Genomic DNA, 72,089 nt, shown 5'->3' with positions numbered 1-72,089 from the left:
AGTTGAATGTATTTCCACAATTTACCACTTCAGACTTCAAACCACAGGCTATCTTGGGGGGGGGGGGGGGTCTTGTGTGAGGGAAACTTCAGACTTCAAAACACAGACTGCGCAAACACCGAGGTCACCTGGTCACACTTTTCACTGCTAGGGTGAGATGTTTTCGGCAGTGTGCAGCAAAACTACTTTGCTGGATACTGCCAGTTGTATTTCTATTTAAATTATGGTGCTAATTTCCAAATTTGCACCCATGCTTTTAAGTTAGCGTATGGAAATCTGTGTCCTCTTTTGTCCTTTGCGATGCATTTCTTATTTTCTGGTGAAGTATAAGTGGCCACCTTAAGTAACCCTGCCTAGGGTTGATTCATCCTTCATTAGTAGTTTCTCTTGTACTGCTTTGAAGTTAGAGCCTACAAAAACACCCTATTCTAGTACAATCATCCTTATCCCAGTTGCACCAATTCTGCATTAACAATTGCAGCTGAATTATTTCAGCTGGGCCTAGGTATCTTTCAAGGGAAAGTGTGCTTTGTATGGGAGCATTTGTGCTTGGATTCCAGCAGCCCCATGCTTTGCCGATACCCCTGTTCTTTGGTTCAATGTACTTTAGAAAATAAGCTGCTTTGGAAGCTGTGCTGCCAGACCTAGACCATTTGTTTAAGTCTGGTCCCACAAAAGTAATGTAGCAGGTTGATTAAACAGAGCTATATACAAGCAGAGATCTTTGCCAGTCTACTGCTGTACTGGAATTGTCTTTAGATGTTTTAATCATTGTTTGCCACTCTGGGCTTCTTTTGGTGGAAGGGCGGGATATAAATTTGGAGGAGGAGGAGGAGGAGGAGGATACGAATACTGCTACTACTAAGCCTCTAGTTGTAGGTTAGGGAACCTGTGACCCTCCAGATATTGTTGGATTCCAGCTCCCCTCATGCTCAGCCTGCATGAACAATGATCAGAGATGATGGGAGTTGTAGTTCAGCAACATCTGGAGGGCCACAAACTGCCCATTCCTTAAAGGGACTGTACACCATGAGCCTAAGAGCTTGAGCCAAAGGCCAGAAAAGTTTATGAGAATCTTTCCATGGTCTTCTATATGATTTAAAAAGGTAAAGGGAGCCCTGACCATTAGGTCCGGTTGTGGCCGACTCTGGGGTTGCAGCGCTCATCTCGCTTTATTGGCCGAGGGAGCCGGCGTACAGCCTCCGGGTCATGTGGCCAGCATGACTAAGAGCAGCGCACGGAAACGCCGTTTACCTTCCTGCCAGAGCGGTACCTATTCATCTACTTGCACTTTGACGTGCTTTTGAACTGCTAGGTTGGCAGGAGCAGGGACCGAGCAATGGGAGCTCACCCCATCACGGGGATTCGAACCGCCAACCTTCTGATTGGCAAACCCTAGGCTCTGTGGTTTAACCCACAGCGCCACTCGCATCCCCTCTATAGAATTTGGGACAAGTCTATTCAGTCTCTAAACTCTAATTTAAAATCAAGGTTTTCTTCTTCCCATATATGCACAAATTTGACCTAAATCAGCCTTAATCAGACAAATCAGGGACGCGACAGAGCCAATTTTTTATCTCTCTCATTGTCTCTCTCTCACACACACATACACAATACACACACTCCCCATTGGTCCCCCCCCCACAGGACCCACCTCCTGCCTCATCTTTTTCTCTCACACACATGTTTTATGCAAAGAAGCCCAATGAAACTGACTTCTGAGTAAAATGATAATGATAATGATGATGATGATACAATCAGCTTGAGAAGGAAACAGCACATCCCTCTACCTGAAACATCCTGTCTTTCTAGAATACCAGATAGTAGACAATCATTGGTGAATCTATTCACCCACAAGGGCCCTGAAGCCCAGTTGCGCCAAACAAGGAGCCAACACATAAACTGCCAGCAGAAGCAACGTATCGATTAAACAGCTTAGCTGCAGATGCAAATAGAATAACACAATCCAGATGTGAGAGATGCCTTAAGCCCAAATGGGCTGTGATACATCCCAATTCAGGGGTGCACAGAAACACCAGATGGTTACATTGCCAACCCCTGTGTGGTCTGAACTGGTAATCACAGTTTAACAGGCCATTCCTTGGAGTCTGAAACCCATCCATAGAGTCCGATTTAAGATGGAGCTGAATGGAAAAGTTAAACTTGTGGCTTTCCCATGGCTCCTAGGTGAGCAGCTGCTGACAGGAGGCATTTCATTAATCTGCATGGACATAAAAGTGGATCGGAAACCCAACGTGAAGTACAAACCAAGAATAATACAGGGCCTTGGGTTGCTTTCCCTGTTGTCATGTAAATTCAAATTACATCCCCAGTGCTCAGACATCTGCTAAACCATCTCATAATGAAAAACCTCTGGAAGACACTTAGCTGTAAAGTTTCATAAAATATTACACCCTCTTCTGCTTTGTAAGTCTCTCTCGCCCTCCCTCTTTCTTTTTTATCCTACTCCCACAAAAGCTCATTCGTGGCAGAAATATTCTTTTATTTCCTGGCAACTGGAAGCAATTAGTGACTTCAGAGCCAGAGGATCTGGAAAGCCAGATGTTCTTGCCCTGCTCATAAAAACCAACAAAATTTGCAACACCTGTGCAAAAGCATGTGCCCAGTTCTATTAGCAGTCACCCAGGGGTCCAGGGGGACCAGCGCTCACACAACAGAGTCACAGACATAGATATTTATCAGAGAGTCAGACCATTGCATTTCTGCTTATTTCATTCCCATTTGGCTTCAACGATGACAGAAATCATTCTGTCTAGTTCTGGTTCAGGCCAGGCCAGGTCTAGAAAAGTGGCCTGACTGACACACCGGAACTGAAACATGTAAATGTTACTCACCTCACAAGATGAATTGCTTATTAGCAAATGGCATGGAGCGAATTACCGTACTTTTCCGTGTATAAGATGAGAGTTTAAAATAGTGTTCAAAACTGGGGCTCGTCTTATACACAGATAATGCAGAGGGGGACGGGCGATTGGTTGCAGCTGCAAGCAGGTGGTTGTCAGCAGCGATTGGGTGGGTGATTGGTGGCTGCGGCCAGGGCTGCTGTGGACTGGTGGTGGCAATTGTGCGTGCGCTTGGCGGCTGCTGGTGGCGATCAGGCCGACGCTTTGTGGGTTTATTGATGCATGTGATTGGCAGTGTTTGTCAGTCAGGTGAGTGATTTTTGGCAATTCCCCCCCCCAAAAAAAAAGCTCAATTCTGGGCAACCCTCCCCCAGAAAGCTCAACAACTCTGGGTCATCTCCCCCCACTTTCTTAAATAGGAGTCCCCAAACACAGGGGGCATCTTATACATGGGGGACGGGAAAATACAGTAGCTATCTCGTTTAAGGATGCCAACTGGCCGCCCCTTGGCCAGGGGTGACCCATGATAAATGTAATCAACAAAATTAAGGGTGCCAATTCCACTGATCAAAGCAGTTGAGTGGACACATGCAGGGCAAGGGAATCTCGTGGATACATTTAGAGAACCCAGCAGCATCTAGAAATGCAGAAGATGACTATTTCTAGGCTTTGGGACGTAATCTACCTTGAAACCTGGGCAGTGGCTGCATTCACACAGCAGCTTATTCCATTTCCCCCAAGTTCCCTGCTAATTTCCACATACGTTTCCCAGTACGTTTCTAAGCACAATTCAAAGTGTTGGTGCTGACCTTTAAAGCCCTAAACGGGCCTCAGTCCAGTATACCTGAAGGAGCGTCTCCACCTCCACCATTCTGCCCGGACACTGAGGTCCAGCTCCAAGGGCCTTCTGGGGTTCCCTCACTGAGAGAAGCCAAGTTACAGGGAACCAGGCAGAGGGCCTTCTCAGTAGTGGCACCCGCCCTGTGGAACGCCCTCCCACCAGATGTCAAAGAGAAAAATAATTACTAAACTTTTAGAAGACATCTAAAGGCAGCCCTGTTTAGGGAAGCTTTTAATGTTTATTAGGTTATTGTATTTTAGTGTTTTGTTGGAAGCCACCCACAGTGGCTGGGGAAACCCAGCCAGATGGGCGGGGTATTAATAATAATAATAATAATAATAATAATAATAATAATAATAATATTTAAGCTTTTGCATGAGGTAAAAGCCAATTCTGAAAATCTAGCAGAATATAGCAAAAGTTCAACATTCATTGATATGTTAATTGTTTCTAAACAAAAAAATATGTTTGCAACTCCATTAACCCCAAAGATCCCAGGCGTAAAGTGATGAAATTTGGGGGCTCACACAGTTCAGAAGCATGCATCTGCATAGAGTAGTGAGGTTGAGCAGTAATGTTTGTTGTTCTGCCAAACCGCACCCACTGGTGTGAATTAAATTTAGAACAACATGCTGGTATATTGATGAAAAGGCCTCCATTCCATAATGCAGCAGGAAAGGAACATCAGGAAAGAGGGCAGGGACTATTATAGTGCTAGCACTATAATAAGGAAAGCTAGGGAAATATTCCATTTGTTTAAATGCACTCAGTGCATGGTGGCTCCATTGAGTATATGGCCCCACGGACCAACCCGTAACAAAGCAGTTTGTGTCAGAAACCACTGTTGGTAAGACTGCTACGTATATGCTAAAAAGGTGGCTTTCTGCAACAACTTGAATAATTACAGGAATTTCCTAGCATGGAAGAAGGGCTGTCCTTTCCTGTTTGCTATAACGGTGTAAAGCAAGCAGGCATCCATCTTGCCTGCTGTTTCCCATCTCAGCTCCTGAAGAAGACAAAGAGTGCAAAGGTCTGAGGAAATCCAAAATGTGTAAATCTCTCCACACATATTAGATTTGTGTGCTCATAATTCATTTAAGTGGGTGCCGGTGGGACTGTCCAAGTATTTCACACTATTCAAAAACACTTTAAAAGCTCCTCATCCGCCCTTTGTCACATCCCATTTTAGCCTCACGTATCACAAGATTGCTAGGAGCTCCTTCTTAGATTCAGACTCAGTCGGGTGGAATTGATTGAAATTTTACTCAAAGTAGGCCCACTGAAATTAATGGAGAGGATTCAAGTAGGGCCATTAATTTAAATGGGTCTACTCTGAGTAAAACTTAGTTGACTACCTCCACTTTCAGTCCAACCCTATTTTGGAAGTGGTAACCTGATTCTTGTTGCTGTTGTTTTTCATTTGGGGTCAACATAGACTTCAGTGGTTCATGTTCTCTTCTGGCTTTGGGGGGGGGCATGGTATCTGTCTGCTTGCGCTTTCTTTGCTTTATTTCTGGTTCAGTTCAGCTCCCTGGTTTGTCTACGGCATGTTAATTTTGCAAAGTGCCGCATGACTTTCCCCATCATTCATCCTCACAGAATCTTGTGAGGCAAAGCCACAAGTATTCCTGTGTCACAGATCCACTCTTGGCTTCCGTTCTCCCATTTGGAAATGAGAACATGGCCGGCTGTTCTGTTTTTGTAGAGCTCCATCTGCACTACACATTTAAAGCAGTATCATAGCAATTTAAACAGTCATGGCTTCCTCAAAAGAATTCTGGGAGCTGTAGTTTGTTCGGGGTGCTTGCTAGGAGCCCTAGCTCAGTTGATTAGGACGTGGTGCTGATAACGCCAAGGTTGCAGGTTTGATCCCCATATGGGGCAGCTGCCTTTTACGGGGTTGGACTAGATGGCCCTCAGGGTCCCTTCCAACTCTACAACTTCTATTATTCTATTCTGTGAATCAGCAGAGATCCATGGGAAGAAGAACGGACCCATCTTGGGACTTCTTGCTCTGTGGAGGAAACAGGTGAGTAACAGAGCCACTAAGTACTTGTATAAAAGACAGTGTCACGGCTGACATCTCAGTTTCCACTCAGGTCACTTTGCTATGAAGCCAGCGTCTGACCTCTGAAGTGAAGCTGTCGTCTATCTCCCTAGCCTCTCCCCCGTGCCCCCCCCATGGGCTTCTCTTGCCAATTTTGTCTAGCAAAGAAATAAAATAAAATCAGGAGACACAGGTTTATAAAGGAATATGAAAAAGTACTTTTTTCATTTGAAATGTAGAGGTTTTTCTTTCAAATGCTTGTGTCTGCTTAACTGGTTCTTTAATAGTATTGGTTCTGAGTGCAAACACATGTTCCCTTTACTACTGTAGAAAGGAAAAGAAAGGGGAAGGCATCTGGGAGTTCCATCTTCCCATCTCTGCCTTTGTAGTTTTAGCCGCTGCTTGTCATAGGAGGCCATTTCGAACAAGCTAAAAGCCTGAAAAGGGTCATCTCCCACTTGGGTTTATTTATTTTTAATGAAAGTTTTTAACTAGGTTAGTCAAAATAAATATTGAAAGAAGTGGCTCTTGTAATGACGTAGCACATTTTGTTGAGTTCAATGAGACCAAAATTCAACTGCTTTCAGCTGCTTGCCGCAATATCTACCCTTTGCCTGAAACTATGTCCTTGTGAACTCAGGGTCCATGATCTAAAAAAAATGTAGTATAAACACCGACAACTGGTAAACACTGGCCTGCAAGCAGTCCAATTGGAGAACAGCCTTTACCAAAGGTGTCATGGGCTTTGAAGACACTCAAACTCAGGACGCAAGGGAGAAACACGCTAAGAGGAAGGGACGCTAGGCAAATCCACATCGTCATCAACTCCCTCCTGGAAACCTGTGACTCTCTCCCCCCCCCCCCCCCCCGGTAGAAGCATCTGTGGATCCAGAATTGGCCTCCACAGTCACTTACGGACTCACTGTTAAAACCGTGTTCATGGAAGACAGTCTTACTTGGCTACGAGTGACTGCAAAAGAAGAAGCATGGCGAATATTGTTTTACTTTCCCCAGTGCTTCGGACCTGTTCATAGCTATCAACTTTTCCCTTTTCTTGTGAGAAATCCTATTAGGAATAAGGGAATTTCCCTTTTAAAAAGGGAAACGCTGACAGCTATGGACCTGCTGTGTTATAGAATTGTGGCTTTTTGACAGATAAACTGGGATGTTGCCCTCAGTTTGGTTCATGCCAACGGGTGTGGTGTAACACAACAGCAAACACCATCAAACATTGTTGCTACTTCCCTGTGCTTCCTGCATACATGTATTTCTGCCCCTACATGAGGCACCCATGAAAACAGCAGTAAAGAACTATGCTGGTATACTGCCCCAAATCCCATCACTTTATTCCCAGGATTTTCTGGGTTAATGGGGTTGCAAAAAAAAATTGTGGGGAAGCAATTAACAAGGAAATCAGTGCTAAACCTCCACTGGGTTTCACTAAATTTCCAGAAGTGGCTTTGGCATTATGTGAAAACTCAACTATAAATTGGGGAAACGAAATAACCCGCTGTGTGAATGCAGTCACTGTGGCACTTACTTCTGCACAGATATACTCAGTCTGGATCAATCCTTTGCCTGTTAAACTCATTTATACTCAGGAAGATGATAGCCTCTAGCTGATCTACATGTTGTGAATACTGGAAAATGAACTAATTGATGCGCAAGTTACAGCAACAGCCAAGGCGACATTTTTCCACCTTCGCCGCATCAAGCAGTTGGTCCCTTACCTTTCCCGCCCCGACCTGGCCACAGTGATCCATGCGACGGTCATCTCCAGGCTTGACTACTGTAATTCGCTCTACGCGGGGCTGCCCTTGAAGCTGTCCCAGAAACTCCAGTGGGTGCAGAATGCTGCAGCGAGGCTCCTCACGGGGTCTCTGCCATGGGAGCATATTCACCCAGTGCTTTTCAAGCTGCACTGGCTCCCGGTGGAGTACAGGGTCAGATTTAAGGTGCTGCTTTTGACCTTTAAAGCCCTTCACGGCCTAGGACCCTCGTACCTACGGGACCGCCTCTCCTGGTATGCCCCACGGAGAGCCTCAAGGTCCATAAATAGCAACACCCTAGTGGTCCCAGGCCCTAAGGGAGTTAGATTGGCTTCAACCAGAGCCAGGGCCTTTTCAACTCTGGCTCCGGCCTGGTGGAACGCTCTGCCTCATGAGACCAGGGCCCTGCAGGATCTGATTTCTTTCCACAGGGCCTGTAAGACAGAGTTGTTCCACCTGGCCTTTGGCTTGGAGCCAATTTGATTCCCTCTCTCTCTCTCTCTTTTCTTCTCCTCTTTCTTTCTTTTCCTTCTCCTGCGATGAGGCTACATTTTAATATTTTAATGCTCCATTATTTTAATGTTGTATTTTATTTTTGTTTTAAAGTTGTAATCATTCATCTTGTTTTTATTATTGCTTGTAAGCCGCTCTGAGCCCGGCCTTGGCTGGGGAGGGCGGGGTATAAATAAAAAATTATTATTATTATTATTATTATTAATTATGCAAGGCAAGTATGCAAAAGCAATTATTTAACTTGGCTACTTTATTCCAAGTATGGGATTTGCATTTCTTTGCTCAGAATTGCTCACCATGCCACCGCCACCTCTCTGACCACTGCTATGGAGGTAATAATGGTACAAAGTCCATGCACTTCTGTCCTTATTGCTGTGTCTGATTGCATCCCATGCCACTTCTATGTTTCAACTGGCCATGACCAATATTGCCCACTGCTAATAAGGCATATTGGAAATATTGCATACTACACCATTAGTTAGCTGCAATAGTTTTCAAGAATTTCTATATCTATTGTGTACAGATTAGCTTTGTTATTATGTCAAGAATCATCTCTATGTTTGTTCTAGTAACAGCTGCAACCATTGGAGAGCAGCCAAACTCTAGCATTCGATTTGAACCAGAGTCCAGTTTCAGCCCTTGAACCTGTGAGTGATGTGTACTAAGGTACCCAGGAGGGTCCTTACCCCTCTCTGTGCCCCATGGGGCCCACAAAGAAGACCAGCTTAGCTGGACATCTAAATGCCCTCACCATAGTAGGGTAGCCAGCTGCGTAGAATATTAGGACGGAATCATAGGTGGTCTGAAAGGCCCAAGGCAAGGATTTAGGGTGAGATGCAGTGAGTTGTTCAGAACTCTCTTGCATCAGACTACAGCAGCTGCACTTCAGCCAATCAGTTTGATTTATTAACAAAATAGACATAACATGGTGTTGCAGCCAGAAAATTCAGAACTGTCTTCTGAACTTTCCCTAACTGCTAACTTAAGTAGGCAGGTAGTGTCTCTCGTGTGTTGCAGCGATAGCTGAGCCAAGAATCTGTAGCCTCTCTTTTCACCCTTCTGGCAGATGAACAGTAGGGAGTTTATGGAGCTTCACCAGCTAACTGCTGGTTGAAGACCCCCAGCACAGCTCTTGCTGAAATGTTCCTAGGCCCTGGCCTCTCCAGCTGTCCGCATCAAGATGTTGGCAGGGGGAAAGCAACAGCCATCCCTGATTGCACGTTTTAAAAACGAAGTCTAGAAAATGGAAAATAGAAGAGCAAGTTTCTACCATAGAGAAGCCCCCCCCCCTTTCCATTGCCGTTTGCCTCATTTCAGAGGGGAGGGGGCACCCAGTGGATGGAGGAGGGGCTCTACAGATGATCTCTCTGGTCTGCTAGGCATGTGTTGAAGAAAGTGGTCTTCCAGGTAGCCAGAGTCCAAGCCAACTTTGACTTCAATGGCCTAGCAATGGCCTTGCTTAATTGCTGGCCTGGAAAGGTTATGTCCCCATTGCCATCTTGTGCCTGTACTGCACTTGTTGTTGTTTAGTCGTTTAGTCGTGTCCGACTCTTTGTGACCCCCTGGACCAGAGCACGCCAGGCACTCCTGTCCTCCACTGCCTCCCGCATTTTGGTCAAACTCATGCTGGTAGCTTCGAGAACACTATCCAACCATCTCATCCTCTGTAGCCCCCTTCTCCTTGTGCCCTCCATCTTTCCCAACATCAGGGTCTTCTCCAGGGAGTCTTCTCTTCTCATGAGGTGGCCAAAGTACTGGAGCCTCAGCTTCACGATCTGTCCTTCCAGTGAGCACTCAGGGCTGATTTCCTTAAGAATGGATGCGTTTGATCTTCTTGCAGTCCATGGGACTCTCAAGAGTCTCCTCCAGCACCAGAATTCAAAAGCATCAATTCTTCGGCGATCAGCCTTCTTTATGGTCCAGCTCTCACTTCCATACATCACTACTGGGAAAACCATAGCTTTAACTATACGAACCTTTGTTGGCAAGGTGATGTCTCTACTTCTCAAGATGTTGTCTAGGCCTGTCATTGCCCTTCTCCCAAGAAGCTGTACTGCACTATTTTCCTACTATTTTGTGATTTTATAGTGTAAAGTGATCTTCAGATGAAGGGCACTATAGAAATTTAACAAAAAAATTGAAAATAATCAAATTTCAGATTTACTGTATATGGTTTTGTTGCAAACACCAGGTAACTGGGGTAAATCAGCCTAACCACCTCTTAGCTCTGTTGCGAGAATTGGTTGGAACTGCCTTGATATTACAACATAAAATGTTGGTTCAGCTTCCTTCCCAATAGCATACAGGTCTGCCGGATTGAGCTAGGAGGTGTCATTTATAGCCATTCTCCCTCCAAATTATTCCATACCATTTACATTTCACCCTCCCACTGTCCCCACACTTTTTACCCTGACTTTTAGCACTTCCATACTCATTTCCAACATTTCTCTGATGAAAATAGGGACGTCCTAAGGGAAAGCGGGACATTCTGGGATCAAATCAGAAACTGGGACAGCTTCTGTAAATCCAGGACTGTCCTTGGAAAATAGGGGCAGAAGGGTCTGCATCTGAGATATATATTTTAGGGCCCAACCAATGATGATTTGTTTTAACTGTTTCTAATATTGTGTTTTTGATGGTTGTAACCTTGCCTCAGGGGACGTGGGTGGCGCTGTGGTCCAAACCACTGAGCCTTGGATTTCCCGATCAAAAGATTGGCAGTTTGAATCCCTGCAACGGGGTGAGCTCCTGTTGCTCGGTCCCTGTTCCTGCCAACCTAGCAGTTCAAAAGCACACCAAAAAGTGTAAGTAGATTAATAGATCTACTCTGGCAGAAAGGTAAATGCCATTTCCATGCGCTGCTCTGGTGTCGGTGTTCTGTTATGCCAGAAGTGGCTTAGTCATGCTGGCCACATGACCCGGAAAAACTGTCTGCGGAGCGGACAAACGTTGGCTCCCTCAGCCAGTAAAGCGAGATGAGCACCACAACCCCAGAGTCATTCGCAAATGGACTTAACTGTCAGGGGTCCCTTTACCTTTACCTTTACCTTAACCTGCCTCAGACATTATGGTAAAGGGTGGCTAAGAAATCAAAACAATAGTAAAAAGAACAACAGCAACAATAATTATATTGAAAGCTTAAACTCCTGTTTTTTCCAGGCTTCAAAAATCCATCAAGTTGTTTCTTCAGAGTCTTAACTTTTGATCCTGCTGTGAATCCAGATGTTTCTGATCTCTCCCTTTCCCCTTTGCTTCTATCTCCTGGTCCACATCCAACAGTTTCAGTTCTGGCTAAGCTGTTGTTTCCTGAAGTTTGTGAAGCTTTGGCATACTCTATACAGCACAAAATTTAAAGCCAGAATTTATTCAAAATAAACTTTGACTTTTAAACATATTGCATAGCTCCATCTTTGCAGCCCCATTTTGACACAAAGCTGCAGACTTCAAAATGGGCGACGAAATCGACACTCGACTGTGATAACCCAGTCAGTAGAGCAAGAGACTCTTAATCTCAGGATTGTGGGTTCGATCCCCACTTTGGGCAGAATATCCCTGCTTTTCAGGGGTTGGTCTAGATGACCCTCATGGTCCCTTCCAACTCTACAATTATATGATTCTAAGCTCTCCCCATCTCTGTGAGGGCAGCGGGGCAGCAGTGGTGAAAATAATAATTAATTTATTTATTATTTATTTATTTATACCCTGCCCATCTGGCTGGGTTGGCAGCTTCCAACAGAACACTAAAATACAATAACCTATTAAACATTAAAAGCTTCCCTGACCAGGGCTGCCTTCAGATGTCTTCTAAAAGTCTGGTAGTTGGTTTTCTCTTTGACATCTGGTGGGAGGGCGTTCCACCAGGGCGGGTGACACTACCGAGAAGGCCCTCTGCCTGGTTCCCTGTAACTTGGCTTCTCGTGGCAAGGGAACTGCTAGAAGACCCTCAGCACTGGACCTCAGTGTCCGGGCAGAACAATTGCCAAAACAGCACCAGAAGAAGCGAAAGAAGTTTGGCGGCTTCTAGGCCCCATGATGCACCATCCTAATAACACCCTTGGGAGCATCTTTTCAAGCTGTGGAGGCTCCAGCATATGTGCAGAGAGCACTGAGGGTTTGTTTTCTATCAACCCACCAGCCGTGGCTCATGGTGCAAAATGGGAGTGACAGGTGTGATCCTACCCCAATGGGAACGGATCCTGGGGTGTGTGGGTGTTAGGGAAGGAGTAGTACCTCTGGTGGGGAACATGTCGTGCTCCTTCTGGGGTAGTTTGTCCACCTTTTGCCCCTCAGGGGCACTCAGCTCTCACCTGTGGCTCCTGGAAGCTGTCAGCAGGCGACAGCAGCCACACCCCAGGAAATGCCTTTGACTGGCCGGCTAAACCAGGTGAGGGCGACTGATGCATCTCAAACCCTCAGTGAGTTAGGGACTTCCGCTACATGCAAAGAGAGGCTCTGGCGCATTGAGCAGACGAGACCAATAGTGGACCCAGTGGTCAGGAAGGTGGTTTCTGCATGTGCTGTAGAGGGAAGTGAGGGGCAGATGTGGCTCATCAACCTGGGAAAGTAGCCCTCTAGGGGAAGGAAAGCTCTGATTTCAAACCTCTGCTGACTTGTGGGAGAAGAAAAGGCTAAGGAGCAAATCCGACACAAATCTGGAATGGAGTTCCTAAGACGGCTGGATGGCGCCTTGTACTCCTTCTTCCAGTGTGGCCAAGCTGGTGCTCTGCTGTCCAGTGAGCCCGAGAGCGGGGTCTTGTTATCCAGCCGGCCAGGACTGCCACACACACACGGCCCAGACTTGCGCCCCAGAGAGGTTGCTTTGGTGCTGCTTACACAGGGGTTTGGCTTCACCCCCAGAAGCACACTCCATTGTCTCTTGAGACAGACGGATGCCCACAACAACTCATTGCAAGGTGGCTGTCACCTACACACACATCCCCTGCCCTCTGGACACCTTTGTAAGGTAAAGGGACCCCTGACCATTAGGTCCGGTCGTGGCCGACTCTGGGGTTGCGGCGCTCATCTTGCTTTATTGGCCGAGGGAGCCGGCGTACAGCTTCCGGGTCATGTGGCCAGCACGACTAAGCTGCTTCTGGCGAACCAGAGCAGCATACGGAAACGCCGTTTACCTTCCCGCTGGAGTGGTACCTAACTATCTACCTGCACTTTGACGTGCTTTTGAACTGCTTGGTTGGCAGGAGCAGGGACCGAGCAACGGGAGCTCACCCCGTCACGGGGATTCGAACCGCCGACCTTCTGATCGATAAGTCCTAGGCTCTCTGGTTTAACCCACAGTGCCACCCGCAACCCTGCTTTTCCTTAGGACGTCCCTATTTTCATCAGAGAAATGTTGGAGGGTATGGAGTCATGTGGCTCTCCCCCCCCCCCCCCGCAAGCCAAGGAGATAAGTAACTTTATTATACAACCTTTAGAAGATATCTGAACACAGCCCAGTATATGGAAGTTAGGTAGCAGCTAAAACCTGGGTTGTTTAGGTGCAAATTTAAGTTATTTATAAATTGTGGTTTGATTGATTACCTCAGGTGTTTTTCAGCTATCTGTTCACTACTGGTGTTGCTGTTCTTCTTCTTTTAAAAAATATTTGTGTTCTCTCTTTGCAGTTTTTAAACAATACAAATTTAAGGGCAAGGGCAGTCAGTCCACTGTGGAGCCAGCAAGCTGGATAGAAATACTTTTGCAAATAAATAAATAAATAAACAAATAAACAAATAAATTGCCAAACATAGCGCTTTAAAAATTAGGAGCTCTTTAAATAATCTTACAGTGTGTTATCTATCACTTGCTAAACGGAACATTATGGAAGAAGTGTGCAAATCCTTTGGTCTTTGGTTCTCGAGCAACATTTAAGAAACAACAATGTGATTTCAAAAGAGATGAAATGAAAATCAAACCTCAGTGATGCACCCCCACTTTGAAGGGGGGATGTTTTAAGAGCTTAAAGGCCACATTGTGGGAACTCTGAGATGGGATGTGTTCAGAGGGCTCTGCTTGTGACTTTTGTGTAATTCGTGGGTCACATTGCTAATAATAGCACATTTTAGAAGTATGATTCTTGGTTAACAAGGCACCCACGGCAATCTTCTTGGAATGACCCTAGAAATAAATAAAACTGTGACAAATTATATTGGTATAGCTGCACACAAGGTGGATGGAACAGACAGCAATAAACAATGTACTGCTGTTTGTACCTTCAGAGACTCATTTTTCATGTGTCTTTCCTACTGGGCTTGAGGTTTCTGTATTCACCTTAGCTCATTTAATACCTGACCCTCCATATTAGTACAAAGTCCGGGGGGGGGGGGGAGTGCTTCTCAACCATTTTAAATTGGAATCCTGCCAGTAAGACTTGTTATCTTTGTTCAGGAATTACCTGCAGTTCTCCCACAAAACTCAGCACCTTCAGTTCCTTGACTGAGCTGTTTCCAAATCTGCACTGCAGTCTTGTGACACACTTTCAACTGGCACAGCGACAAGACAGTCAGAAAGTTAGGGTGCCAAGAAGGAATTTTCTACCTTCTTGCCAGAATAACATCTGATTTCCTGATTGACTTAATTTGCAAAGCTGTATTCATGTCTGCCGCTGTGGATCCTAGGTGATGATTCGCACGTTCTGTGGGTCATTTTCGTTTCTTTTTTTAAATATTTTTTTATTGTTTTCTTTAAGTATGCTTTTTCCAACAATCCGTACCATCACAATATTCTCCCTTTGACTCTGCCGAGTCTCAACTTCCCTCCCTCCCTTCAGTTGGTATATTTATCACATTCTTATCGTGTATATTATTCTTATATCTCTACTATTTTACATTGAAGCTATTATTCCAGTCCTGCTAGTTTCTTTAAGTTTTTACAGTTCTCCTTTAAGTATTCAATGAATTTGCTCCAATTGTTCTTGTATCTCTGGTCCTCTTGGTCCCGGATCCTCCCTGTCAATTTGGCAAGTTCCACAAAATCTGTCATCTTCACCTGCCACTCCTAGATGGTTGGTATATCTTGTGTTTTCCATTTTTGGGCCAGTAGGGTTCTTATGGCGGCTGTGGCATACATAAACAAATTCTGATCTTTTGTTTTAATCTCCCTTCCTATTAGACCTAGCAAAAAAGCTTCCAGTCTTTTGGGAAAGGTGTATTTAAATATCTTTTTAAGCTCATTGTAGATTGATTCCCAACAATTTTTAACCTTGTCACAGGTCCACCACATATGAAAATAATCACCTACTTCTTTACATTTCCAGCATCTTCTATCTCTCTTTCTATACATTTGAGCCAATTTTGTTGGCGTTAAATGCCATCTATACATCATTTTTAACACATTATCTTTTAAAGCCATACATCCCGTTAATCTCAAACCCTCATTCCATAATTTTATCCACGCTTCCAACTCAATATTATGCCCAAAGTCTATTGCCCTCTATGGGTCATTTTCAAGCAGGGCAACCCTGCCCCACTAAACTATTGATTAAAAAAAATCTCTCATGCCTAATGCGTAGTGAAACTCTTTCTGCCCCATTCATTCCACCATCTGCTGCAGATGCAACTCACCACCAGCACTATGAGGCAGACCCACCCACAGACTAGCTAGAACAGGCACCCTGAGCACTGTATAGGGGGGGGCGAGGAGTGGTACTATGGGCTGCCCTTTCCTTCCTCCCCCCCCTTTTTTGCAGGGGACTGTATTTTGATTGCAGCATCTATTAAATAAATTTCTCAGGAGAGAAAAACTATTTTTAAAAAAGTCAAGTTCCTCTTGAGCTGTTGGAGTCCTCCCTGAATAATATTCAGCAAAATGGCAAAGAAATAATAATCAGTGAAATCATATTTGATTTTCCTGCCCACAGATTGCACTGAGAAGTCAGGAAGCCCCAGTTTGCTCTGATGCTGTGCTTTCTTTTTTTCAGCACCACTTTTCAATTTGTTTATTCTGGAGAGGCCTCTGTGGGACTTGCCTACTTTGAGTAAGATGTAGGAGGGCTGCATTCTTAATTTCCTTTGGCAAAAATCAAATGATCCTCAAATTCCTGTCTTCACCAGTGTCTCTCCTCTCTCTTGTTTGCTTTTGTTAATCTATCCCATAATAACAGGTTAGTCATTGTGGTTTGCAAATATTCCCTTTCAGGGGGTCATTTGATGGCATACTTGGCAGAAGGTTACGGTAATTTTCCCAATGTAGCAGTTGTTTCCAATAAGTAAAATTAAAACAGTCTTTCTGCTGGGTCTCTTTAATCTAGTACAAGGTGCAAGATATAGTCTGGATCCTCTTCCCCCGCTTTCCCCCTCTAAGAGCAAAGGGGTGGGAAAGCTCTGCCTGTCATTTGTCTCAATGCACTGGAAATCAGTCCATTTATGGCATGCTGCAAAATCACTCGCACTTTTATATGAAGTCCAATCAAATTACGTGTCTGTCTTAATTTGCTTGTAGAGGCAGTTTTCTTATGGGAGAATAAAGGATACAGAAGAAAGATCTTCAGGATTCTGTTGAAAACTTTTGAATCATGCAGATTATAAAAGTAGCTGATTCTTAACTGGCCGCATTTCAGTGGCTTCCCTCTCCTCCCTTCTGCTTTTGCTGCCAGAGAAAACGGCCAGATAAGTTGCACAGAGAACAACAGTGACATCTAGCGAGGGCAAGAGGAGACATCCTGCTTTCCCAGCCGCTTCCTCTGAAATCCAGGGCAACCCCAAGGCCCAGCAGGAGAGGAGCCAGGAGAGCAGCATTGCCAGGAACAGTTGCTGGAATCTCCCCCTACAAGGACCTCAGGTAGCACGGCTAGGAAAGTCCTCTGCTGCCAGTCAGAAAATACTGAGCTCAAGGGCCAACGGCCTGACTTGGTGCGGTTCCTGTGTTCACAGCAGTCAAAACAGAGAAGCATCTCATGTGCTGCCACACAGGGTCTGCCATCCCAGGAGGCCCATTGAAGCAGTGTCATTCCACAAGGTGGGGACCCGGCAGCTGCCCCACCAACCCTTGCCACTGCGGTTGCAGCTTCTGGCGAGATCTCACAAAGCAGGGTATTGCGAGAATTCTGTGAGTTGTTGCTGGAAGACACCATGTGGCCCCAGTAGAATCACAGAATTGCAGAGTTGGAAGCGACCACAAGCGTCATCTAGTCTATCCCCAAGGTGGGGCTCAAACCCAAGTCTCATAACTGATTCTCCTTTACTTTAAAAACCCTGTTTTAGCTTTATATACTCCCGGGGGGGGGGGCAAATTGACCCAATCTGGGGACCAACTGCCAACTTAGCAGTTCAAAAGCACATCAAAGTGCAAGTAGATAAATAGGTACCGCTCTGGCGGGAGGGTAAAAGGCGTTTCTGTGTGCTGCTCTGGTTCACCAGAAGTGGCTTAGTCATGCTGGCCACATGACCTGGAAGCTGTCTGCGGACAAACGCCGGCTCCCTTGCCCTATAGAGCGAGATGAGCGCCACAACCAGAGAGTCATCTGCGATTGGACTTAACGGTGAGGGGCCCCTTTACCTTTACTCCCTGGGGTGGGCAAATTGATCCAATCTGAGGACCACAAATTGGGACCACAAGGTGGATTAGGTGTGTGTGTGTGCAGAGAGTCCTAGTTTTCAGCCATGCTTTAGAGAGGTGCAGGAGTCCATGAAATCCCCATGGCAGAGGTTAGTGCAATTGCATGTGGCCTGGATTGCTGGAATAGAAAGCATCTCTGTCACTCAGACTGCTTTGCCTACTTTGAAGTTTGGTTCAGATGTAACAGGGAACCATGGTTTTACGACTGTATGTAAGAGCTGCAACAAGCCTCGCTTTGCCTCCCCTTTTCTCTTTTGCAGCTCCAATTTGAAACACACCCAACTCAGGGTTGTTTGTTTAAACCATGGTAAGTGAAAACAGATCAGGATCAAACTGTGGTTTGCTTAAAAGTGGGAGCAAAAGCTTCTGATCTCCTTATCTGGTGCACAAGAGAGGATTGACAGTTCATGAATCTGAGACTCACCCCAGCTCATTTGCAAAGTGGGAGACTGTAAGCTCTTCCTGTACGGCCATTATATCTCTCACCATTGCCTGCAGCATCTGTGCTAAGGGGGTTGAAAAAGGTGGCAGTTTTGGATTTTCACTTCGTATTTTTATCTTAGACAGCGTCTTAAAAAGCAGAGACATCACCTTGCTGACAAAGGTCCGTATAGTAAAAGCTATGTTTTTCCCAGTAGTGATGTATGGAAGTGAGAGCTGGACCATCAAGAAGGCTGATCGCCGAAGAATTGATGCTTTTGAATTCTGGTGCTGGAGGAGACTCTTCAGAGTCCCATGGACTGCAAGAAGATCAAACCTCTGCATTCTGAAGGAAATCAGCCCTGAGTGCTCCCTGGAAGGACAGATCCTGAAGCTGAGGCTCCAATACTTTGGCCACCTCATGAGAAGAGAAGACTCCCTGGAAAAGACCCTGATGTTGGGAAAGATGGAGGGCACAAGGAGAAGGGGACGACAGAGGACGAGATGGTTGGACAGTGTTCTCGAAGCTACAAACATGAGTCTGACCAAACTGCGGGAGAGAGTGGAAGACAGGAGTGCCTGGCGTGCTCTGGTCCATGGGGTCACAAAGAGTCGGACACGACTAAACGACTAAACAACAACAACAACAACAACATTTTTATCTTGTGAGCCACTCTGAGATCTTTTGATGAAGAGTGGTATATAAATCTAAAAGAGGGGGAGGGTTCACTTAGTTTTCAGGAAATGGACTCATGAGGCAGACACACACACAGAGAGAGAAAATAGGAACAATTTGAATGTAGCGGTGCTTTGAATAAGACTTCCACTGTTCCAGGGGCAGCAAAAGGAGTTTGCATCCCAAGTGTATTCACTCTCCCCTCCATGCATCTTCTGCAACATCTTCTATGTCTGAAAGAGGTTCTCACTGTCCTGCTAAGTGGAAGAAACCTCCCCGTGCCCCCCCACCCTTGGAGAGTTTCATGTTTCCATCTGCTACTTCATTTAAATAGGTAGAGCCTAAAATGCCCCCTATCAAAATGTGGGCCATTCTTTCTCTGCTTCAGAGGAAGGAGCTGCCTGCCGGCTGTGCTCGTCTAACACAAATGTTATTGGTTCTGTATTGTGGGTGCAACAGTATTACTATTTTCAGCTTGCAATCATAGGGTTGCCATTTTTCAAAAAGTAAAAAACAGGACACCCCAAAAGTTATTGACCCCCCATGCTTTTTCGATTGGCTTGCCTAAGTTGCAGGACAAAGCGCCGCCTTTTGGAAATCCCGGTAATGTCTGGGAAAATCCAGCTCTAGCAATCAGGATCTTTAGCTAGCTGGTTTTGATTTTAGAAAGTCCTGCATTTCTTAGAGGCCCTGCTCAGCATTCTTCCCCCACAGCCTACGGTGCCCAGATGCGACAACAACTCGCATGTGACCTTGTTCAACGTTCTCCTCCCAATGGCAGCCACTGAGTCCTGAGGGCCCTGGACGCCCGACAAGCCTTCAGCTTCTGTTTCAGCTTCCTTCTGAAGCCAGGGCCGTGACTCACATGTTCTGCACCAACTGTACTTGGATGCAGCTGAAGAACTAATCTGTACATGATGTCCATCTTCGTTTCAGATGATCTCACATTTAACTGAGGGCTCCAGACTCCTCTTCTCTCACCATATAGCTTGGGAATAGTTTGCAAAACTTCTCATATTCGAAAGAAGACGCCCCTCACTTCCACGGGTGGCAAAGGCCCAGTAGAGACTTCCTGCCATGCCCTGTCCTCAGATGTCCTTCCAGACAGGCTTGCCAGATCAGAGTTGGACCTAAAACTTCAGTTTTGGACTCTCAGTGTCTCCAGGAGAAGGGTGGAAAATACTGGGATGAGCAGGCCAGAAACAAAGTTTATCTTCTCTCCCGGGACTGTCTTTTTACAAGTTCTTTAAATTAGGGACATGTGCTATATGTGAGTACACTGGTGGTACTTGCTTTAAACAGCAGAATAACTCCTGGTGCTTCTTAATGGCAGAACTTGCCGCTCTGTTAAAAGCCAGTTTAAGCCATGTAAAAGTTGTTTTCTGAGCAAATTAAGATTTGCGAGAGGCACACACTCTTGGCTGTTTATAAAGTTTCCTAAAATAGCCTGATGTTCCAGCCAAAGCTAATGTAGCTGGATTTTCCATGCATCAGTCTGGAGGGAGAGGAGGCTTTCAGGGCTGGTCATCCTTGCAGGGGCAAGGACTCCTGGAGCAGTGGAGGACTCCTGGTTTGACTTGCCATCTTAGGCTGAGTTCGGACATATAAATGACTATTTATTTAGCTTTTCTCCCTCATGCTGAAGCCAGTTACACATTATTATCTTTCTAATAATCCTGTAAAGTTGTTCAGAATGATTTTCCCATGGCTTAGCCAAGGCCACCTAGTGAGATTACAAGAACAGAACAACCTGCAATTTTCAGGAGTTTTAAATTCCATCAAGGTTAGAATGAGGAATTGATTGTGCAGACACAATGCCAGGTTGTTTTGTGGGGGGTTTAAAGTTTGAAATTTTGACTAGATAACCATAACATTATTTCGCTGCTTAGCAGTCAGACTTTCAGTATCAAATTAAAAACTAAATTAATCATCACAGTTTATTAAAAGCTTGGCTATTATTTTATTTTAATTTTATTAGATTCATATACTGCTCTTCATCAGGGTGGTCCACAAGATAAAAATACAGGATAGAAGCACAAGTAAATAGTTAAAGTAGAAGCAATAAAGCGAAAGCCCTCTCCTCCAAAACACGTTTAATAGGTTGTAGAATGTTAACAGCCAAAGGCCTAGTTGAAGAAGAATGTTTTTCTCTGGTGCCTAAAGGGTGTATCATGGAGGTGCCAGGCAAGCCTCCCTGGGGAGAGCATTCCACAAATGAGGAGCCACAGTAAAAAAGGCCCCTTCTTGTGTTGCCACCTTCTGGACCTCACATGCAGGTGGCGAACAAAGAGGGGTCTCTTGTGGCACACGAGGAAGGTCCTCAGAGGATGGTCACACAGAATCCCAGTCAGATCCTATGGGGAAAGGCAGTCCTTGAGGTATTGTGGTCCTGAGCCACTCAGAATTGAGCCTGGAAGCTAAATGGCAGCCAGCGCAGGATCAGTGTGATCTGCTCAAACCGTCTTGCTTCTGTGAGCAACCTGGTCACCAAATTCTGCACCAGCTGAAGCTTCCGAACCATCTTCAGAGGCAGCCCTACATATAACATGTTGCAGGAATCCAACCTAGAGGTCACCAGAGCAAGACAACAGACGTTAGGCTACACCTGTCCAGATAGGGGTGCAGCTGGGCAGCGCTGGATTCAGATCTCTGTGTGGCATGGCAGATAAGATGCTAGAACAGAGACAAGGAAAGTTAAAATCCCAATTCAGCCATTGTTCCTTGGGTGACTGTGGCCAGCCACTATGCCTAACCACACAGGGCTGTTGCAAGGATGAAACTGGAAGGGATGAACCATGCAATACCACCTTCAGATCTTTGGATGACAAACAGGTTAGAAGTGAAATGAAAAAGGCCTTAGTTTGGTCTTATCCACACTTACCTTTCCTCTGGTCTTTCCAGGCACAGTCGGAGTGCCCCCCCTTTTTTTGCTTGGGAGCTTTCCCCGTGCAAAAATTGGAGCAAATGTCAGCCTGCAAAAGAACCGAATTGACATTTGTTCCAATTCAACTTTGAAAATCAGATTTTCACAGAGAAAGCTTCGGGGGGAGAAAAAAACTAACCCCACACTCAGACACAGAACGGTGAAGTGTGGGCACCGGGCATCTGCCTGGAAGGAGTGGGGCAAAAGGTAAGTGTGGAAAAGCCCTTAAACTCTGACATCCAAACGCAACAGAAACTGAAATGCAAGAGCTCTGTCCTCTGAGCTACCTTCTGAGTAGCTGAGGGATCCTCAGTCGATCTAGATGGAATAGTCTAGACATTTTTTTTCCTGTTCAGCAAAAGGAGAGGTATTCCCTGCCCATGCCAGTCCCTTACACACTTTCATCAAGGGCACCCACAGTGGGAATGGGCACTACTCCCCTTGTGGATGCTGGCTAAACTTAGGTGCCATCCTCAGGATAAAACCTACCTGTGTAGAATTTGTAGGCACCTTGGCTCTTTTCATATCTTGATGTCAATGTGTATGGAGTGGAACCAGTGGTCCTGACGCTTCCCCTCCCCCTCCCCATGCATCTCTTAATGTGATATGTGACAGGTGTATCATGCACTCCACCAATGAAGGACATTATGAGAGGCCACTCCTGGGCCCCCACCTACCTAGCAAGGCAATGTGCAAAAGGGGGTCCTCTGGGTGCTCACGGCGTCGGTCTCCCTTACTTAGCAAACACTATAGGTTACTTCCCTGTGTATTCTTCCAACTTGGTGGGTGCGGGGTGTGGTGTGTGTGTGTTCTTTCCTGACCTCTTTTATCTGACTAAGCAAGGAGAGCATTTGTAAGACTAAACATCAATTGTGGATGCATACCTGTCAACCGGCATTAAGATCTCTACAAATTCTGTTGGTTGTGGTATGAATCTCGGCATCTTTTCCTGCTGTGGGTTAAACCACAGAGCCTAGAGCTTGCTGATCAGAAGGTTAGCAGTTCGAATCCCCATGACGGGGTGAGCTCCCATTGCTCGGTCCCTGCTCCTGCCAACCTAGCAGTTCAAAAGCACATCAAAGTGCAAGTAGGTAAATAGGTACCGCTCTGGCGGGAAGGTAAACGGCATTTCCGTGTGCTGCTCTGGTTCTCCAGAAGCGGCTTAGTCATGCTGGCCACATGACCCGGAAGCTGCACGCCGGCTCCCTTGGCCAGTAAAATGAGATGAGCGCCGCCACCCCAGAGTCGGCGATCAGGGGTCCCTTTACTGTATTACTCATTTCAGTTAGTGGGAGGAGATGGAGCAAATGGAACATCATGGGACTCTGAACTAATCTGATGAGAGATACAGCCAATAAGTTAGTCAACTGGGCACAGTAGATGGAAACTGGGTAACTACTGTGCCATGGAATTTGGAAATTATCCTTTGGGGACAAAAGATTTCAGCACCTTCAGCTTGAAGAAGCTGGCTGAAAAGACAGTTTGCCTCATTCAAAACAACATGCTTCTCATGACCCAGAGCTGGGACAGAGCTCTCCTTCCTCTTCACTAGGTGAAATAGCCATAAGTGACAGGCTTGCTATAACAAAACACCATATCAGAATAACATTGAGGAAGTGCTATTGTCTTGTCTTTCTCTTAAGAATTTGCTTTCACAAATGTGCCTGTGCTTTTATAGTAAAGAGGGAAATTATCTCCATGGGGAAATGGCTCTAGCAGCAACAGGGGTGCAAATTAATAAGTACATAGTACTGCTTTCTGAGGGTTTGTTTCCATGCACTGGTGAACCTGTGCCTGGGTTCTCAGACTGCCTTACATGAACAAATTACTGAACAAATAATTAATATATGTCTAATGAAGACAGTTTAATGGATTTTTAGAAGACTCGGCAGAAACCATAATCACAGGTATCAAGTACCTCTCAGTGCACCTACTGATTGTACTTCTCCATCAAAATCAAAACTAGAGTTCAGGGAGAAATGGTCTAATTTAGCCTCAACTCTGACACACTATTTTTCTGCATGCAGGGGCCTGAATCCCCCCAAAGTGCCAGCAAAAGGTGCCCCCCAACTCCTGGCACCCCACCTGAAGCCTCTCTTGAGTGGGATGGGCTGTGGGGTGAAGGGCTGAATGGGGAAGGAAGGGGGCGTTGCCGTTAGTGTGATCTGGTTTTTACAAAAATCCAGAGTGAGCAAGGTAATAACTGCTATTACCTTTGAATTGCAAGTAAAGGAACAGAAATGTGAGAGTTTGGCCTTGGCAAATGCCAGCATGGGGCAGTTTTAAGCTTGCACCAGGAAGTTCACATGGCACACCACCCTCCTTTTATTAATTCAGGAGTGTAGAACAGGCTTCATTGCAAGAGGCTCAGTGATGCAGCCTTGCAGTGTCGCTTTCATTCTGTAGAAGCTGTGCAGGAGAACGCCCTGCCATTTTAGTGAGCAAGATGAGGGGCAGAATTTGGATTTTTCTGTCCACTCTGAATCTGCTGCCCCAGTTGGCCATGGCACTTTGGGTCAGGTTAGGGATGGCTTGCAATGTAAGTTGGCGTTATAACAGGGCTGGAGCAGTTCAGATATCGTCGACTTTTCCCTCCCCTGAACCGTCTCCTAGTGTACCAAAACCAACCCCATAATTCCAACAAAATAATTTAGGGATTCAGAAAACCCCAATGGTTTGTGCCAGTAAAAATTAATTATCCAGTCGTAGTTTGAGCAGAGCCTTGCATGTTGAGCTCTATTGACACAAAATGTCTTATTAACTATATAAAATTGCAAAGCAATGTGTTGTTTAAACCAGACTGGAAGATGCAGTATAAATTCAGATCTTCCACATTTCCCAAGTGTGTCTTTTGAAATGTACATTTAAAATAAAAAGAGATAGATAAATAGATGATAGATAGATAGATAGATAGATAGATAGATAGATAGATAGATAGATAGATAGATGATAGATAGATGATAGATAGAGATAGATTATGATAGAGATAGATGATAGATAGATAGATAGATAGATGATACATAGATAGATAGATAGATAGATAGATAGATAGATAGATAGATAGATGATAGATGGATAAATGATGGATAGATGTGCACTTTTTGCACTCCCTAAATGGCAGGTCTGGGTCACTGAATGTGAAAGGAAATTAGGTTAAGTTTACAGAATTCCAGCACTCACGCTTTAAGTTTTGATATGAGATTTTGAGTTTCAAAATAGAGGCATTTTCAAATGAAACTTTAGGCAAGATTTCCCTTCAGTGTTGGTTTAGATTATGCAACATCCTTAGGACCTCTTTGGCAGAGCTCTTTGGGCAGTGCCCACAACTGCCTCTGCTTGCCACACATGCAAAACTGTGAGTGACCCTTGCTTCCTCCTGCCATACTCTGCCAGTGTGAAGGCAGAGACACTCTCATCACAAGAGGCGTACAGGCCTCCCTACTTTGCACAATGCCCAGTGGAATGAGGAAGAGAAAGCAATTAATGCTTTTTCTCTGTTTCCTAATCTCATGCGAAGGCAACTGGAATTACCCTTTACCTTCTTTTATACTGGCACCCCAGGGCTAAATGATATGGGGTTGCATGTGGTATTAAGACCATGTTCATGGTAGACCATCTTACTTGACTAAAAGTGATCACCAAAGAAGAGCAATTTAGCCTAGGATGGCAAACCTCTCTTTTGGGGGGCCTGAAGGCTGTGTTTGTGCTTGACCTGCCCTCTGGGAACTGGTGTGCTGTGTCTATTTTTAAAATATATGTTATTATCGCTGGCACTGCCAAAATTGGTGGGGTTGTCAGGGGTGGGGAATGGCAGATCAGCCTCCCAAGCTGTGAATTGGCCACCCCAGTTTACACATTTTGCCCTGCAGAAACTAACAAACACAAAATGTGAGCATGCGATCAGGAGAAGAGCCCAGCTAGATTAGGCCAAAGGCTCACCTAGTCATAGAATTGGAGGGTTGAACGTGACCCAAAGGGTCATCGAGTCCAACTCTTGCAAAGCATTGTTCTCCTAGTGGCCCACCAGATACCTGTGGGAAGTCTTCACACAACTGGCATTCCCATGGAAACATGCAGCCCTCCTATCCAAGATGGCAGCGGACAGTCTCCAATGGGATGTCCTCAATGAAGCTGAGTTCCCCCAGCTCAGACCAGGACTGGGAGCACCTGCATCTCTGTGCTGGAGAATCTTCATCTTGTTTTCTTTCATTCCCAAGAAAGGCAAGCACTTTTCTTCCCCACGATGACTCAGTTTTCCCAGATGGAAAGGGTATACTCATCATGGCTTTGGCAGCAAATCCCACACGCATTTTCCCACCAGCCTCTCCTCAGATGAATCAAACACAACTGTTTGTTTAACCACTTCAAGAAAACTGGGTTCCATCCAGTGGCTTCCAGGGTCATGAGGAGGAGTCTGGCTGGCATGTGTGTTCGAGAGGAAGCAGAACATGGCAAAAGCTACCAAATGTAAACAACCAGGATCCTTTCAGGCCAGGACACATTGTTCTCTGCTAACAGTGAGTTCTGGGAGCTTTGCTAGTTTGCTTTGGGAGTAAATAACCCAATCATTACCCTTTTAGCACAAGCTCCTCTGGCAACTTCTCTAAGTCTCACAAGCCCTTCCTGGTTTGGCCAAAGCACGCATTTTTATCAGTGAAATGTGATGTCCTTTGTCAGTGAGATATAAGCAAGGTTAATTCTCTCTCTTGCATAGAGAGATTGGGCGGAATCTGGAATTACAGCCTTTGTTACAAAAAGGTGCATTTCTAGTCCTCCTGGATGTCATGCATTTGAAAACAGGCAATGGATGACAAATTGCTGCTGCAGCAGGAAAGGCAGGCAGCCTCCGCAAGGGGCCCCAACAGTGCCAAGGGAGGCATTCATGAGCAGAGCGCATGGCGAGCTTCTCTGTCTTTACGGCCAAGCACAGCGCCACTGCCCTGCCACCATTTCTGCCCATCCAAGGGGATGGGGCAATGGAAAGCAATTCTTTTAAAAAGAAAAAGTTTGAATGTTGCGTTCAGAAAAGGCTTTGAACATTTTTGTGAAGGGGTCTAACTGCTCCTTTGTAAAAGCACTTTTACTTTGTAAAGAAGTGGTATTCCATACATGGTTTCATTTTCAATGGCCTCTGAAACAAATTCAGTGTGTATATGATTCTTTCTTTCTTGAGTGATGGTTAACTTGGAGCCAAATGTAATGGTAAAAATACATGGGTTTCCTATCCTGGCTTATGAGGGGGGTGGGATGCTAATGGATGCCTCACTTCAGCAGAAGCAGGTAACTAGGGATGCTTCTCAGCTGGCTCCCACTAATGGTTTTGTTTTGTTTAAGCAGGTGAAGATCTTATTTTTATTTTCTCAGGTCTCTTTACTCGCAGTTTTATCTGTGCTGGTTTTACTCTGCTTTTATCTGCTCCATCATTGCTTGAACTGTTTTATGTATCTATGTACTTAGTATTTTATTATTTCACTCAAAAAAATACCCCAGAATATTTGTTAATGTACATACATTTATTTAAATCAAACAAAACAAAAATATCACCCAGGGGCACTAAGGTAAAGGTAAAGGTACCCCTACCCGTTCGGGCCAGTCTTGCCAGACTCTAGGATTGTGCGCTCATCTCACTCAATAGGCCGGCAGCCAGCGCTGTCCGCAGACACTTCCGGGTCACGTGGCCAGCGTGACAAGCTGCATCTGGCGAGCCAGCGCAGCACACGGAAACGCCGTTTACCTTCCCGCTAGTAAGCGGTCCCTATTTATCTACTTGCACCCGGGGGTGTTTTCGAACTGCTAGGTTGGCAGGCGCTGGGACCGAGCAACGGGAGCGCACCCCGCCACGGGGATTCGAACCGCCGACCATGCGATCCGCAAGTCCTAGGGGCACTAAGGGAAACTCAACTACAACACTCACCAGGGACCTGTCAAAGATTCCCCACCCCTGTTCTAAGGGAAAGTGAAAACAATAGCCTTCCTTTGAAGTTGTTTTTTTTTTAATAGCTAGATGTGCATTGATTAAGTATACCATATCCTTCATTAGGCCAAGTTATTTAGCCAGATAAGCCACGAAGGAGGACATTTATCTTTGTTGTATGAATAAGAATACATCAGCATTGTATTTTTCTTCAGGAAAACCTGAAGACTTCTTGGGTCCTTAACTTCAATGATCTGCAATTCCAGGACTTTGATCAGAAGCTCAAGACGTTTTCCTGTAAACACTCCCATTGTGCCCTGACAGGGGGAAGCAAAAAAAGAGGTAACGGTAAAGGACTCCTGACAGTTAAGTCCAGTTGCAGATGACTCTGGGGTTGGGGTGCTCATCTCGCTTTACAGGCCGAGGGAGCCGGCGTTTGTCCGCAGACAGTATTTCGGGTCAAAGCCATATAAATATTCTCCTGACCTGCCTGGACACACACTTCGTTTTTCACCACTTTCCATCAAGTCAGCGATGGAAGAACTTCTGCTGCATCTGAGCTCCAGTGCTAAGGCACCATTTTAAAATACACTTAAGCATGTAACTGAATTACCATTTTAAGCCTGCCTGAACAAAGCTGCTGTATCTGTTACTCTTCAACACAAGTATTCTGAGTAAATGTTTGTTTGTTTTTTTACTTTTCACAAGACTGTGTGTGATTATTGTTTTATAAAGGAGAGAAAGGGGGAAATAGCAGGAGAATCCAGTCTGCCTTAAAACATCCTGCATTACTTAAGTTAGAAGCCTAAAACTAGCCTATCTAAGCTTCCTCTTAATCTGCAAAGGGATGCAATCACAAACACGAAGGAAGGATAATATTTAACAAATATATCCTCTCCTAGAATCTATTCACATCCCTAACACCATTAACTTTGCAAAAACTGAATTTGGCATGCCAGACAGATAACCATGATTTATTTTGTTTCGTAAAACAAAACTGGAGCCACATTGTCATCCAAACCACAATCTGAACTGTTCTCTCTCAGCAGCAAAAGCGCCTAGCAGTTAATTGGTGATTACGATAATTTAAAAAATGCTTCGCATCCCAGCAGACCCTCACTCTGCTCGCTTTCAGCTATCCTGCTGCACATTCAATTCTTTAGAGGAAGTGGTAACGGGGAAACGACAATAAATCTCCAAGCAACTAACAGATCCAGCGGGATTCATGTGGAAATTTATTTCCAAGTAATACCAAGGGAAATTGAAATGAGAGAGTGCGCAGGATCATCTGCCAAGATTCAAATATCCTTTAGGAATCAAGTATCAGATGCATTACTTGTAAGCGCCATTTCTACAACATGGGGAAAACCAGTCGTAGTCAATAAAAATGGACCTGTGTGGCCATTGAACAAACGACCTTCTACTGCCATTTATACAAAGTCTTTTAAAGAAAAAGCTCACAGAGCTGTAGAGATGCAGCTGCACAAAAGCTGTTTTCATCCTCATAAACTCTTCAAACATCTGGACCCCACATTCTTGGAGCAAACTGTTCCCCAATGAACGCCTCTGCTTTGCTGCTCACATTTATACACTCCCTTCTTAAGGTCGTGTCCTGGGCACAAAGCAAATTTTAGACATGCATGTGTGTGAATTTTCGCAACCAGTTTTTCATAGTGCTTTCAATTATGATCCACTAGCCAAATGACCACTTCTAGCAAACAAATTGCCCCCCACCTCTTGGACTTTGTGCAAGGGGCAGCATATTTTATAAGATCTATGGGAATATCAAACAATATCAATACAGCATATCTGTAAATATATTTCTGAGCAGATGCTCCTATGAATTCATATGAGAATGATCCATCAAGAATACTGTTGCAGGAACCTTTAAGGGCCTTTTTATGAGAACAAAAAGAAAGCAGCATTTTCTTCCCACAATCTCTTTAGACACCTGCCTCTTCCCTTAGCTGGGAAAATCCACCTTTCCAAGCCCTGAGAGCGAAGCATTGCTGAATTGTTAACCAACAATTCTCAGCTATTAGGCTGTTTGAACAGAATGGACTGCAGCTTTGCCCTCCCCAGGAGAAATCTCCAGTCCCTTCAGTCAAAGGCCAAGGTGTCACTGAGGGAGGAATCCAATGTTATGCTGGACTACTATTTCAGATGGAAAGCTCACCCGTATACAGAAACAACAACAAAAAATTGGCATGTCAAGGTTTGGCTAGAATTTTTAGCCTTCTTTTCTATGTGGGGAAAAGAAAGCATTCAATCATGGAAGCCCCCGTCTCAGGCACTACAGCCCAGGCCCAGGCTCACCTCCACAATGGACAGGAAAAGGCCTAAGCAGGGGTGGAAAGCCCAGTGGGCCCCCCCCAAAGGCCCTGGACTCCCACAGACAGTAGTTTCCCCATCCATTTGTTTCTCCATACGCTGCTGGCTGCGTTCCTGATAAGCTCCCTTGATATATGATCTGTCAAGCAAGGTGATGCACAGAATTGAAAGGTGTTATCTAACACTGTTAGAACTCACAAGGAGCCGACAGCAAAAGCTTTACACCCGAGGTAAATATTGCATGGTATTATGTATATAATAAATTGAATCCAGGTGTCCTGAAGTTTGAACATACCTGAGCTGAGTTACAGCCTTTGTGTTGGATGCTGTGACACACAACTGTGCGTCTTGGCAAGCAACCATCCAGGAAATGTGCAGGTGGCATTATCAAAAGAGGAACTTAGCATAGTGTGCGTGTGTAACCAGGTGGGAGCCCAACCTTTTGTAACATCCCACCAAGTGTGAAGGGACATGGGTGGCGCTGTGGATTAAACCACAGAGCCTAGGACTTGATGATCAGAAGGTTGGTGGTTCGAATCCCCGCGACGGGGTGAGCTCCCGTTGCTCAGTCCCTGCTCCTCCCAACCTAGCAGTTCGAAAGCACGTCAAAGTGCAAGTAGATAAATAGGTACCACTCCAGCGGGAAGGTAAGCAATAGCATTTCCGTGCGCTGCTCTGGTTCGCCAGAAGCGGCTTAGTCATGCTGGCCACATGACCTGGAAGCTGTACGCCGGCTCCCTCAGCCAATAAAGCGAGATGAGCGCCGCAACCCCAGAGTCGGCCACAACTGGACCTAATGGTCGGGGTCCCTTTACCTTTACCAAGTGTGAAACTTTTTTTTACTGCACATGTATCTGATCAGAGAACCATGGGAGAAGGCACTGGCAAAATCATGTTTGCCGCTGACCGGGACATTACAATTTCATACCCACTACAGTACTTTGTAAGTGGCTGTATGTGTGGCTATTATGCCATATTTAAAGCATTTTAGAGTCTGAAATCCAATCTGAGAGAAAGATTGCAAAACAGTTTTGAATGAATCCAAGATGAATATATATCCAGACTGAAAGCTAAATGATTTTAAAAGCACTATACTCAAGGGCAGCTTTCAACGAACAGGCTGTGCTCCCCTTGGACACTCATGTACTCCTTCCACATGTATGCTTGTGCACCTTCATTTGCACATGAGCGCTTTCAATTTTGTGCCTCCTAAATCTCTCAGTGTTCACCATCCAAACTAGTGGCCAGTACTTCATGGCATCTTGAATCCCAATTCTGTCTTCTGTAGTATTGCTACCCCTGCCAGTTTGGTATCACCTGCAAATTTGATGAGCATCCCCTCAATTCCTTCTTCCAAGGCGTTTATAAAGATGTTGAACAACAGGTCCAGGACTGAACCCTGCAGCACCCCGCTTGTCACTTTTTCCAGGATGACAAGGAACCATTAGTGAGCCCACTTTGGGTTTCGTCATTCAACCACCTACAAATCCACCTAACAGTTACCTCATCCAGCCCACATTTCAGCTGCTTCTCTGCAAGAAGATCATGGGGCACTTTGTTAAAAGCCTTACTGAAGTCAAGATACACTACATCCATAGCATTCCCCCAATTTACCAAGCTAGCAACTCTATCAAAAAAAGAAATTAGATTTGACTGGCATAACTTGTTTTTGAGAAACACACGCTGGGTCTTATAATTTACATAGGTAAATCGATCCCTCCCAGAATTGAGAGAGGACAAGTCGCAGGAGAGCGGTGGATCACATGCTTTGCAAATGGAGGAACCCAGATTTGATATGTGGCCCTGAAGAGCTGCTGCCATCCAATGCTGGGCTCGGTGATAAATAGACCAACCTAGTGTAAGGTTGTATCTAGACTGGTAACGTCCGGATCAGACTACTGCAATGCATACCACATGGGGTCCCTTTTGCCGACTTTAAAAAGGTAAAGGTACCACTGCCCGTACGGGCCAGTCGTGTCCGACTCTAGGGTTGTGCACCCATCTCACTTAAGAGGCCGGGGGCCAGCGCTGTCCGGAGACGTGGCCAGCGTGACGAAGCTGCTCTGGCAAGCCGACACCAATGCAGCACACGGAAACACCGTTTACCTTCCCGCTAGAAAGTGGTACCTATTTATCTACTTGCACCTAGGGGTGCTTTTGAACTGCTAGGTAGGCAGGAGCTGGGACCGAACGACGGGAGCTCACCCCGCCACAGGGATTCGAACCGCCGACCATGCGATCAGCAAGTCCTAGGCACTGAGGTTTTACCCACAGCGCCACCCGCATCCCATTGCCGACTTTAATTGATCCCAAATTCCGCTGTTAGAATGTTGACTGGGCCTTGCTAAAGGAAACCTCTCACCAGCCCTGGAGCCTCTTCAGTCTGCCAATCCATTTTGAAGCGAAATTCTTAATGCTTGTGCTTATCATTAAAATCCTATATAGCTTTATGACACCAGAACAAGGTATCCTGCCTGCTTATTAAGGTTGAAATCTTTCTCTACGTGTTTTGCTGGCCTGCAGAGGTTAGCAGGGTTGCAGCTAGACAAAAAGTCTTTTCAGCTGTGGTACACTACATATGGAATGTTCTCCCAAGGGATGTTCAGCTAGCCACCTGCACTGACAAACTGGAACGTGTCCAGAGGAGGGCAACCAAAATGGTCAAAGGCCTGGAAACGATGCCTTATGAGGAACAGCTAAGGGAGCTGGGCATGTTTAGCCTGGAGAAGAGGAGGTTAAGGGGTGATATGATAGCCATGTTCAAATATATAAAAGGATGTCACATAGAGGAGGGAGAAAGGTTGTTTTCTGCTGCTCCAGAGAAGCAGACACGGAGCAATGGATCCAAACTACAAGAAAGAAGATTCCACCTAAACATTAGGAAGAACTTCCTGACAGTAAGAGCTGTTCGACAGTGGAATTTGCTGCCAAGGAGTGTGGTGGAGTCTCCTTCTTTGGAGGTCTTTAAGCAGAGGCTTGACAACCATATGTCAGGAGTGCTCTGATGGTGTTTCCTGCTTGGCAGGGGATTGGACTCGATGGCCCTTGTGGTCTCTTCCAACTCTATGATTCTATGATTCTTAATGCCTTTCCAACTGCAAGTTTGGTCCTTTGTATAGATGCCCAGACTCAGGCCTATTAATATATGTTTCTAGGCCATACTACAGGGTGACAGAATGCTGGAAACTAGTAGATATCATGAATGGTGGCATTGGACAAACAAACAGGAGTATCACATCACATTTCAAGCATTAGTGCTCTCTTTCCTCTGGAAGCTATAATAACTTTGCTACCCCCTCCCATGGACTTCACATTCTGACATGCTTTACGGGGCAGAGCCCTTGACACCTCTAAACCCTGGAGCTATGAGCAACAGAAGTAATTAATTATAATATTGTGGTTACAATTTAATAGATAGCAGATAGGGTGCCACAGAAGGGGAGAAACTACTCCATGGAAAGCAGGGTGGGAAGTCGATAAAAATAAAAGACAAAATTGTGTTTTGATTGTACACACTGAAAATGCTGAAACTTTTGAGCACAAGGAACTTTCTCAAGAAGATATATTCCATAGTTCTTGTTTTATGGGGAGCGTCGTGGCAACAGCAGTTTTATGACTTATGTGGCCTTAGCATATGTTAGTTAGGCAACAGTCCTATTAAAGTCAGTGATTCATCGTTATCATGCACTTAAATTGCCTCAAAGCAGATGCTGTTAATGTTAATAACCATCTCCTCTGTATGTTGGAGTGCAAGAATGGGTAAAGGTTTTAAAACTTTTCCACAAGAGTTTCCTAAACATAAAGCATATTGCTGACATCTTCCTGCCATTTGCAAACCCTGGTGATGTGTAGAATTCTGGCAGCATATCATAAGATACTGACCCACCCATGCATTTCTGAACCTTTGGCTCCTCATCAGCCACCCACAATGGACAACTAAAATATAGAGGTGCTAATACCCTTTCACATTCGGAGAGGATAGAGTCAGAAACAATGGTGTGCTGTTGCCATAATGGGATTTCAGATATCACTTGTCATAAAACATCTGATTTGACTTATTATTTCCATTCCTTCTGGTTTAATCGGAGCATGAAAAATACTAGGTTGCAGGTTACGCAAGAGCTACAATAAAAGTGAATCACTATTCTAACTTTTACAAATGATGCCTCAGAGAAATGCAAAGTCCTTATTTACCAAGTGAACAAATGCCACTTTACCCAAACTAATTTTGAACAAAATTACAAAAATATTCAGGAGAAAGTAATAATAAAGACCTCCAAGACAATGAAAGCCGCCACCACTCGTGGCTATTTTACCTATTTTAACATGGTGAGAACAGTGGCATGGCTAGAGGTGGGCGTGCGCCAGAGGCAGAAGGGCACCAGCCCAGCCCTTGCCACTGAAGTTGTAACTGCCACCAGAATGGCAACCTGAAGCTTTGGTGCACCCCCAACCCATGGTCTCCGCCTATATACAGGCTGTAGGACTCAACCATGGTGGCTGGTGTAACAGTGGGAAGGAGAGGAGGCTGGCTTTCTGTGATGGTAGAAGCAGGAATTACAGGAGGGATCTCAAAAGAGGCAAAACAGCTAAACAAAATGCATCCAAGAAACAATCACTGCAAGCCAATTTTAAAACAATTCATTGGCCAGCTGAAATCAGTTTAAATCAATATAGATTGATTTAACAATAAACCATATCAATGAATTGATTTTAAGCACTCATACCAGTCTCTCCCCTCCCCCTTTACTGAAATTCATTCAACAGTCCACTGAAAATCATGCGGACGCACACAGAGGAAATTGAGGGGTCAGGAGGAAAGACCCCTCTGACCAGAAGTCCATGAAAAGTCCTCCACCAACAGGAGTGGGGGGTGGGAGGAGGAGAAAGAAAAGCCGCAAGAAAACAAAAGGCACTTTAGAGGTATTTAATACTTAGCGCAGACCTGGCAAGTTCAGTACAGTGGTACAGATGCTTCAGATTACAGACTCCGCTAACCGAGAAATAGTACCTCAAGTTAAGAACTTTGTTTCAGGATGAGAATAGAAATCACGCGGTGGCAGTGTGAGGCCCCATTAGCTAAAGTGGTACCTCAGGTTAAGAACAGTTTCAGGTTAAGAACGGACCTCCAGAACAAATTAACTTCTTAACCCGAGGTACCACTGTACTAAGGGAAAAAGAGTGAAAGGTACTGACGTGTAAATACAGTGGTGCCTCGCAAGACGAAATTAATTCGTTCTGCAAGTTTTTTCTTCTTGCGAGTTTTTCGTCTTGCGAAGCACGGTTTCCCATAGGAATGCATTGAAAATCAATTAATGCGTTCCTATGGAGACCGCCCGGGGACAGAGGGGAAGGCGCGCGCCTTCCCCTCTGTCCCCAGACCTGTTTAAAGCAAGGGGCGGCGGGGAGAAGATTGCTTCTCCCTGTTGCCTGCCCCGCAATCTCCGGGGACAGAGGGGAAGCAATCTTCTCCCCGCCGCCCCTTGCTTTTACCAGGTTTGGGGACAGAGGGGAAGGCGCGCGCCTTCCCCTCTGTCCCCGGAGATTGCGGGGCTGGCAACGGGGAGAAGCGATCTTCTCCCCGTCGCCCCTTGCTTCAAAAGAGGTCCGGGGACAGCGGGGAAGACGTGCTGCGCTTCCCCGCTATCCCCGGAGCTTGCGGGGCAAGCTTCGTTTTGCGAAGCAAGCCCATAGGGAGATGCGTCTTGCGAAGCGGCTAAGAAAACGAAAAACTCCTTCGTCTAGCGAGTTTTTTGTCTTCCAAGGCGTTCGTCTTGCGGGGTACCACTGTACAAGCCTTAGCAGGGAATGCTGAGAGTCTCTTCAGGGATGCACTGATGAGCTAGAGGCAAGAACGTGAAAACTGAAGACTTTTCCAGGAGCACAAAGATTTCAAACGTTCTTAGCAACAAGTTCTTGCTGCTAGTTGGTGGTGCTCATCCCACCTGGCCCAGGAGGCCAACACAGGAGGGGCGTGTTGGATTTCCAGAGTTCAGCACTTCTATGAATGACTTCCGGGAGGTGGGGGAGAAGTTGAGGGAAGATGGACATGCTTTCAGTGATACAACCTGAACGGCTTCTTCCATGCCACTCCCTGGATCACAGACATGCAATTCAACCATGGCCCACAGACTCCTGGTGTAAATAGCTGGTTTCCTGAGAGAAATTCAGTCATCCAATCTGTGAAATTCTCTCTCTATGGTCAGTGTTATCAAGGGAAGCAACTGCATGTGCATATCTCTAAAACTGCAAATGTTTGTATCAATAAAAGTAAATAGTTCAGTAAATGATTGAGGAGTCCCTTTGTCTCTTATTCCATTTTACTTGACATGTTCATCTACTTACTGGCTTGCTCCACATTTTTTGTCTTTTCAGCTGCCTTCCATGCTCTTTCCACACCGCTCCATAGGATTTCAAGCCCCTTTCCCTGTCCAATTCTCAGCACCTAAAATTCTTCCACAAAAGCATATTCTCTAGTCCTCCAGAAACCCCCCCTCTGCTGCATTCCCCACCCTGCTCCTCCATCACGCAACACTTGCACTGCATTCCTGAACAAATTTACTTGACAGTACATCTGAGAAAACATGATGTAGCTCTTACTGTGAGGTCCATTGAGAAGGAACTATGTCATCTACATTCTGCAGAAGATCTATGTCCTAGAATAGAGGACTACTGCTGCTAGATAACGTTGATCTACATGCTGAAATGGGACGCGGGTGGCGCTGTGGGTAAAACCTCAGTGCCTAGGACTTGCCGATCGTATGGTCGGCGGTTCGAATCCACGCAACGGGGTGAGCTCCCGTCCTTCGGTCCCAGCTCCTGCCCACCTAGCAGTTCGAAAGCACCCCTAAGTGCAAGTAGATAAATAGGTACCGCTTTATAGCGGGAAGGTAAACGGCGTTCCGTGTACTGCGCTGGTGCTGGCTCGCCAGAGCAGCTTCGTCACGCTGGCCACGTGACCCGGAAGTGTCTCCAGACAGCGCTGGCTTCCGGCCTCTGAGCGCGCAACCCCAGAGTCGGTCACGACTGGCCTGTACGGGCAGGGGTACCTTTACCTTTAAGTGCTGAAATAATGTTAATACTAAAGGTATCACTAGAAGAAAACCTTAGAAAGTAAGATTCTGGTCTGATGTAAGCACACTTTAATATTACCAAAATTAACTTCCAACAATTTCAAGAGCTGAGGCTCCCCCCTCCCCACAATAAATAATAGTTTGAGATCAATGGTTACACTCACAAAGAGCCCCTTAAAGTAACTGCGTACATACTGGGACCTTCTTGCACCCAAAAACATCCAAAACACTGTCAGAATGTACAGTTATAGTGCACTGGGAGAACAAAAGGACAGACAAGCTATGAAATGATGGTGACCAACACCTGAAGAGGGGAACAGATGAAAAGAGAAAAAAGAATGAGACTCTAGCGGAGGGCTGCATTTTAAATCGAAGCATTATGGACAAGGGTATGGCAAGAGGAAGCTGCTTCCTTCCAGACAGTGCTGAAGATGGCAATCAATACGATCAGGATTCCAATTCTGAAATGTTCATCCAAAGTTGCAGCATAACTTCATCCATTTACAACAACCACAGAACTATTTTCTCAGTGATGGCAAACATGCTCCAGAATTGCTGGCTTAAATACAAGCCACATATGTCTGAAAGAACCTAAACACCAATGAGACCATCATCTAGCTAACTGAAGCCAGATGAAGCTCTCTGAAAACTACACCCCAATATTTTCCCATCTTCCCCCAGAAGACCTAATGGGTGCTCAAATATGCTTTCAAAATGGTCACTTAGTTTCCTTTTAAAGAGAAAAGGACACATTGCATACAGCAGTCAAAAACCGCCTAGAGTAAGGAGACTTCAGGTAATTAAAAACAGAAAAAGCAACTTCAGAACCTCATTATAAAGGAAGAAGAGTGTAATCTTTAGCGTGTAGTATCAGACTCCACTTTCTATGGAAAGACACTGCAAAGACTGACCCCCTCAGACTTACACCTTGTTCCCTGATCTGGGTACAATCCTTCCATGTCCTTTCAGAGTTCAGTTTCTGTTCCACCCATGACAACGGATGACACTCTTCTCCACTGCTGCATTTACAAGACATCAGCGTTGGAGAGAAGCTGCTTTCCTCACAATAAAGCACAAGAGTTTAAAACTGAATATATAATACTGCTGTGCAGCTGGTTGATAATCAGGGGGAATCAAGTTAATTAAACCCTTGCTCCAGCAAAACACACACAAAGATGAAATGCAAAACTATGTTTTACCAGCATATTCCATAATAGTGCATATATTGCAACATTCAACAGGACAAACATAATGTTGAAAGATCTAGAAGTACACAGGATGCAATGGATGAGTGACTGGAGTTATCAGTTTTCCAGGAAAGCCACATAGTCAGTTAACCGAGCCAACTGCTGTTCATTGGGAATCGGCGGGACTGAAGCAGGTTCTGAAAATAAGGCACAAAATGGGGTGAAAATTAGAAGAAGTGGGAAGGGAAACTGAGTAATAGCCCCCAGCCACTGAAAAGCACAGAGAAGTCACATCTGGGGTCTGATCCATATTCAGTTAGGAGGCACTGCTTTTGAATTGCCAAGTGCAATGGGTCTCCTCTTGAAGGCAGAGGCTGTGTGCCCCAGTAAAGGGTCATCTGGAGAGAGGAAAAGGATCTCTTTCTTGCCCTGTTGGGGGATTCACTCCCACATTGAAATCAAGGCCCAAGCTCAAGTTCTATTCTTGTGCCCAAGTCTTACATGATTTTACATAGGTTCTGACACAATACTAGTACATAAATTAGATGGCGTAGATATAAAACCAACTTGTGTGGCGCCTTGAAGACTAACAGTTTTATTCAACATAGCACTAAGTAATTAGTTCTGCCAATGAAAGGGATTTCTTGCTCCTGCAATGGAATGTCCCCCTCCCTCTCTTTCCCCTCCAAATCTGTTTGAGAAGTTCACCCAACCATCTGCAGCAGATCTGGGGAGGTCAAGGGATGGGGGGGGGAGTCCTACTGCACTTGCACTGACCAGATGAGGAAGGAGAAGGCCACCCAAACACATCTATTATGGCATATGCTTTTGTGGACCACAGTCCACTTCATCAGCAAGCAAACATACATATGACTAAGGCAGGCAGAGGGGAGTGAGGCCAGAGAGAATTGAAATCTAAGGCCAAACAGCGATGATTACCTAAAAGCAAAATAAACTACAGTCCGACCCCTCTCGCTCTCCAGGCTTCCAAGGTAACCGCCCTGAACGGCACCTTGTTTTAGAGCGGGTAAACAAGAGGGGGAAAATTCGCTGAAGGGGCGCTGGGCAGAGAGGGGGAGAATTTTTTTTCTTGTTCTCCCCCCTCTAAAACAAGGTGCATCCTATTGTCCGGTGCGTCCTATGGTGCGAAAAATACGGTAGCTGTGCCCAGTAATTTCCATGGGCCAACTCTGGATAAAAACAATGCTGGATCCAACCCATACCTTTTAACTGTGCTGTTTTTGCCATGGCAGACTACCACCCTCTAGACATAACTCATGAATGAACACATACCTGATAACGGGTGAAATCTGTTGAATGAAGGCTCTTGGGGACCTGACACAGAGATACAAAATGACATTTATAAATTGTTCAAGGACCATTGCACCAAGAATGAGTTTCTAGATGTACCTAATTTTACTGTGAAATCTTTTATAGAGCTATCCATTACTAAGTTGCTTACTTGCTACAGAGATTTTACTTGCTTTGCCTAAAGGCACTGCATTCAGTGAATCCTTTCAAACTTCTCATTAAGGCGTTCTTTTTCAGTAACTGACTTTATCAGTTTGAAGCAGAGTTTACCCTGAACTCAAGTAAGGCATGTGTCACACCTAGCATGACTGGAAGATACTAAAAATCAAATTAAGGTGTTCTGCAGTTTGGAAAAATCCCCAGCACTGGGTCATTGAGGCATTTACAACATTAATTAACTGCTGGTCAGAAATGATGTCTAGGACTATGAAAAGCCAGCTACTGAAAATGCTGCTGGTGCTAAGAAATGGACATTTATTCTGTTCTCAGTTGCTCACTCTATCTCTTTTCCACTTTCAAGATACAAAAACAGTGATTCATCTATACTCCTTTATTTTTAAAAATGGCAATGATTTTAAAAAGAAATTAACAAACTAACATTGCTTTGGAACAAATAGCTATGTTACTAATATATATTTGAATATTACCGTATTTTTCGTCCCATAGGACGCTCCGTCCCATAAGACGCACCTACTTTTTTTGGGGGGGGGGGGAATAAAGGGGGGGGGAATTCCTTTATTTTCCCCACAAAACCAACTGTCTGCGCCTCCCAACTGTCCCCCGAGCTTGTGGGCTGGCCGATGTCTGCCTGGCGCGAGGGGCGCTCTGCTTCAGGGCGCCCCGCCCGCCGGGCGGCAGGCTGCGGACACCTGCGCGAAGCACGGGCGTCCTCCGGAGGGCGCCCCGTGCTCCACGCTGCAGCCCGCAAACCTTGCGCGCCGGACTCCCCCCGGTGTGCAAGGCTTGCGGACACCTGCGCGAAGCACGGGGCGTCCTCCAAAGGGCTTTTTGTTACAAACTTGCTTAAGATTTTGTGTGATGTAAGTATCACTACAGGAGCCAACACTGGCTGAAAAGAACACTGTAATTATTAACTGTTCTACAGCTATGCTCCATCTCTGCCATATAAAATTGTTGTAGGTTCTTTGTTTTGTGGGGAATTCACCTCAAGGAACTCCTGCGGCTGTTAAAAGAAGCTAAAACTTTAAAAAGAGCAGTTCTGTAAGATTACTCCCTATCCCGAAGAACTATTCACCAATAAAAAACCCCAAACTGAGTGAAGTATGTATTATAAAGGTTAAGAACTAGTTAAAGAGACAGCAAACAAACCTTAGAGAAATTTTAGTTGGCTTGGAGTACACACAGTATTTAGCAACTGATCAAGCCCTGTTTGTTCTTTACTCCATTAATGCAGAACATTATAACATGGGTAGGCAAACTAAGGCCTGGGGGCCGGATCTGGCCCAATCGCCTTCTAAATACAGCCTGCGGATGGTCCGGGAATCAGCATGTTTTTACATGAGTAGAATGCATGCTTTTATTTAAAATGCATCTCTGGGTTATTTGTGGGGCATAGGAATTTGTTCATATATTTTTTTCAAAATATAGTCGTCGTCTGTCCCCCCCACAAGGTCTGAGGGACTGTGGACAGGCCCCCTGATGAAGTTTGCTGACCTCTGCATTAGATTCAGCAACCAAATTACAAGCTAACACCCAAGTTAGTCGTAATTTCAAAATGGCAACTACAGTAAGTTTTCGCTACACTTTATTTGCATCACACAAACTGACGAACATATTCAACTGAGTCTCCAAAGCCAAGGCTAGTTGAGAGAAATTAAGGCACATTCTGTTTTCCTTTGCCTAAAAGCTTTTTTAAAAAAATATATAATTTTTATTAACCGACCAATGAAATCAAATCACATCACATAAATTCCGAATTACAAAGCTGAATTTTAAATTTTTGTTGACGGGACCCATATTTCAAGTTTCAAAGGGGGATTCCGATCATCTTCTTCCAAATCAGTCCAGATAAAGTTCATAATTCTATCCAGTCTTATCTTGCTGTTTCCACATCTCATCTTGTTCGTACATTTTTTCTTTTTCCTTTATGCTCTCTTCTGATAATCTCCTTAAGCAGATAAACACCAATTATATCCTGTGTGGATTTTTCCGTTCGACCAATCCTCATATCGTGATGGTTTCCATATATCATCACATTCATAAATAACATCGCTCTTTCCATCATTAATCTCAGGGTCTGTCGTTCTTAAGTCCCACTGAGGAGTCTCACCCACAGTATAAAAACAGCTCTTTCCTCTTCCCAGACTCAAGTCCTCGGACAGAGCTTACCAATATGGCGACGGTATTTTTAACTGCGTCATTCCAGAGCTCTTAAACTTTCCACGCTTTTCTTAAAACATGCTTTGGTTAGAAACTTTATCTCCACACAGTCGTAAATCCACAGCTTAAGTCATTAAAGCAGCATTTCTGACTTGGGGGGCGGGGTTCTTGTTTAAGCACATAGAGGAAAGAAAAAAAAGTTTTTTCCCCTCCCCCATCCAGTCCCTTTGCCATACCGAGTCTTGGCTGTCTTCTCAAGATTGATTCTTCTTCTTCCGACTCATCTTGTTTATCAGAGAACTCTTCAGTTAGCAGTCTTTACTCCCCCTCCTTCCTTGAAATATGTGCAGTCGCTTCTTCCTAATTGTTCCTTTTGAAGTTCTTGCAGCTAGCGGCGCGGATCAGAGACTGCGTTCAGGAGCGCCGAAATCCACAGGAGGGCATTCTGCCTAGTGTCCCCATTCCCTCAAATTCGGGGGTGGTATAGGGCACAGCAGGCAAGGGCAGACCCCCCACACACACACACAATCCTGGGGGGTAGGGAAGCTATTTACTCCCATCACAGCCTCCTAATTACCCCCTGTGGGTCGGAGAGATGTTATTGTCAGCCATCTTCTGATCCGCCCCTAGTGGCCCCTCCCTCCTTTGCCTAAAAGCTGTCTGTGCCCATGAGAAATACGCCAAGTCATATTTCTGACATTATGTTTCAGGAATACCCCTTGCTGTTTTTTAACTTTGAATTAAGTACTGGCATGCAAATGTTAATTATCCTTTTAAATTCATTCACAGGAAAGGCAAGCAACAAAAATGTACCCAACCACCCAGACACAATGTCTTAATGAATCAAGAGCTCCACCTACCTGGCTTTTTAGGCATAACCATGCGAGTGGATGAATCTGCTTGCCATCCCTGATCAAGAACACCTAAAATGATTAAAATGAGATGCAAAATCATCAATGCCATACAGAACCTTCAACAAGGTAAATTCTGTTCCGAAAATTTCCTTACCTTCTGTGCAAGAAGCATTTTTATTTTACTATGCCCCCATATACTTTTTTTGCTACAATGAGAGCAAATAAAAATCCACTTGAAAGCCAAAAGCAAAATGGGAATAATATCTGTTCAGCAGTCAGATGCCATTAAACAGTAATTTTAAACAGTGAAGTCCATTAATTTCAATGGGTCTACGCTGAGTGTGACTTACTTGGGTATCACTCTTTGAAAACCTACAAGTTTTACTGTAGTAGACCAGTACAAGGTTACTCAAAGGTATGAAACACCAAGTTTAATAAAGCATTTTTACTTACATACATACACACACACACACACACACACACACACGTACCTTTCACTGCTTCTTCTATAGGAAGCCCAACAAAGGCTGCAAAGTCATCTGCACTTATTGAGGTATATGCTTGAGAGACCAGTCCAAATGCTCGCCGCCTAGTTGCATCTATTAGAGAGATAATTGGGAAGAATGATGAAAATCAGATGTAAAAAAAATGTTTTGTATGTTTATGTAATGAATAAATTGGGGGGTTTTAAGAGCTTAATGCATATGACAAAAGCATAGCCCCATGGGAAAGTGGTTATACAGAGGCATTTTCAATGTACAGTGGTACCTTGGGTTACAAACACCTCGGGTGACTGACTCCGCTAACCTGGAAGTAGTACCTTGGGTTAAGAACTTTAGCTCAGCATGAGAACAGAAATCGCGTGCCAGCGGCATGGCGGCAATGGGAGGCCCCATTAGCTAAAGTGGTACCTCAGGTTAAGAATGGTTTCGGGTTAAGAACGGACCTCCGGAACGAATGAAGTTCGTAACCAGAGGCACCACTGCACCCGAAAAAACTGTTACACATAGGAAACTGGTGAGGACACAACCTTCTAAAATATGCTAGCTAAGTACTCAACTTGGAGATAAGTAGTCTTGATAAGAAAACTAAGTGCCCCTGAAGAAACCTGCCTTCAGCCAAAACATTTTGCACTTTTCAATATTTTAGAAGGACTCTGGGTCCAAAACCAGTTTGAAGTCCATATCATGATATCGATTTCATAATTTTTGACCTGGCAATATATTGCAAGTCATGATTTTTGTGTGTGTGTATGCGTGCCCTATGCAAAAATCACAATGTGGGAAAAATCATGAAGTCAGTCAATCCTTCTCTCGACTCCTGTAGCCACTGGTAACTCTGCTGGCTCAGCTCTCCCCTGCCTCCTGCAGGCGACAGAGAATCACAAGAGAAGGCACCATCAAAAATCACAATGCAGGAAAAACTGTGAAGCCAGCCAATGCCTCTCGATAGCTCCAGCCTTATTTCAGACATCGTGATATATCATGATATGTAAAGGTAAAGGTAAAGGTAAAGGGACCCCTGACCATTAGGTCCAGTCGTGGCCAACTCTGGGGTTGCGGCGCTCATCTCGCTTTATTGGCTGAGGGAGCCAGCATACAGCTTCCAAGTCATGTGGCCAGCATGACTAAGCCGCTTCTGGCGAACCAGAGAAGCACGGAAATGCTGTTTACCTTCCCGTTTACCTATTTATCTACTTGCACTTTGACATGCTTTTGAACTCCTAGGTTGGTAGGAGCAGGGACCGAGGAACGGGAGCTCACCCCGTCGTGGGGATTTGAACCCCCGACCTTCTGATCGGCAAGTCCTAGGCTTTGTGGTTTAACCCACAGCGCCACCCACATCCCATCATGATATCTAGCTTGTGATATATTACGATGCTGAAAACCAGATACTGCCCAGCCCTCTGGGTTATATCTGCCTATGGCATACTTATGACTAATATAAGTCTACTGATTTCAATGGGACTACTATGAGTAAGATTTTATCAAGTACAACCCTCTATCAAGAGTTTGACTTTGATACCATTCTGAGGCTTCAATGGGAATACAAACAAGTTGTGCTACCTTAATTTACGGATCATCATACAACACAAGTAAGAATTTGCCCAATATTGCCACAACAAAACAAAGGAATCCAAACATGTATGTTGCCTGAGCTGCAGTGGGCTTTTCCCCATTCTTCACTTCCAAACAACCTGCCTTGGAAGACACAAGAATTACCCACCCGAGAAGAATGGCAGACGAAAGTGATGGACTATATGGAATTGGCTGAGATGACTGGCAGAATCCGGGACGAAGGAGAAGAGTCGGGGGAAGAAGATTGGAAAATCTTCAAAAATATTGTAAAATTAAGGACTGTTAGAAAGATGTTGGAAAAAGAAAATTAGGTGATTTTGGTAGAAATGATATAAAGGATTAAGTAAAAATGAGTTGATGAAATTGACGAAAGAGAGGATGTTAAACTATAATATATTAAATTAAATTACTTAAATGAAAATAAGGTTGGAAGGATTTGCTGAAATAACAATTTGAAGTAGAATACAAAATTGGGAGGTGTGAGGAGGTCAAGGAAATAAGTAAAGGAAGAAAGTTATGTAAAGGTTTAATCTGTTCTTTTTCTTTTTTAAGCGAATGTATTTTTATTTTTATTTTGTCTGTTGCTGTTGTATTCTTTTTTCTGTATTTTGTATTGTTCTTTTTTCTTTTTGTAACTTTTAAACTCTGAATAAATATTACTTAAAAAAAAAACAACCTGCCAAGAACTTGGCAACAAGCAGAGTAGCAGGTGATCCTGAGCACCTTTATTTGTGAAAAAAAATATGCTGAGATCAGTGGAACTTCAATTAGGTAGACATGCATAGAATTGCAGCCTTCAGGCATCTTCTGTATAGACAAACCCAACTCCTCTGACAACTTCAAGTTTTGCTTTGTTATATTCAGACAGGTCTCCTTCTGTTTATGGGTCATCACTGGAGAAGGGAGAGGGGTGATTGTCACTAATTGTTCCTTCCCCTCTGCCACTTCCCATGCTGTTCTGGGGAGTCTCCCACTTCCCAGAAAGAGCTTTTCAGGACCAACGTGGGTTGCAGGGGGACTGGTAAAAACCAACTCTCTTCCTCTATGGGCAGACTTCCATCCACAGATAGCATCAATCCCACCCCTTTGAAACTCCCAAAATAAGTCAAACTGCTTCATCCCCAAGCCAACCCCAAGTACTGTGTTACATCAAACTTGTACAGGAGACAAATCACCAGGCACTAAAATTAAAAATGAAACAAACCAGCAAAATCTTTAAGGAAATGCTGTAAAGGTCATACAAACTCTCTTTTTTCACAGTGATTATGCATACACTAACAGTCAAAGCTTTTGAATCTGTATTGGAACAGGACAAAACAGCAATTATAAATTCTGTGCTGATTTTGAGCAACCATTTGAAAGAACACACTTTCCACACCAAGTGAAAATGACTAGGGTTTTTAGAAAGATGTACCTCTAAGTGCTTCCATGATTGGCTGAATAGATTCAGACCACTGGTGTGCACCAATTGTTGTATAAATTCCAGGGAAATCTCTTTGCCAGATTCTCTGCCCCACTGACCAAATTGCACCAAGCTCAGGGTTTGCCTACAAAGAAAGGAAGAAAAATTATTTAGACGGACAAGCCATTGATCAGCAGATGAAGAGGGAAAGGAAGAAGTCCACAACTAGGGTAAATGAAGCGACCAAGAACTCAGCTGTGGTGGCCATGAGAGCCAAAAACCAGCATGTTCCCCTATTAGCAACTGAATTAGGTTGCCTCTGTTGCTGTACCATAAACTCTGCCCAACCAAGCACTTGAGCAGGAAGCAGTATTTTAAAACCTCTTTTCTTCCCATCTGCTCTAGCACCTACTTCTGTGCTTGATTTTGACTGCTGCTGCTTTTGGTGCATCTTCAGTGGAATCCTCCTCTAGTCCCTTCCCCAACCCTCTCACTTCTCACATTAAGCATCAAGTGAAGCACAGTGCTCTCCATCTGGCCTCTCAACATCCCACTCCAGAAAATCGGGGGGGGGGGGAGGATAATACTTATTGCACCAACTCTCTTGGCACTATCCTCCCAAAATTAATTAAAGCCCAATATGCAAGACTCTCTAGGTCACTCAATCAGTTAAAGTGATTCCACTTGTATGCAATTTGTGAAGAGTTTGGCTCTAAAGTAAAATGGTTCTACTGCAATTGTTATTTCTTTGTGGAGTGCCCATCCTAAGGATGTTAACATTCAACATCACTCCCAAGTTCTGTCAGCCACACTGAATTTTCATGTGTTAAATGCATGCTTAGAATCTAGTATCTCATCAATTCCTACCAAGCAAAAGCAAAATTCCTCATGTGCTCTATAGTTGTAAGCTGCTGCTGTGGAAAAAGAGGGACTTGCACATTTGCAAAAAAAATGAAACTTCTTCTACCTAATCCAGGACATACTCTAGAAATGAGTCTGAACTCAGACATGAAATACTCTGCATGGAGCACCTGAGATGTACAAACTTAAAGAGATAAAATACAAATCTATAAAATACAGCACGTATCTATTAAACAATAGCAAAATGCAACCTCAGCAACCTCAACAGAACAATAGAACATTTGTTCAGCAACCAGCAAAGGTGTTGCTTTTTAGCTTTCACTTTTGGAAACACAACCCAAAAGTTATGCGTGACACCTCTGTCCTTTAAAGTATTGAAAAGTACTTACAGACTTAATTGCAGGAGGGATTCTTTTCCACAAATACCGTGCATTGTTCCTAATAACATAAAAGTGTCGATTTAAAGTATTTTTTAAAATGACATTAACTAAAAACAAGTTTTTACTACTAGAAGACTATTAAAAGAGGCAACAATTCAAAGAGAAGCAAGAAACATATTCCGAACAATGCAACACTTTTATATGAGCTGCAGATAACATTTCAAACAATGGAAACACACAGATTTAACAATTTTTCTTTCTTTTTTTATGTAGTATGTTCACATATGGGCATGTTTAGTCCTCATGCAGTCTATACTATGTACAAGAAAAAACATTTTAGCATATAAAGGTTTGCTTCTAACATCAAGTACAGTTGTACCTCTAGTTACGAACTTAATTCGTTCCGGAGGTCTGTTCTTAACCTGAAACTGTTCTTAACTAGAGGCGTGCTTTCACTAATGGGGCCTCTTGATGCGTCGCTGGCACACGATTTCCTTTCTCATCCTGGGGCAAAGTTCTCAACTCGAAGTAACTCTTCCAGGTTAGCGGAGTTTGTAACCTGAAGCATTTGTAACTTGAGGTACCACTGTACAAGGTCTGGAACACATCTTCTGCACACTTGATACTTCCTGTAAGCCACACATGTGTGCATAGGCTAAGCTGCGGTAAAACAGAATGTTCTGTTGCTCAGGTATTTAAAACAAAACAATGTGTAGCCTAGTGTAATGTGAAAGTCGCCTGTTTGGCTGGGATTATAACCTCACACAGGGACTAATCAAGACTGGAAAGAGCAAAAAAATGAAGAGAAGGGGTGGTAATACCCAGAGACAAGGAAGCTGAAGGTAGAGGGTGGGTTAAGGAGTAGACTGAGACAGATGAACCTAAAGGATGGACAGGTAGAGAATGGGGCCCAAAGAAAAGAGCAAGGAGGCAGCAAACTGAAGTGAGAATTCATTGAAGAGGAGCCTCTGAAGAAGGTCTAAAATGGTTCAGATCAGGAAAGGCTGTATGCTGGGTCAGAAGAGAAGACAGAGAGAAGCTTGTTGATAAACAAGGTATCTCAAGTAGTGTTGAAAGTAATCAGGGGCCTGAAATGCAGACAGTGGGCAGAGCACAGCTGGAGGAGACATGAATCTGTAGAAAGCAGAAGGTGGGCAAAAGTACACAGATGCAGCTATGTGCAATGGGAAGGAGCAGGAGACATTTCGAGGGCTGGGGAATGTGAGCAAGGAAGCTTATAGTAACAAGGTCTAGAGCTGAGACATTGGCAAGGGAATCCTGCCAAGTGTTGCTTCTGTTGCCTCTGAAGGATTGTGACTGACAACTATGAAGGTCAAAAAGCAAGGGTGAGTCGGTTCACATACTGATTTGTCCTGAGCTGATATTTAGTAAAGTGAGCTGTACCGGGTGAAACATGCTAGCTTTGTTGAAACAAATATTGCTATCTGACTTAACAATCTTGCCCATTAAGGATCTGCAAAATTCAATTTAAAAAGTGCAGTATTTTAAAATCCCACTGATTCTTTTTTTAAAAAACAAATTTTTTATTAAAGATTTCTTGGTTTACAAAAGTATGTAAAATGTATTTTTTTTCAACTTACAGTGAGGTGGGAAAGTATTTGATCCCCTGCTAAATTTGCCTGTTTGCCCTCTGACAAAGAAATGACCAGTCCATAATTTTAATGGTAGGTTTATTGTAACTGTGAGAGACAGAATAACAACAGGAAAACCCCCAGAAACCCAGAAGACAAAAGTCAGAGATTAATGTGCATTATAATGAGTATTTGATCCCTTTGCAAAAGATGACTTAGTACTTGGTGGCAAAACCCTTGTTGGCAAGTACAGAGGTCAGAAGTTCCTGGTAGGTGGCCACCAGGTTTGCACACATCTCAGGAGGTATTTTGTCCCACTCCTCTTTGCAGATCCTCTCCAAGTCAGTCAGATTTTGAGGCTGATGTGTAGCTACTTGAACCTTCAGCTCCCTCCACAGATTTTCAATGGGATTAAGGTCTGGAGACTGGCTAGGCCACTCCAGGACCTTAATGTGCTTCTTCCTGAGCCACTCCTTTGTTGCCTTGGCCCTGTGTTTTGGATCATTGTCATTCTGGAATACCCATCCTCAACCCATTTTCAATGCCCTGGCTGAGGAGAGGTGCTCACCCAAGATCCATCGTCCCTTCAATGCGGTGAAGGTGTCCTGTCCCCTTAGGAGTAAAGCACCCCCAAAGCATAATATGTCCCTCTCCATGTTTGATGGTGGGGATGGTGTTCTTGGGGTCATAGGCAGCATTCTTCCTCCTCCCAACACTGCGAGTTGAGTTGATGCCAAAGAGCTCGATTTTGGTATCATCTGACCACAACACTTTCACCCAGTTCTCCTCTGGATCATTCAGATGTGCATTGGCAAACTGCAGATGGGCCTGTCCATGTGCTGTCTCGAGCAAGGAGACCTTGTGGGCTCTGCAAAATCTCACAGTCCTTCACGGCATAGTGTGTTACCAACTGTTTTTATGGTGACTATGGTCCCAGCTACCCTGAGATCATTGACAAGTTCCCCTTGTGTAGTTCTGGGCTGCTTCATCACCGTTCTCCAGAGCATTGCAACTCCACGAGATGAGATCTTTCATGGAGCCCCAGACCGAGGGAGGTTGGCAGTTCTTTTGTGTTTCTTCCATTTGCAAATTATTGCACCAATTGTTTTCACTTTCTCACCAAACTGCTTGGCAATAGTCTTGTAGCCCAGTCCAGCCTTGTGCAGGTCTACAATCTTGTCCCTGACATCCCTGGACAGCTCTTTGGTCTTCGTCATGGTGGCTACTTTGGAATCTGCTGGACTGATTGCTTCTGTCGACAGGTGTCTTTTGTACAGGTACTGTAACGAGCTGGGATTACAGGTAAGACCTCTCCCTTATAGCAGGTGCTTCTAATCTCTGCTCGTTACATACAATGAACATACCAGGTAGCCTGACATCTGGCTGGTTGATAGGGGATCAAATACTTATTTCACTCATTATAATGCACATCAATCTCTGTCTTTTGTCTTCTGGGTTTCTGGGGGTTTTTCCTGTTGTCATTCTCTCTCTCACAGCTACAATAAACCTACCATTAAAATTATGGACTGGTCATTTCTTTGTCAGAGGGCAAACGGGCAAATTTAGCAAGGGATCAAATACAGTGGTACCTCGGGTTACAGACGCTTCAGGTTACAGACTCCGCTAACCCAGAAATTTTACCTTGGGGTAAGAACTTTGCTTCAGGATGAGAACAGAAATCGTGCAGCGGCAGCAGGAGGCCCCACTGGCTAAAGTGGTGCTTCAGGTTAAGAACAGTTTCATGTTAAGAACGGACCTACAGAACAAATTAAGTTCTTAACCTGAGATACCACTGTACTTTTCCCCCTCACTGTACATTTTCTACAGATGGGGTTGGGTGGCAAAGTTTCTATTCTACTTAATGCATGTGTGGGGTTTTGTGTCAGTGTTGCTTGCGCAAGTTTGCTTTACTATTCACTTGTGTTCCTTTGGTGGTGAGAAAGGTTGGAGTTGGCTAGGGTGTGGTTGCTTGTTTATGATTGGCTGTGGTGAACTTTGTTTTCACGTGAGAGTGGGATCCAAGCCTACAGGTAAATTTTGCAAAGTTGCAAGTTACGTGCTTCAACACGCCCCCTCACACACACAAAGAATTCGCCAACTTCACCAAGATAAAACTTTGTGGCACCAAGCTCAGATACCATGGGGTACAAATAAACAGAAACCTCAACAAATTATACCTCTACAACTCCCTGTGGTGACAAATCAACAAAGACCTAAAGAGATGGAACACCAACTTCACTCTCTCAGACAAAATAGCCATGATCAAAATGATCACCCTTCCAAAAAAGTCCCACTGATTCTGAAGGTAAAAGTTAAAACATGTGCAATTCCCTCACTGAAAACAAGAGAACTTCAAAGTGTTTCACTATTGATGTGCCACACTCTTGTTTAAAACAGTATCAATAAAGAATGTCAAGTAAAATTTTCTGTTCACCCAGGCATTTGAGGCCTGAAAGATACTGACAGTGGCCAACTTGGAATTAGTATCTACGATGTATGTGATTGCCTTTAGATGTATTTTTTAAATTTTAAATTGTATTGTTTCAACAGTTCTGATCATTGTTGCCATGTGTTCCTTTGGGAGGAAGGGTGCGTGAGAGAGAAACAAAGCAAAACAAATAAGCCTCCTTTTGTGCGCCTGTTCTGAAAACTCTTCCAATTTCACAAGCATCGCCCATCTCCACCTGCTACATGAAAGTACTGAAGAATTAAATAAATAAGTAAAGTAAATAAATAAATAAATAAATAAGTGACCCTCTAGCAGCTGCTGCTTTCAAAGACACACTTCTTCTCAAGTCCAAGTATTAGAGGTAGATCGAAACTAACTTTTACTTACATGTCATTATGCAAAAGGTACAAAGCTAGGAGTTGCGCATAAACGGGCGGTGTTGCTATTCCTCCAGGGGCCTAAAAAATAAAAGCGGTTTACAGAATTAATGGCAACTGAGTGATTACATGCATCAATTTCTGCCATCCCCCCCCCCGCCCCCCGCCAGGATGGGAGGCTGTTTGAATCCCTTGATCCCAGCGGCTGCCTCTGTTTTAACCAGTTCCTGTCTCGGGTTCTTCGCCGTCTCTGGAGCTTCTCCTGCGGAAGAGGAGCTTCTCCTGCGTCTGGACTGCGCAACTTCAGCCTGGGAATCTCCAGCCCCTGCGCGGAGAGAGGCCTCGCCAAGGAGCCCCCCAGGCGCCTGGCGGGGGGAGGCGGGCCCGCCGGGGGGGGGAGGGGAAGCAGCCTCAGGTAACGCCCCCCCCGCCCCACACACCTCCAGCTCCTGCGCCTCGCACTGCTCCAGCAGCTTCCGGTAGCCGAGGCCGCCGCTCGCCGCCGCCATCACCGCCACTGGCATCTTCGCGCCCGGCGCCGGCTCCAGCCCAGGCGGAGGGACGGGTCCTCCAAGGCGCGCAGGCGGGCGCTTTCGCCGCTCTCCCTCGGCTTCCGCTTCCGGCCCAGAGGATTGACGTCACCCGCGCCGACGGGGGAAAGACGCCACAGAGATAGGAAATTAGAGAAGCCTCTCGCAGCCTACAACTCCCATCATCCCCCCTGGCGGCTCTCCTCGCCTGGGGATGACGGGAGCTGTAGTCCCTGGACACCCCGGGACTCAGAAAGTCAAGAGGGGCCCTACGGAATTGCTCGGACATCCTTGGAAAGCTGCTATTGGCGGCTAATGGATTGAGGTTGAATCCTGACAAGACAGAAGTACTGTTTTGGGGGGACAGGGGGCAGGCAGGTGTGGAGGATTCCCTGAGCCTAAATGGGGTAACTGTGCCCTTGAAGGACCAGGTGCGCAGCCTGGGAGTCATTTTGGACTCACAGCTGTCCATGGAGGCACAGGTCAAATCTGTATCCAGGGCAGCTGTTTACCAGCTCCATCTGGTACGCAGGCTGAGACCCTATCTGCCTGCGGACTGTCTCGCCAGAGTGGTGCATGCTCTGGTTATCTCCCGCTTGGACTACTGCAATGCGCTCTACGTGGGGCTACCTTTGAAGGTGACCCGGAAACTACAGCTAATCCAGAATGCGGCAGCTAGACTGGTGACTGAAGCGGCCGCCGAGACCATATAACACCGGTCTTGAAAGACCTACATTGGCTCCCAGTACGTTTCCGAGCACAATTCAAAGTGTTGGTGCTGACCTTGAAAGCCCTAAACGGCCCCAGTATACCTGAAGGAGCGTCTCCACCCCCATTGTTCTGCCCGGACACTGATGGACACTGAGGTCCAGCGCCGAGGGCCTTCTGGCGGTTCCCTCATTGCGAGAAGCAAAGCTACAGGGAACCAGGCAGAGGGCCTTCTCGGTAGTGGCGCCCGCCCTGTGGAATGCCCTCCCACCAGATGTCAAAGCGATAAATAACTACCTGACATTCAGAAGACATCTTAAGGCAGCCCTGTTCAGGGAAGTTTTTAATCTGTGATGTTTTAGTGTATTTTTGGTTTTTATGGAAGCCGCCCAGAGTGGCTGGGGAAACCCAGCCAGATGGGCGGGGTACAAATAATATATTATTATTATTATTATTATGCTATGACAACTTGGTGAGGCCTTTAGGGACAAGATTCGGACAGAGCTGGATGCCACCGTTGGAGCAAGTCCCACGGGAGCATCTGCTCTGAGCAGCCCTGTCTAGGGAAGTTTTCAGTGTTTGATGTTTTATTGTATTCCTAATATTTTGTTAAAAAATGCATTTGTCCCCAAACCAGAAGCCTCTTTGTTAGGTATAATAGGCCAAGAGATACCAAGAGAGGCTAAAAGCCTTTTTTATGTCTGCAACGACGGCAGGGAGAATGCTACTAGCCCAGAGATGGAAGGAAGGAGAAGCACCAACCAAAGAAGAATGGCAGGTGAAACTGATGGAATAGGCAGAGATGGCAAAACTGACAGGGAAGATCCGAAACCAGGAAGATCAAGTATTTTCAAAAGACTGGAGTAAATTTGTAATTTATTTAAAAGACCACTGTAAACAGTTAATATCTTTGGCAGGGATGTAATGACACTTGTAATGTGGAATTATTTGTGGTAATTATGGTTATATAATAGATGGATAAGGGTAAAAGATGCAGTAAACTTAAATCTAAATACGGAACCCATAGAGAGAAGGAAGGAGGTTCGAAGGTTTGAAAGGTTTTAATGTTTGAAATGCTTTTGTTTTATATGTATAAAATCATCAAAAACTCAATAAAAATCATTTAAAAAAGAATACATTTGTCAGGAGAAAGTTAAGGGGAGTGCAGCCCTGCTCGTTCTCCTAGATCTCTCTGCAGCTTTTGGAACTGTTGGCCACTAAAGGATACTTCAGTGGTGCCTCAGGAAGGTATGGATGGGGGGGGCACTGTCCTAAAGGGCTCCTGAGAATTATCCTGGGGTGTCCCACAGGGCTCCATCTTGGCCCCCATGCTATGTAACTTCCAAAGGAAGCGCCTCTGAGAGCTGTCATTAGGAGATTTGGAGTGAAGTGTTGTTAAAATGCTGGTGACAACCAGCTCCATCTCTCTGTTCAGACTGAATCAGGAGAGGCAGCTGAGGTTTTAGACCACTGTTCGGAGGTGGTGAGGGGTTGGATGCATGGGCATAGCTAAGGGGGGCAGCTGCCCCCTAAATCAATACAAATCTGAGGTTCTGCCCCCCCCCAACAAAAATCCTGGCTATGCCCATGGCTGGATGTGGACCAATAATGTTGAATCCTAAAAAGACAATGTTCTGGAGGTAGGAAGACAGCCTGTCCTGTATAGGACTGCTCTCCCTTGGAAGGAGCAAGTTCACAATTTGGGGGTGCTCCTGGAATCTACACTGTCCCCGGAGGCTCAGGTGGCTTTGGTGGTGCATTAGTTAGGTAGATTTCCATGTACATTTACCATACTAAAGATGCCCTGGCTTTGTATGTGTGACACCCTCTGCCAGGCACACATTTGTGAATTCACTGTTTCTTCTGGTAATGTGTAAATATTACGAAAAAACAGCCCCACCTTCTCTGGCAAGCCTTGCTCTCACTCACAAGCCCCTTATCATCAGCAAAAAAAACTAGGACAGGATTCATGTAACGAACCCTATCAGAAGGGCTTCTGCTTGTGCAATGGGGCTCCCCACTTCCCATTACTTGGCAGGGGTGCATGTGTCAGGACCCCCAGAACATGGGTGGGACGGGGGTTGTTCTGCCTGACAAGCTGATATATTTGCGCAGATGGAACATTCAGCATGGTGCAGAGTTCAATCGCATCCCTAAAGTCCAGCTAATTCTCATGGATGGAGCAATTATAGTTTCTAAGCACTCTTTCTTTAGCAGCAGTTAACAACTCCCTTCTAACAATGAAAGTTGCAATTAAGTTTTTATATGTAGTGGAAGCTGCCCAGAAAGGCTGAGGAAACCCAGCCAGATTGGCATGCTATAAATAATAAAATTATTATTAATAATATACAGTTTGGAAGAGGCTGAATCTGCATTAAATGCTTAAATGTGAGAACAGGTAGATGGGCTCTGCATGGGTCTGTGTCATTTGAATTCCTATCAGTAAATCAGGTTTATTTGCCACAGGAGGGATTGGAGCGTAGTTCAGCCCCGCTTGGCCTGCGTTTCCTCTTTCCTCCAGGTGGTGGTGCTGCTGCACTGCCAACTGCCCACCTAGGGCTGCCATTATTTCTCACTCAAGAGCCAACATTGACTTTTCCTCTCTGTCCATAGCAGTGTAACTTTGGCATAGATCTGTTTTATTCTTTCCTCCTTCTCTATCAAGACATTTCTCTAACAGGGTGACCATCTCACCAATACAGAAAAGCTCACAGGGTAGCTTTGTTGTTTGCTACAAGCCAATTCATTATGCTGAAGTTCAGATGGATGAGCTAGCTAGAGCCCATGCCCATGTCAGAAAAAGAACAGCCTGGTAGACATTGCAGCCAGACAATGTGTTCATTCCTGCGGTTTCACTATGAGATAGACTGCTTTTTATTTTACACTCTATGTTAAATATTTATGCCCACCGTGTCTGAATCCAAACATAGCAACAGCCCAGTGCAAATGGTGAAGGGAGCTTTTGGTCATGAGACTCCATCACCCGTTCCACCAGGCCAGTGCTGAAGCTGTGCTAGCAGAAGTTTTTCCCCACAGGCAACTTAGCCACCATGTTCTGTACCAGCTTCATATAGAGCACATGGCAACAATCCAGCACTGAGGTTACCAGTGCATGGACAACTGGCCAAGCTGCCCTGATCCAGGAACAGCCCTACATAGTTGTCTTAGCAACCAGAGCTGGTAAGAGGCATTCCTAGCCACCCCTCGAGTTATCTGTGCCTCCAGTGACAGAGATGGGTTGAGGAGCGCCCCTTCAGGCTGTGTGTCATCCTGGACCCCCACACCTCTCACCCACAGAGAGCACATCCAGACTCAACTTATTAGTCTTATCCACCCAACCCCTGCATTTGGACAGCACCAGTCAAGAGCCTGCATAGCCATTCCTGACTCAGATGGTGCAGCATGCTGGTGACCCCTGGCTCCAAAACTCCTGTGGCAACAGCTCACAACAGTTTCATATATATGTTAAATAAAATTGGAGCACCCCTTAGCTTAAGAGCCAAGGGGCCAAAAACATTAATCTGATGCTACTTTCAGAAACAGAAGACAGCACCTGCTTCAGAATAGTGCCCCTGAAACTCATAGATGGTCCAGGAAGATACCATCCTGCATGGAATCAATAGCTGATGAGAGATCAAGCAGTAGCAGCATGGTCACACACACACCCATCCCTTCCTGAAATGATGAAGCTATATCCATCCACCAGGGCAACTAAGGTGGATTCAGTCTCAAATCTTGGCCTGAACCCAGATTGGAATAGGTCTAAATAATCAGTTTCCTCCAAGAAACTGGACCTCCTGGCCATCTTTGATCGCCATTAAGGGAAAGGGTCGAGAGGGCACACCAGTGGGCGCGTGTTCTCACAAGCATCTTGCCAGGGTCATTAGGCGGCAAAAAGTGAAACTGGTATCCCACAAAGCAGGGCTCAGTGGAGCATCGGGAACTTGACCCAGAGGTGCATCCGTTGTGGTGTTTGGCTCACTACAGAGGTGAACAATTTGATCCTGAAAGTGCCTAGCAAGCAAATCACAGAGGGTCTCTGGGGTGCTCTAGGATCTACCTACTAATGCAGGTGTCAACAGCCTACAAACAACCTTGAAGAGCTCTGCTGGGAGATCACATGAGGATGAATTGGAAGCAGCAAATCAGGCCCTCATTGCTGTTTTCACTGTCGTGCAGTAAGGCTAGTTATGTGCTCTAATATGAGTTTGGTTGTCTCCACAGCAAGACCTGTGCTCAGATTGGCCCATAGGAGATGGTTAGGCATGTTGTTTGATGTGCCCCCCACCACCCCATGAAGTAACCTATAGCACTGGTCCTCCACCGCTGATCTAAGGCTTAGGTGAACTCCTTAAAAGCCTTGTGTAAAGGGGGGAAACTTTACAGGAAAACCAAAATTGAACACCATGTACAATAAAGGGAAATGTACTTTTAACTCACCAAGTAAGCAGAATATTGACAGAAAGCCAAGGTAAAAATTCCCCACACCCTTCCCTATCTCCTGAGAATCTTGGGTTTGTACTGATTGTGCCTGCTCTCAAGCAAAGCACACAAATGACTTCCTTCCCGAAAATCAAAGCTCATTTTACATAAACCAGTTGAACTGTTCCAGCTCCTCCCAGCGTGCCTTTTTCAGTTTAACAAGAGCTAAACAAGGCTTTCAGAAATGGAGAGCTCTAAGAAGTGGGCTAAGCATTATTTGATTGCTTTGGGATTTGTTGAACATGATAGAGGACAATTAATTCAATTGAATATGAATAAAGAACTGGCCAATCCTGAGGAAATAAACTATTCTCACTTTTTTGTTTTTTCCCAGAAACCCTTATCATAAAAAAACAACTGAAGAAATGTAATAGGCTTACCTGTTTCTGAGTTATTGAAACTGTAAATAAAATTCCTCTAGGGTTGCTAGAGAAATCAGCTAGTCAAGTTCAAATCAGAGGGCTGATGTTCTGCAGAGGCAGAGAAACTCTGAGAGACAGCTTTCCCCTGAGTAAGTGAGCCAGAGCCACTGTCATGGAAGAACAACAGCACAGAAGGTTGTAGGGAAATTAAATCCCACAGGTAGACATGTAGGTGACTGGCCAAGCCATTGTCTCTCAACTCCACATCAAAATAACAAGCAATAATAAACTGGGTAGACTGCCACATCCATTTAGTTGGCCCTGTTTACATACTTCAAGACTTGCCCAGGTGAAAAGCAGTTGTGAGCAGGCAGTTCACGGGCTGTGCAAAGCACCATAAAGCCATGAAGCACATGGCTTCTCCAAAAGAATCCCGAGGACTGTCACTTGCCAAGGCTTGTGGGAAAGGCATGTACTTCAAGAGCATGGTGCTGCTGGCAAGACCTGGGCCTGTGGTCATTTGCAGGAAGCGTTTGGAGGTGTTGCACAGACATGGGAGGCTACGCTCCGTGTCCTGGGTCTGCAAATGTCTTGCCATGAGGGCATTGTGCATGCAGTTTGTTCACTGACTGTCCCATGGGTGCCCATATGACAGACCTTCTTTTATCCTTTATCTGTAAAGCGGATCAAGAAAAGGGGTGGGAGGCCCTGGGTGCCTTTTAAACGCCACATAAAAGGAAACCTCCCAAAGCATCTGGAAATGACATGAAAGACAGGAAGTTTCTTATCAGTACCAGACAGGAATGCATTTTTAAGAATAAGGCAAGGTACAGTAGGAAAATCACCATGGCACAGTTTCAGATCTTTAAATCTCCTTTAGCACTGCAAGCATGTTAAATATACCTGTTCACTTAACACACCCTAAGGAGATTACATGCAAGAAAGGCAAGAAGCAAACCCCCCCGAAAAGTCAGTCTTCAGTTCATTGAAGAGGTACCATATTTTTTGCTCTATAAGACTCACTTTTCCCCTCCTAAAAAGTAAGGGGAAATGTGTGTGCGTCTTATGGAGCGAATGCAAGCTGCGCAGCTATCCCAGAAGCCAGAACAGCAAAAGTGATTGCTGCTTTCGCTGCGCAGCGATCCCTCTTGCTGTTCTGGCTTCTGAGATTCAGAATATTTTTTTTTCTTGTTTTCCTCCTCCAAAAACTAGGTGCGTCTTGTGGTCTGGTGCGTCTTATAGAGCGAAAAATATGGTAACTTCTGGTCATACAGCTATATAGAAGCAGCCAAGGACCAGCAATTGATCTGCTCTTCAACTGTTTCCAGCCCCAAGCAACTGGGCAGCAAGGGGAGGGGTGGGGAAGGGGTGTGTGGGCTGCACAGAAAGCTGTCAAGGGTTGCATGCAGTCCATAAGTTGCCAATATGTGAGACAGAGAGATGGATAACTGTCATGTCCATGGCATTGGAACATTCTTATTGATGGCTTATAACTTGCTATTTACACAGCATGCAGATTAAAATTACGGTGTTTACTTTTATACACCAAAGTACTGTTATTCCTTAATTTTTAACAGAATTCAGAACACTTTGCATACATTATCTTGCAGCCATTGCAACAGCCATGTGAGGTAGATGAGCATTGCTACTTCCATTTCAAAGATGTGAAAGGCAGGAAACAAAGATGACACCTATTTCTGCCCTGAACATTTACTGCTGAATAGCCATGGTTTATGGAGTATCTGGATGATGTTGTGAACAAAACATTCTCCTCCCACCTTTTCCCATTTTGGCTTAATTTGTTTTTTAAAGCACATGCAAGCACACACAGCAAAACAGCAGTGCAGCTTCCCCAGATGTAAGGCACCACAGCTGTCTTCTCGGCATCTCATGTCCATTGTAGATTGCTGTAGCCATTTGTACCTTTCATCTCTAGCCACAAACTCTTGTCACCTCCAGCTTTGCCTTTGCAAATAGCATTCTGCATGCAGTTTGAAGCAGAACAGTAACAACTGGATGTTGCTAAATCACTCATATCTAATAATAATAAAAATAATAATATCTGTATTTATACCCCACCCATCTGGCTGGCTTTCCACAGTTACTCTGGGCAGCTCCCAACAGAACACTAAAAACAGAATAAAACTTAAGACATTAAAAACTTCCCTAAACAGGGCTGCCTTTCAATGTCTTCTAAAAGTCAGATAGTTGTTTATTTCCTTTACACCTGATGGGAGGGCATTCTACAGGTCGGGCACCACTGCTGAGAAGGCCTTCTGCCTGGTTCCCTGTAATCTCACTTCTCACAGTGAGGGAACCCTATTGCCCAACTTCTGGAACATGCACTCAGAAAACTGGGTGTTCCCAATAGGATGCCTGGTGTAAACACTGCAACCCCCCGCCCTCCCTGCCCACATGACCTGGGTTGCTGTGTGTAAGAGAAACCTGGTAGACAAGCAGTGGCAAGGACAGGCCCATCTGCTTCATCCAACCAGGTCTCTGTCACACATGCCAGATCAAGTCCTCCATCCACGATTAAGTCATGGATGGCAGTGGTCTTATGAATCATTGACCTGGCATTGCACAGCAGCACCTTCAGGTCATGTGGGTCTCCCTTCTTGAATCCAGTATCTATCCAGTCAAGACCAGACCCAGAGGCAGGAATAGTCTTCAAACAACAACTAAACATGCCTCCTCACTAATGACATGGTCTGGTCTTAGCGTAACTCCTCCTCCTACACGTGATCACTGAGATCGAGTGTCCCAATACATCCCCCCCTGTGGAACCTGCCCCAGCCGTTCTATTGACTGAGGCCCACTCCCAGGCAGCCCTGACCCTCTCCCCTTAAGAACAAAATATAAATTACAGTGGTGCCTCGCAAGACGAAAAGAATCCGTTCCGCGAGTCTCTTCGTCTAGCGGTTTTTTTGTCTTGCGAAGCAAGCCCATTGACGGCTTAGCGGCTTAGCGCTATTAGCGGCTTAGCGGCTTAGCGGCTATTAGCGGCTTTGCGACTTAGAAAAAGGGGGGGAGGGAAAAATACTCGCAAGAACTCGCAATACATTTTCGTCTTGCGAAGCAAGCCCATAGGGAAATTCGTCTTGTGAAGCACCTCCAAAACGGAAAACCCTTTCGTCTAGCAGGTTTTTCGTCTTGCGAGGCATTTGTCTTGCGGGGCACCACTGTATATAACACACCAGTAAAACAGTAGCAACTAAACAAAACCAAAACAAAACAAAAAACTAAAATTAAACTAATCCCCAGCTCTAACTAAACATTTATCCCACCGCCAACATAGTAGTACAGTGGGTTGCCTAAGGCTGCACAGGGAACTTGGAACAGAGGGAAGTTGTCTTTGCCATGGCGGCCACACCAGTGTATTAAGTAGCTACAGTACTTGGAACAAAGTTTCAGTATGGTATATTGTGTACTTCACTGAAGTTTCCATCTCTGGATACCCATGAGGTCATGGTTTGGATGGTCCAGTTCCTGTGCTTTATTACTTAGACATAAATATGGGCTGAGGTCACAACCTGAAGGCTACTTTCCTTAAGTAAACAGGCAATCTTTGGAATTAACTGAAACATTACAAGAAAGGAAACGGTATTAATCCTAACAAAAGGGGCCCATTTGCAAAGGAGGTGTGACTATTGTATGCTACTGAAGTCTTGCCAAAACAGATCTCTTAAATATGAGATATGATATTCTTTTGGAATTCTCAGATTCCAAAAAATGAACTCTCAACCCAGATTGTGGAACATGCCTCCTATTCAGCAGGTTGCATTGCAACGAGTAACGAATCTGCTGGATAAAACCTTCTCAAAATGCGAAGGTTTAAAATAGCCATGGTCACTCTAAGCATTGACTCAAACATGTTTTTATCATAAAATTCAAATAAATTTCTAGTTACTTAACTGATTGAAGAAAAAACATCCTATTAAAGAATATCATAGCAGACTGTGAAACTTCTGGGTGTTTTGTTGTTGTTTTGTTGTTTTGCATATGTTCTTGGCTAATTTGTTAAATATATGTAAACCTCTATTCTGTAAGATCACTGTGGCAAAGCTATGCGCAGACTTGAATGTAAAACTCTGGCACAAGGACCCCCACAGCATCTGTGTTTTGGAAGTCGCTGTTGTTGGACGAACTGTGTTTTATGCCTAATCACAACTAAAGACCTCAAGAACTTGCTCTTCAACAGAAGGGGAAAGCATATTTTTTGGTTTTATTCTTAATTTGTTTAGGAAATATTTATTTTATTTAGCAAAATTGATATACAGTGGTACCTTGGGTTACATACGCTTCAGGTTACATACGCTTCAGGTTACAGCCTCCACTAACCCAGAAATAGTGCTTCAGGTTAAGAACTTTGCTTCAGGATGAGAACAGAAATCTTGCTCCAGCAGCGCGGCAGCAGCAGGAGGCCCCATTAGCTAAAGTGGTGATTCAGGTTAAGAACAGTTTCAGGTTAAGAACGGACCTCCAGAACGAATTAAGTACGTAACCCGAGGTACCACTGTACTGTCTGATTATAATAAAACCTCTAAGCAGCTTACAAGAAATATTAAGAGTATCATTGATTTTATCATTCTTGATCCCTGGCTGGGTTACAAGCATATAAATGCAATACATATCAGCATCAGTAAGAACAGATAAACCATTACTGAAATGAATTAAGGGCTTGCCCACACACGAGTTTACTGGGAATGTGTAGCTATTTGTGTTTCCATTTAATTTGAGTAGTCCACATGATGTTAGCCTCAAACAACAGCAACCACAACACTTCCCCACTGTCGATTCAGGTTTACCTGATATGGGGATAATCTGATAAACTGGGGGAAATTGTCTTCCAAACCATTCCTCTCAGGTTTTCAGATTATTTGTTTTGGTGTTTAAGGGGTGAGTGGATCACCTGTCATTTTCTGATGCGCCTCTTTTTATGCTTTGAGATTTTTTCTTACAATCAAGATCAATAAATGCTTTTATTTCATTCCTGGTTGTCCTTGTAAATATTTCTGGTGCACTCCAGGATGAAGGAATATATATATATTATTTGAGCTTCAGATTTGTACAAAACCAGAAAGCTCCACAAGCAAACCACATCTGCCTAATCCAGATATATTGGGCAACAATCCAAAAAGTGTATGATGAGACTTTACAATTGCTTTAATTTCTTTTCCAGCCTATTAGTAAGGACACATTGGTGGGGGTCATTTTAAAAAACAAAAACAAACAAAAACACCCAAGGTGTGCTTACCCATGCCTGATGGGTACTAAATTGGCATAATAGAATCAACAAATTAGAAAGCAGGGACAAAAGGGACTTTCCCCCCATATATGGTCTAATACAAATGAGGAGAAAGTAGATTAAAAGCTAAACAATGGCCATTTGTGGACCCTAAAGGGTCATAAAACTAACAATTGCCGTGGATGGATCTATTAAAAGCCTGGAAAAACAAGTATGTTTCTGCTGACACCAAAAGCATTACACTGTAAATGGCCTAAAGGTAAAGGTAAGGGGACCCCTGACCATTAGGTCCAGCCGCGGCCGACTCTGGGGTTGCGGCGCTCATCTCTCTTTATTGGCCTAGGGAGCCGGCGTACAGCTTCCGGGTCATGTGCCCAGCATGACTAAGCCACTTCTGGTGAACCAGAGCAGCACACGGAACGCCGGTTACCTTCCCGCCGGAGTGGTACCTATTTATCTACTTGCACTTTGACGTGCTTTTGAACTGCTAGGTTGGCAGGAGCAGGGACTGAGCAATGGGAGCTGGCCTAGGTAAAGCCTTAAAAGGCTTGTGTCTGTTATACCTGGAGGATTGCCCTTTTTGTTACCATGTGGTGGGGAATCTACGTCCGACAGAGAATCCAGTCTCTAATGTAACTTAAAAAGGGTAAAGGTACCCCTGCCCGTACAGGCCAGTCTTGACAGACTCTGGGGTTGTGCGCCCATCTCACTCAAGAGGCCAGGGGCCAGCGCTGTCCGGAGACACTTCCGGGTCACGTGGCCAGCGTGACAAAGCTGCATCTGGCGAGCCAGAGCCACACACGGAAATGCCGTTTACCTTCCCGCTGGTAAGCGGTCCCTATTTATCTACTTGCACCCGGAGGTGCTTTCGAACTGCTAGGTTGGCAGGCGCTGGGACCGAGCAGCGGGAGCACACCCCGCCGCAGGGATTCGAACCGCCGACCTTTCGATCGGCAAGTCCTAGGCGCTGAGGCTTTAACCCACAGCGCCACCTGCGTCCCAATGTAACTTAGGGGTCTTTTTTAAGGGATTACAGTAAAGATTCCTAGTAAGAATTCTGAATTGTATTTTTTAAAAAACCAGCAATACATGCTGTGGGCCTCTTTAGCAAAAATTAAAGACCTGGTTCCTTTGTGGTTACTGTATAAGGGTGAACTGTGCACTTGCAAGGGTGTGGGAACTTAACCTAATGAGACAAATGGAAAGGTTCTTGCAGATAGTGTTGTAAAAGGAAGCCAAGCTTTTAAAAAGACATTTCCGGGCCATTGTCAAGTAAATGCCGGTTAAGGTGGTTCCTAAAAGGGAAGTGAGATGGATATAAAACAAGAGAAACATTGAGAAAGACTCTTTAATCAATCCAGTGCATCCCATGGAGAAAAATGCTAGCAAGCAGTCAGGTCCAGCTTCAACAAACACACCTCTGCGATGAATTTTTCAGATTTTGCCTCCTATCTCCTGATCGCTTCCTGTGGTAGGATGTAAAACTTTCCCAAGCCCCTTCCTCTCCTCATAAGTAGAGCATGACCCTGACAAGCAGTGCTCCATGTGCTGCCCTTTGGAGAAATATGGACTCCTCCAAAGGGGAAGAGATCGGCATTCCAGAGGAAACACCTTACGGCGGCTGGCTTGAACTCAATTTTCCACGCAGAACTTGTATTTCTGAACCATGAAATTGCCATATCCCTGCATGAGTTTTGCCTCTTCCAACGGGGTTAAAACAACACAGGTTGAGATTCTCTGTTCTGTTGAGCTTTACCAGGGCAAAATGGGTGGGGTGGAACCTAACCGCTCAGAGAAATAATATGTTACAGTCATTACTTTACCACAAACATTTTTATAAAGAGTTCAAGATGATCAGATGTATAGATTCTTTTGAATGTTCTTTTACATTGTGAATCACAGAGTGTCTTTTACATACCATAAAACTCTACAGAATTATAAGATTGAAGATCTCACTATAGATTTAAAATTCCACTATAGTTCTCATCACTTCCAGTGCCAAAATCACCCTAATGTGAATTTTAGAACTTTCTTTATTTGTGCTTTTAATATATTGTAGCATGTTAACTTCTGAAGTGTAGAACATTTAGACCGCACAACTGCAAGAGACGACACAAGGTTTGCTGTACCTTTCTATTTTGAAAGATAAGCTCATAACAATTCATTTGCTGCAGGAACTCTCCATTTTATGGCATTTAATATGCTAACCATCAGATTTCTTCCGTAAAAATAAGAAAATGTTGAGTCTCGTAAGTACCCCTTTTCCTAATGAGATGATAATGATGAGTGACACTTCAACTATGACTGTTTAAAATAACTGGGAAGAGCAGATTGCCTTTAACTCAAACAGTTCAGTTTCACTGATTTTCCTTATACTCCAGAGCAAGTGGTTTAAGGATTAGGGCCGCACAGCCCACTTTTGTTATCCTTTTTTAGACTGCATACCTTAACAACAGTGCTGCTTTGTACACCTTGTGATTTGTTGCTGCTAATTAGTTATAGCTTAAGCCTAATATTTCACGTGTTAAGTAGGTTTCAAATAATTTCTTAAAGCTTGGCTCTGAGAGTGCCACAATAAATTAGTTTCAAGCATCTCCCTCGGAAAGTCAGTGTATGCATTTCGACAGGCTGTCGTTTACCCAGGTCTACCACAGTCCATCGAAATTAACTGGCAGGTATGTTGAGGAATGAGGTGTGGGAACACCAAGCCTCTTCTGCACATTCTCAAGTTTGCTCAATTGGACCTCGGCTGCCATATATGGGTTCCTTGGAGAATATGTGGAAGCACACTAAAGACGACCACAGAGCATATGCAGTAAGCTCTGTTTCCCGTCTCGTTGTAAATTCAAGCAACACCATGCAGCTCCTAAAAGAGATGCAGCTGCCAGGAGTGCCATGTGTATGCTTTGCGTTTGCCACCAGAATCCATGTGGCTGAGAATGAGAAGAAGAAGAAGAAGAGTTTGGATTTGATATCCCGCCTTTCACTCCCTTTAAGGAGTCTCAAAGCGGCTAACATTCTCCTTTCCCTTCCTCCCCCACAACAAACACTCTGTGAGGTGAGTGGGGCTGAGAGACTTCAAGGAAGTGTGACTGGCCCAAGGTCACCCAGCAGCTGCATGTGGAGGAGCGGAGACGCGAACCCGGTTCCCCAGATTAGGAGTCTACCGCTCTTAACCACTACACCACACTGGCTCTCGAATGAGGTGCCCAACATACTTTCACCTGTGCATTGGACTCCTTCAGATCTCTGAAGTCAACATTAATTCGTCAAGTGCAGGTTTACAAAGTAATTGCAAAATGGGAGGGGGCGATGCATGTGCTTTCCTTGGAGTGAGATACATCAGTTTAACCATTCTTGTTGTAGCCTGTATATTCTCACAGACGTAATGAAAGGGAAAGCTCATCAACAAGGTTTAGGAAAAGTCTCGCATGTGGCATCTGCAGTGAAATATTTGACTAGCTTGCCAGTCATTGCATTCCCTGCGCCCCACAGCTCCTTCAGAGCGGTGCCCGGCATCCAGGCTGCCTATCCTTAACTCAGTTCTCCACCCATGTGAGGAAAGCCTCAAGGCACGATGAGACCCTGACCTTGGCTTTAATTCCAGGAGTAGATTTGATGCCCTGCCCTGCAAGCCTCCATTTCTCCCTATCCATTTCAGTGAGATTTCTCCCCTTCTGCCCTTCAGCCTGGGGCAACTTCTCTGAAAACTCTCCTGCGCTCATCTTCGTTGATTTCAGATTGGCTTCTACGTGCAAATGCTCAATTTTCTCCTGTATTTGGTACCGCTCCACTGATTGCCCTCTTCTTGAACCAGGTTCAACATGTACAAGAATTTAATGAAACATTCCTCCTGATCACTTTGAACATGTCCCCTTTTCATTCTGATGCTAGCTTGAGACTCCCACACCAATTCCAATTCAAGGAGTGGACACACTTCTAAATGACAACTTTAATGATTTATATTACATGGGAGAGCCTTATCTGCAAGTGCATTTTATTTTCAATTAATCTCTCAAGGAGGGAACAAGATAGCCATGGTAGTTGAGAAACAACTGAATTAAGTCTGTAGCTTTTTTTGGCAGATAGTTTTGTACAGGAACAGATTCTTCAACTAATGGGAGGACTCGGGGTCAATTGCACGAGCCTTTCAGCCAGCGACAGCCCATTTTTTATTTGCCTGCGCTGATATTCATCCATGCTGCCATAGACTAAGCTGCTCGTGTAACTGCCAACCTCAAATGCAGAATTTGACACAGATCAGCTTTTGTCACTTGATTGCTACCCCTTCAAAAGGTTACGAGGGTGTCAAAAATCAAAGCAGGCTGAGCTTAAAGTGTAGTGCTCAGCATGTGTTCAACTGTCCCTTGGCAGGAACCTACAGGGAAAGGCTGAGCTCAGTGGCAATTGCTTTGCAGGAAAATGACTCCAGGTTCAGTCCTGTTATCTCCAGACAGGGCTGAGAAGAACTCCTGCTGGAAACCCTGCAGGGCCACTGCCAATCAGCGCCAATCAGGGTTAGGGAACCTTAGGCCCTCCAGGTCTCTCTCTCTCTCTCTTGAGCTTGGAACTCTTCCTAGGCCACACCCCACACTGGCCCTGTGGCATCCCCCACCAAACAAAAGTGTCTTTGCCTGGATGGAATGTGCCCTTGAACTCTGATGATGCTTCTCACTTGTCTGGATGGAGGATAGAAACTTGCCCTCTGTGCAAAAACTGACACCTGTCTTTCTCGGGAGACAATGGAGGAGTGTGCCTTCGAGGGTGAAGCCAAACGGTTGGAAGGTTACAGCGCCTGCTGTGGCTGCAGACGGCGGCAGAGGAAGGCTCTCGGGCACCTGGGGTGGCGTGCCCAGGGTCAGGGCGAACCACCTATAGGGCATGGGGCGCACTGCGCATAGAGGCAGGACACACAGCGCCCATAGGGACGGAACAGGGTACGTAGCATCCCGTGTCATCCCCATGGGCGCCTCAGTGCACCCCATCCCTATGGACGTCATGCACCCCATGCCGTGCCATCCCTATGGGTGCCACACATCATGGGACGCATGGCGCCCATGGGGACAAGACGGGGCGCATGGGGCGGGCACGCAGTGGGGCCTCAGCCACCCTACAGCTGGGGGGAAGGCAGCAGGCGGACAGCGCAGAGCCTGGGGGCGCCAAGACACGTGGCTTGTGCATGCTGCAGGCCCCGGCAGTGACGCGTGCCACCCGCCATTTTGTCACCCCCATCAGGATGACACATGGGACAGACCTCACCCCCTGCGCCCTCCTTCGTATGCCCCTGGCTGCAGAGGCTGATATGGGAGAGACAGGCCACACAATGACCTCTCCCACCGATGAAGGCAACCTGTAGCACTTGTACCTTATCCCAGTCAGGTTGAGCTTAGAACTCAAAACCGCTGCCTCCCAGTTTGATTTTGCTGCGTTTGCCTCACCAAAACAGAAGTAAAATTTAAAATTGTTGCTCTGCAGATTTTTGCCCCTGACTCCACTCACCAAGGACATGTGGCCCTTGGGCAGTTGCCCAAAAGGAAATGTGGCTCTTGGGATGGGAAAATTTCCTCATGGCAGGCTTAGGAAATACTGAGCTAGCTAGACCAATGGTCTGACTGGCTCTGAATGAGCTTCCGAAGCTACAGTCATAAAAAACTGGCCACCTTCAGGTCTCCAGTGTGGTGTAGTGGTTAAGAGTGGTGACTCGTAATCTGGTGAACTGGGTTCGCATCTCCGCTCCTCCACATTCAGCTGCTGGGTGACCTTGGGCTAGTCACATTTCTGTGAAGTCTCTCAGCCTCACTCACCTCACAGAGTGTTTGTTGTGAGGGAGGAAGGGAAAGGAGAATGTAAGCCGCTTTGAGACTCCTTTGGGTAGTGATAAAGCGGGATATCAAATCCAAACTCCTCCTCTTCTTCTTCTTCTCCATGAGACATATTGGGTGGCGCATGCATGTTAAAGTAAGTACATTAAGAAATTAAGAAATTCATTGACTTGCTATCTAACTTTGAGATGAAGCCTACAAAAGACTAGATAAGAGTTAAGCACCTAGGAGGCAGCAACCTGGATTCCACCAGTTTTGTTTGCACTTCTATCTAGTCCAAGCGTTGCTTGTCCTTTAAATAGAAAGCTGCCTCTTATGACTTTGCAAAAGAAAAGAGCTGCAATTCGGTGTTTATAGAGCGCTTTGCTGGAGGCAAAGTTGCAGGGCTGTATCTGGAGCTGATGCCAGGCATACATTCTAAATGTGGTCAAAGTGGTTTGAGGACACATTCAATGCCCTGAAGAAGGAAGGATGCAGGAGCAGGGGCTGCATGAAAGAGCCCCACAAATGGCACCTGGGCTGAATTTGACCCCTGCCTGCTTCCACCTGCCTCTTCTTCAATAGCCAGGATACAGAGAGCCCTGGCAGATGACTCTCAGAGTTGTACAGGGAGGGAAAGTTGCATTTTCCCATTAATTCTCATGATTAAAAGAGCAATATTTGTTTTGCTACTAATTTGCTGGAATGAGTTTGTTTCATTTGTTTCAGTAGTGATTTGGGAGTCATTAAAATAGGGGAGGTCTTGTTCAAGTGCTCTCTAAACAAACAAAATCAGGCAAAATCAAGGCAAGTCAAACTTTCCCAGACTACTAATTGTCTGATGGCATTGTCTTTATCTGCTGAAAGCTGGGTAAAATAAGGCATTAGTCATACTTAAAATTGATTGTTTTTAGTGCATTGCTAGAAGGCATGTAAAACATTCATGAGAATGCAGTGTCCTTGAGTGTCAAAGAGAAAACAAGTTGGCTGTACAGAACACATTCTGTTACAGAGATTTCGGACATGCTCATTCAATTGCTACAATTAAGTATTTCTATGTAATATAAACAAGGGTGAGAGAAAGGCCGGAGGTTTTCTTTTGCTGTTGCTGTTGCTAAAATGTATTGATCACTTTTCTGTAAGGTTTTGTAAATATTAAATAATTGAATTGTTATAATTCAAACTATAAAACAGCTGAGAACAGAATGAATGAACAGGAAAATCAAAATCAAAAAACTGAAGGGCCAAACTGCACGTTACATGATTCATGGCTTTTGTTTGGTTTGGTTTTGAAAGCATGCTCAGGCATGCTTTTATTTTGAAGGAGATGCAACTGTGGAAGATTCATATACGGAATACACTCTTGATCTGAGTTGGGGCAAGGTGGGGAGAGGAAACAGTACTTTGGGGGGCAAACAACAGCAGAAGGGGGGCAATTTTTGGTGGGAAACTGGTGTGAGACCTTGATCTGCATCAGGAGCACATTCTGGACTGGGGCTCAGGCAGTGGTTTTTTCATTCAAATGAAAGTAGCCAGCTCAAACATGCTTTTAAAAAGTCATGAATAATGTTGTGTGTAGTTTGACCAAATGTTTTTCTTTGCATCTTAAGTGCAGGTTCTTTCCTGGAAATTTGGTTCCAAAGCTGCAGCCCAAACCAGGAATTCTGCACCTGCTGTAGTTCCCTAACTGTCCTCAAAGGCAGCCCCATGGATATGGCATTGCAGTAATCTAACCAAGAGGGTACAAGAGTGTAGACAACAGAAGTTAGGCTATCCCAGTCCAGACATGAGTGCAGCTCAGCCCCCAGGCAAAACTCCCAGGAGCCAAAGTCAGCAATAAAAAACACCAAGGTCAGGGAAATTAACTATTTATTCAAAGAAATCAAAACAGTGCAGGCCTTGTGATCTTTCCAATAGGTTTTGCCCCAAGACCTATTCAGTTGTGAGGACTGAAGTTGCCTTCCCACCCTCTCTAAGGCTCCTCCCCTGCTTCTTTCCCCAGCAACCTAAGGCTCATCTTCTTGTCTCTCTTTGCTCCATCCTCTTCATTCCTCTGAATGTTCTAGGAGACCTGAGAGAGGAGAGCTGGTCACAGTAAGAGGGGGAGATTCCCTGGCTTCTTGAGCAGCCTGCCTCCACTCTGCCTCTTGACCCCTCTCCTCTGCAGCCTCCTCTGGTTCCAGACTGCCCTCTGCCACAGCCTCTTCCTGCTCACTAAACCCTGTTACCTCTTCAGCTTCCAACACCTCCTCCTCCCAGTCTGCTCGCTCTGACCACTCGTTGTCATCCCACCAGCATTCCCCAGACTCTGAGCCTTCTTCCCTTGGGGGTTCCCAGCTGGTGCCTCCCAACTCTCCTCTGCATCCATCCGATCCATGGCAAAAGCTGATTTAAGGCACTTCGCACCACCAAAACCACTTGATCATCAAACCACAATGATGGATACAGAAGTATCCCCAAGCCCTGTGCCCTTCACTAGTCAGAGCAACAAAAGAAATGGTTTAGCAGAGTTGCGGGATGCGGGTGGCGCTGTGGGTTAAACCACAGAGCCTAGGACTTGCCAATCAGAAGGTCGGCGGTTCGAATCACCACGACGGGGTGAGCTCCCGTTGCTTGGTCCCTGCTCCTGCCAACCTAGCAGTTCGAAAACATGTCAAAGTGCAAATAGATCAATAGGTACCGCTCCGGCAGGAAGGTAAACGGTGTTTCCGTGCGCAGCTCTGGTTCGCCAGAAGCGGCTTAGTCATGCTGGTCACATGACCTGGAAGCTAAACGCCGGCTCCCTTGGCCAATAAAGTGAGATGAGTGCCGCAACCCCAGAGTCGGCCACAATTGGACCTAATGGTCAGGGGTCCCTTTACCTTTTATAGACTGAGGGGGGAAAGAAATGCAACAGATTGGAAAGCCAGCCAGGAGATATGTAGTGGTCTAGTCACAGCATTGACAAGGACAGCAGCACCAGGAAAGGGTGGATCACCTTGGGACTAGTGAGGAAGAGTCTATGGTTTTTAGCGACTGCTTGAATGCAGAAGGAAGGTTTGCAGGCTGACTGCAAAGCTGCAGGCATGCAAGAGGAGGGAGCTTACAGTATATCCAACAGTGAAGAAATGTGTGCAGGAGGAAATGCCATAATGAAACACAAATTTTGGAGCACAAAGGTCTAACCAAGTCCCAGGCGTGCAGGACACATGATACGATGTCTAT

At 45.1% G+C, this 72,089-nt stretch overlaps 1 protein-coding gene and 1 long non-coding RNA gene across 2 annotated transcripts; one reads left to right on the top strand and one right to left on the bottom strand.

Moving 5' to 3' along the window:
• The first annotated feature begins 16,514 nt into the window (after positions 1-16,514).
• On the top strand, positions 16,515-20,217 carry LOC310833801. The gene is made up of 3 exons (XR_014558937.1): positions 16,515-16,809; positions 17,847-17,893; positions 19,349-20,217. It is a non-coding gene; the product is annotated as an uncharacterized lncRNA (long non-coding RNA).
• A 16,752-nt stretch (positions 20,218-36,969) lies between these two features.
• COPS8 (COP9 signalosome subunit 8) lies at positions 36,970-52,383 on the bottom strand. Its single transcript, XM_083715020.1, has 8 exons — positions 52,195-52,383; positions 51,765-51,835; positions 47,346-47,394; positions 46,108-46,240; positions 43,107-43,214; positions 42,622-42,684; positions 39,404-39,445; positions 36,970-38,307 (listed from the first exon to the last, which is right to left on the bottom strand). Exons 1-8 carry the CDS (start codon positions 52,276-52,278, stop codon positions 38,228-38,230), a joined length of 630 nt encoding a protein of 209 aa, XP_083571146.1. The 5' UTR covers positions 52,279-52,383; the 3' UTR covers positions 36,970-38,227.
• Positions 52,384-72,089: the final 19,706 nt, after the last annotated feature.

Source organism: Podarcis gaigeae, assembly GCF_964106915.1.
Source record: "Podarcis gaigeae genome assembly, chromosome: 1".
Classification (NCBI taxonomy): Eukaryota; Metazoa; Chordata; class Lepidosauria; order Squamata; family Lacertidae; genus Podarcis; species Podarcis gaigeae.
Note: the sequence above shows the minus strand (reverse complement) of the source record. Positions and strands in the feature narration are given on the sequence as shown.

Bases quoted from the DNA above. Each gene is read 5' to 3' on its own strand.
- COPS8 (XM_083715020.1), bottom strand. From the start codon at position 52,278: ATGCCAGTGGCGGTGATGGCGGCGGCGAGCGGCGGCCTCGGCTACCGG. The intron at 51,836-52,194 runs GTGTGTGGGGCG...TTTATTTTTTAG, and splicing joins GCGAGGCGCAGGAGCTGGAG to GCCCCTGGAGGAATAGCAAC. The intron at 46,241-47,345 runs GTAAGTACTTTT...CTTTCTTTGTAG, and splicing joins TCCCTCCTGCAATTAAGTCT to GCAAACCCTGAGCTTGGTGC.